At 48.1% G+C, this 64037-nt stretch overlaps 3 protein-coding genes and 1 non-coding gene across 4 annotated transcripts; 2 read left to right on the plus strand and 2 right to left on the minus strand.

The window, feature by feature from the left end:
• Positions 1 to 1067: 1067 nt before the first annotated feature.
• Positions 1068 to 17346, plus strand: LOC144942765 (tumor protein p63-regulated gene 1-like protein). The gene is made up of 5 exons (XM_078869668.1): positions 1068 to 1725; positions 11075 to 11169; positions 12456 to 12632; positions 13063 to 13216; positions 14296 to 17346. Exons 1-5 carry the CDS (start codon positions 1411 to 1413, stop codon positions 14488 to 14490), a joined length of 936 nt encoding a protein of 311 aa, XP_078725794.1. The 5' UTR covers positions 1068 to 1410; the 3' UTR covers positions 14491 to 17346.
• Positions 17347 to 17727: 381 nt separating this feature from the next.
• On the minus strand, positions 17728 to 31086 carry LOC144942667 (zona pellucida sperm-binding protein 2-like). Its single transcript, XM_078869467.1, has 21 exons — positions 31079 to 31086; positions 30648 to 30724; positions 30082 to 30182; positions 29550 to 29591; positions 29013 to 29180; positions 28335 to 28434; positions 27736 to 27938; positions 27079 to 27214; positions 24980 to 25191; positions 24383 to 24497; positions 23884 to 24074; positions 23356 to 23458; positions 22904 to 23073; positions 22457 to 22548; positions 22102 to 22229; positions 21676 to 21752; positions 20602 to 20714; positions 19895 to 20039; positions 19456 to 19556; positions 18888 to 18994; positions 17728 to 17861 (listed from the first exon to the last, which is right to left on the minus strand). Exons 1-21 carry the CDS (start codon positions 31084 to 31086, stop codon positions 17728 to 17730), a joined length of 2523 nt encoding a protein of 840 aa, XP_078725593.1.
• A 2328-nt stretch (positions 31087 to 33414) lies between these two features.
• LOC144942767 (uncharacterized) lies at positions 33415 to 47907 on the plus strand. The gene is made up of 21 exons (XM_078869670.1): positions 33415 to 33525; positions 33977 to 34065; positions 35058 to 35161; positions 35897 to 35941; positions 36699 to 36866; positions 37171 to 37270; positions 37660 to 37862; positions 38204 to 38339; positions 39212 to 39423; positions 39712 to 39826; positions 40431 to 40621; positions 42932 to 43034; positions 43329 to 43498; positions 43863 to 43954; positions 44239 to 44366; positions 44714 to 44790; positions 45289 to 45401; positions 45972 to 46116; positions 46438 to 46534; positions 47284 to 47397; positions 47645 to 47907. The coding sequence occupies exons 1-21, from the start codon at positions 33485 to 33487 to the stop codon at positions 47788 to 47790; spliced, it is 2589 nt and encodes an 862-aa protein (XP_078725796.1). The 5' UTR covers positions 33415 to 33484; the 3' UTR covers positions 47791 to 47907.
• A 6445-nt stretch (positions 47908 to 54352) lies between these two features.
• TRNAS-AGA (transfer RNA serine (anticodon AGA)) lies at positions 54353 to 54434 on the minus strand. Its single transcript has one exon. It is a non-coding gene; the product is annotated as a tRNA-Ser (tRNA).
• Positions 54435 to 64037: the final 9603 nt, after the last annotated feature.

Consider the following 64037-nt stretch of genomic DNA (forward strand, 5'->3'; position numbering starts at 1 on the left):
ATGTCAAACAGCACTCGATACAACCCTTAAATACATAAAGCTACAAAACAGAATATTACAGTATTGTACTATTTTATGGTAAGTGGAGTTGAGTGGTGGGACATAGATGGATGGGTGAGAAGGTGGCGTTTACAAACACGTTGTATATTTGGCCTGCACCCTCTATTTAAACACAAGGGGTGTTTACACATACACACGTTGTTGTTTGACACACACAAGTTACATACACACGCTTCAAACACATACACGCAGCACCCACAGGGGCTGTTCTTAAACAAATTCTTACTATCAGGCACACGAGGCTGAATTAACACTCTACACACACTTTCTGCACACACACACATGTTCTGTGCAGAGGCTACACACACACGTTGACAGACACACACTCATCACACACGTAATGTGCAGAAGCTACACACACACGTTGACAGACACACACCCATCACAAAACTGTGCAGAGGCTACACACACACACGTTGCACAGACACACACCCATCACACACGTACTGTGCAGAGTCGACCTAGAGGAGGCACACCCAGGACCAATTCAGATAATATCATCACTGGTGTTGATTTGCGTGAGCGGGAATCGCGAACCCGGGTCTCTGCCACTACCGCTCCCCACACCCAATGCACTCACCACGTACACACCACGTGTGCAGCACCCACACACATACACACAGCTACCCAACCACACAGCTACCCAACCACACAGCTACCCAACCACACAGCTACCCAACCACACAGCTACCCAACCACACACTCACCACGTACACTCACCACGTGTGCAGCACCCACACAAACCCACACAGCTACCCAACCACACACTCACCACGTACAATCACCACGTGTGCAGCACCCACACACATACATACACATACACACACTCACCACGTACACTCACCACGTGTACAGAACCCACACACACATACACACACACATCCACACAGCGACCCAACCGGCGCAGGAAGCTGCACCCACACACGCACGCGCACGCACCGGGGGGCGTGCGCGTGGACGACGTGCGCGTGACACACAGCGCCGTGGGTCCGTCCACGTGCAACAGAACCCGGAACCTGCACGCGGTGACGTTGACATCACGCCCCCAACCCCACCACCAACAACAACACCACCACCAGCACCACCACCCCAGCTCGGCATTTCTCACTGCGCAGCTGTTCTCTCTTCGTCTGCATTGCAGCGTCGTAATAACCTCGCCCAGATCGCAAGCGAACTAACTCATAGCCAACAACCACTCCACCAACACGTCTCTCACTGCATGCCTAACTTAACACACAGCATAAACACAGCCATACGTAGTTACACAACACACCAGCGAGACGGTACATAGCACACACACACATCAGCTCATAGAAGAAGCTAGACCACACACACCAGGGGCCATCGGTCATGATGGAACCCGCTGACATGAAGGCGGACGTCTTGGACGACGTGGCAAAGAGGCAAGCGGATGAGAAGAAGCAACAACAACAACAGCAGCAGCAGGAACACAATAAGAAGACGGAGAAGCATGAAGATGGGGAAGAGGTGGCACTCGATAGGGACGACACCCAAGCCGGGCAAGACGGCGGCGGCGGCTCTCGCCCGCCGGGCCCGGCGGTCGGGGTCACAGCGGCGGTGGGCGGTGGGGCCGACCCGGAGAATGCGGTGATCGATGAGAAGACCGTGCAGGACTACAGGCTTCGTAACTTCTTCGTCTTCAGGGTTGGTTGCCCTCTTGCAAGTTGCGTGTGTTCGATCGCAGTCGTTAATTGTGGTAATTGGTACTCTGTGAGTACGGTGGTCCACGCGTTTGCAGTGGTGCGCACGTGTCGTTAGCTAAAATCAACACATTTGTCAATAAAACTACCTTAAAAGGATATACTGTTATATGCCAGTTGTATACGTTACCTTTTAAGGCTCTGTTATTGCCGAATACGGTGAGGATTTTTTTGTATATTTCTATAAGGCATACTTAGACATCCCATTGGTTTCTAATGACACACTACCGTCAACGTAAAGCAAATCTAAACTTTTATGTTGAACAAAGTGTTTCAGCATAGTTTTAACGCTTTGCAACACGCGGTGTTTTTGTTTAAACTCTATTAAGTATTAGCGATTTTTAACGGTTGCATCCGCGATAGGCGTACAGGAAGTAGTACGGTACCTAGGCCGCGATGAGACTACGATGCTCGGATAGCGGCCCTACCGGGCAGGGCGCGCCTCGGCCGGCAGGGCGGAGAGGGCCAACCACCTGTCCCTTTATTGCTTATTTGAGTCCATAAAAGTTGTAAGCAACACTTTTGATCAACTTCACCGTTTTTCTAATAGGATATTTGCCTAATAGCCACTCGACTTTATAGTGAAGTTTCTTCGTAATTAGATTATCTTTACGCGAGTTAAATTTACTGCTTTTCTAGTTAAATAATTTAAATGATTAAATACTAAAGTTCAACTGGTGGGTGCCCTTGTGCGGTTGTTGGGTGACATCGGTGGTGTGTTTGTATTAAATACCAACATTGTGGTGTTAAGTACAAAATACCAAATGTGTCATTAACACTACATTGTAACACAAGCTGCACTGTATACTGTGGAGCAAGCTGCTAACACCGCTCAGTCGTGTTGTAGATTGTGCCGTATAATGAAATAACCACAAATTAGGCAACGTAACAGGAACCATCTGACACATCTTCATAATTATTTTATTCTTTCGGTAAAGTCACGTAGGTGAAAAAATTTAAAATAAATAAAAGTAAATTGTGATTTAATTTACTTTTATTTATTTTTCATCTACGTGACTTTACCGAAAGAACCAAAGAGTATGGATCATTGCAGTCACGAAAACTTCAAATCTAGAATGACATCTTCCTAATGCTGTACTTTAAGACGAATTAGTCGTGTCATTTTGAAGGGAATTATATAAATGGTTCTGGACAGGGTGGCTTATTAATGGATTAAGTCACTCACGATAAATGGAATGCACCACTCCTACACCGTGGTTACTTTATGAACATTTCCATTTCTACTAATCCAAAAAAAGCAAGCAAAATATTTACATCTTAATTGCTGCAATACCCAAGCTATATGCCACTTGATCATGCTCGTGATTACCCACGCCTTAAAGTGTCGGACTTGTAACCCAAGTTGAACCTTCCACAACTCGACGTTTATTCACACATTGTTTGATGAATGTGTTCAGTTGTGTTGTTACTTATATAGACATAGCTATCGCTATGCTACCTCTCATCATACTTGTTACAATACAGTCGTATCTTTAACCCTGCCTCTAACCATGGCAACACCTCAGCTCTACCCATAACGTGTAACTTTAGCTTCATGTACATCTCACCCTTGCCACATCCTTAACGGATATTCGTAACTTTACCACTACTTCCGACATAATTATATCCAAAACGAGTTGGTTGAGTTTTTTTCGTTGTTCATTATTGTGCAACATTGCCAGCGCATTATGACTAAATAAATACGTTTTTTTAAGCAACGCGATCACTAACCCTACATATAGCCAAAGTTGTCCCTAATCCTACCTGCAAAGTTATTCTCCACCCTACCTCTAACCATAACTACTCCTAACCATACTAATAGCAAACAGCTTTTGCCAACTTTCACCAGAACTATCCCTCACCCTATCTTTAGTCATAGCTAGCTTCTCACCACAGGTAACATTAACCCTACCACGAACCATAGCTATTCCAAACCCTTATACTACCACTACCATTGACCAAACACAACCCCTAAATAAACCTTTGAATATAACCCTTACCGTTATCGGTTCATCATATGCTCAACCCCATCTCAAGCCCTCGGCTGTGTTTACATTAATCGCACAATAAAGGACAGAATTCGTTTTTCTCTCCCCTTTGTTCACTTTAAAAGTTTGTTTAGTCGCAACCGTGCTGGCGAGGTCGTTATTTAGGTGTGGCTTGTGTTTGGGAAGCCAACATTTAAAGTTCTGGCCCCCAATGTGTTTTTAGCAACCAAACCCACAGCCTCACAAGAGACTCGTTGCTTCATCGCGTCTGCCGCTGTGTATGTCGTGGCCATAACACCGTCATCGTAAGCGCCCATCCGTATAATGTGATGTGATCATACTTAATTACTTTCCTTGGTTTTCTGGACAAGCTGTAATCACAAGATTCATTTGCGTGAGTTTTGCCTGCTTTGACCCAAACGTTGTGCGCTTTCTTGCATGTGAAAGGAAACCATGGTTCCTGTAGAAACCCACAATGACATTCTACTACACTGGTAGTAGGATACCACTGCATAGGTCGTGGTCTTCTGGCTGTCCTCGTTACAAATGCCACGACAGTGCTTCATTGCCCCACGACCGACACCAGTGATGGATTATCTGAACCGGTCCTGTGCCTCCCCTAGGTCGACTCGGCCTCGAATGAGTACAAATGCGGTCGGGCGTGGTGTTGGCCACCCACCCCCTTGTGTGCCGTTCCGGCCTTCATCAGTGCTCGCTAATAGCACTTGCCCGAACAGTCTATTAAGGCTATACGGGGGATCTTTGTGTTGTTTTTTTGTATAACACATGCTCTAACACAATACGTTATCCACCAATCCCACTTCCAAGATGCTGAATTACAAATGTGCATCAACACCACCACCACACTCAAAACATGTCTCTTAATAATTTTCTTTTGTATGTTTTCTATCCACTTACCGATCTTATCTGCACTCTACAATGCACATTGTGCAATGCAGTGTGGATATAGTCCATGCTATTTACTCTCTTAATATCCTCTTATCTCTAATCATATTCCAGTACTACACTGACAAATCCATTCCATTTAGTTAACGAGCACTAGATGAGATGGCTTTATTTTTTCCCCTCCCAACTGCATGGTTGCATATACTGGGCTGCATTCATCCTGCCAATACTCCAATGTCGTTTTGCATGCCCAGTGTTAAATAGGTACAGCCAGCAGGTGAATGACAATGTCTGCCCTCCATAATACAGTTTTTTTGGGTTAAATATGATTGTAAGTAACAATATAATTGAAAATATGGATTTGCTCTCCAACACATCGGTGTGCTGCACTAGTAACGAATTGGCATGTTCTGTTTACGGGACAAACCTTACTAGTTGGCTGTGTCGGGTCTTGGCGGGTTTAACGACATATTTACGGTGATTTAACCCAAAAAAAACTGTTATGGATGATACAGGTAGGAACAACAGGTTCCACACTCCCCACCAGGGATTATTTGTCTGTCTGTCATGCATATTTGTCTGTCGTGCACGAATGCGCTGTCCAACCAAGTTCCTACCTGCCCACTCTGAAGGAACGTGTTATTGGTCGCGAAAGCCTACGTGTTAAAATGTCTGCCTTGATCATGTCATATTTCAGAAGATAAGTAGGGTTAAGCCTGGTAAGTTATTGGATGTTGTTGTTGGGAGGGTTGGGTTGTGAGATGGCTGTATTGTGACTCCCCTCTTACACATGGTGTTTCTCCAGTGTCATTAATTGTATTGGTTAAACATTCCAATGCAAGGACCCCTCCTAAAAAAATCCAATGCAAGATTGAGTGTCAAAGATAGCCTTGAGACCAAGCAACCCTCTCATGGGTAAAGCAGTCGAGGGAGAAAACATCACCGGTGTAGGTCGTATGTTCGAAAACGACCCTGACGATGCCTGCATTATATTTGGGGTTTGAGTGTTCTCTCTCCCCATGGTGATTGCATTGACATAACATAGTTTTATTAACCAAAGTTGTTTATTTATTAAATTCTAGAACTCATAAATACGTATAATCTCTTTTGCAGATGAGACCTGGCACGTTTGCAAAAGTATGATGCTTCATGAGTTAGTCACGTGTGGTGGGATAAAAGTATGGATACTTCCACACCTTTCAAAACGTCAGGCCATCATGAAAGAGTGGAGGCCCGTCCCCCGCTGCGGGCGTGAGAAAGTCATTGCAGAGCTGCACGCTTGTCTTACCTTATGATGCCTCCCGATCTTGTGATATTGTTTTTGTGTTGCAACATTTGCAGCGCTTACATAAACTCAAACCTGTGGGGTCTGAACAACGATGTCGCAATTCGACGAGGTGGAGTATGCTGTGAACAGAAATCGGCAGGCAGGTGGTGGGTGACATCCCCCCCCCACAACGCCCACTTATCAGTCACGCAGTCTACAGGATCATTAAAATAATATATAGTGACAGCTTCCAGGGCTAGTTTGAATAGTGCCAGGGACACTCTTTAAATAGTCGTGGTTGATGTTAAACACGTGTGGTGTCACTTAAGCAAATTTAGCTGCCCACAAGTTTCACCTACTTTGATGAATAGCAAACATGATTTACAGTAAATTTAACAGTAAGCCTTCGTGACCAATATGATTTGCGATTGATTTTTATTTCCGGCCGCGTAATTTTACTGACCTGATCTGACACAAAACCAATAAAACATCAGGATTTACAGCACAACTATTCGAATCCCATGCTGGTATTGGGAGAACTGTGGTGTGGATCCTATTACCTATGTTCGTACGCACATTTCACTGCTCTTGCACGCGTGAAGAAGCGTGGATGACCCCAAATGGGTCAAGGTGCAGCTTTGCTATTTCTTGCTCATTCCACTGATTGTGGAAGGGCCTCCAGTAGGTGTGACAATATCCCAGTGACACATCCGAATAAGGCAATAAATATGCAATGTTTCTGTTAGTCATGTCATAAGATAACCAAATGCCCATTCAGAACTCTTGCTAGAAAGTGCACCACTGTGTCAGAGAATGGCCACTGCTTCTGAAGCCGTTTCTCACTCGGCCTCATATTATTCACGACGTTCTCATTATTTCTATGCCCTGCAAGGAGCGTTGGCCACATGGCAAACACACCAAATTGTTTTAACTCTCAATTCTAGAATAAACACAATAAAGGAAAACAAATGTTTATTATGATGGTAATTTTTGTACATCAACTGGTTCTGCTTGAGAACCTAGTATAATACGCGAGTTGTTGCCCAAATTTAATTAAAAGACTTCAGCAGTGCTGGATTATATCTCTGACATGGAATTAGCACCCGGAGCCACCGGGCCAATTGCTAAGCAAGGGATAATTTTTCATTCTCAACGCCAGAACAAGCCGAACAAATGCCAAATCTTATATTTCACATTCTTTCTGCAGGCGTTGGTGACCTGGCTGACATTACAACTTGTTACACCTGAAAACCTGAATTATATCACTGGGTTTAAACCCAGAACCTCGGCAGTGATCTTGGTGTTTTATCCTGGTATTGAATGGCTGCACCATTGACACATTCCTGCGGAGGGAGCTGGTAGGAACGTTGGGTTGCTCGGTCAATGGCCAGGGTCAACGGCGGTGTGGTGTATTCTGCGAATATGCCCGACTGTGAGGGCGGGCACAAGCCGGCGTGAGTAGGTTAAACGTTGAGTTTTATAAGGGCACCACGGGGTGACCAGCCCCTCCCCACCTAGCCCCACCCCTCCCACCCCCCACCCAGCCCCACCCCACCCTCCCCACCCAGCCCCTCCCCACCCTCCCCACCCAGCCCCTCCCCACCCAGCCCCCCCCACCCAGCCCCTCCCCACCCTCCCCACCCAGCCCCTCCCTGCACGACGGACACAATAATCTCCTGTGGGCTGGTGTAACCAGGAGGTTCCTACCAGTATTATTAATCGCTGCACCATTATTAACTTGAAAGTCTGGGCTAGATTAATCGAGTGAAGTCTCTAACAATATCTGCCTTGCTGTAGTGGAGGCACAAGTTGTCGAATTAAGGATGGATTTCATAAACATTTGTTGTGTAGACAAAGCGCCCAGTCAGACAGTGAAGACACCCGACACTCCCAAGTGTGTGTCTAATGGGGGGCACTTGTAAGGGGGTGCTGTTCCGTGCACATCGCCCCACGCATGTCAACCGCCAAGGACAATGCCAAGAATCCAGCAGCGCTGCACTTTTCACAATTGGGTAATTGTTGCAAAAGTCAGCGATCGTTTTATTTAAGATACTGTAGCCTGCAGCATTGCGGCAACTGCAACCATCGATGCATTACCATTCGGCAAGCGGCCTATATTTGCCCGTAACATTGAAACGAATTATTTAGAAATGCTACGTTGGCACTGGTGCACGGTCCAATTAACAAACAACACTACCTTAAAAGGAAACATAAAAGATGACGTTTCTAGCAATGACCCTTCTTCATAGCACAAGTACATATACGTTTCCCTCGCGCACATTCCATGGCTGTGGCTCTCCGATGTGTTTTTTGGCTGTATCGCGCGTTGTTCAGCCTGTCCGACGATTTGTTCCGTGCGCTGGGGGGAGCTTCTTCAGTCTTCACGTTTCACTCCGCGAAATGTCCGATTGGAGTTTCGGTACTCGGCACGTGGCGCGAAACGTCGGCCATCACGCCGAACAACACTCGGCACGACTCAAGAACACATTGCAGAGCTGTGCAACACAACCGTACAAAACTACGCAGTCGAGGCGCACTTGCTGCCCACAATTTTTTCACCCAGCCGGGCCGCTTTTCATCTAAATTCTTGAACCTGTTGATGAGTCTTAATTGAGGAGCTGTCGCATCAACAATAGTGCATGTAAATGGACCCCCCCATTAGTTGTCGTTTCATTTTAGATGGTTTGTGTCATACGATATTTTATTTCTGTTCCTCAAGATGTTGTGCATGGGAGGTTCGGTATAAATAATAAATGATAATTATTTGCGACTCTTCTTGTCCTGATATCGTTTACAATACAATTTGGATTTATTACGATTGAAATAAAAACTCTCTTTACAATGGCAAATTCTCATCGAATCTTGGAAGCTAAGCAGGCTTGGGCCTAGTAAGCTTTTGGATGGGCGACCACCAGGGCTTGCCAGGTGTTGTAGGCTTTGGCTGTGAGGTGTTCGCAGCAGTTGGCAGTGCTGAATGTCACCACTTCGTGTGTCTGGTCTTGAATCGTGAGGCTCGGTGAGGCTTTCCTGGATAAATAATTGATAGTGTTTAGGCCGCTGCATTGGTAGGAAATCAATAGCGGTCGTCAACAAGGCGCCGACATTACTCCAGGGTCGATTATAATATGAGGGAGTGGTTCTTGCCATAGGAACATGGAATTAACACCACTGGTTATGGACCACAAACCGACACAATGCATCACCTAATACAAATAAGAGCATGTAACAATTCATCCCCTGAGCAGTTTAATGATTGTCATGGTTCGCGGTCGTGGTTTGATTCAAGAAGCATAATTTTAATCTCGTTTGGAAATATATATTTTTCCATTTGTTCTGCCTCATTTGTCCAGCAGGCGCACATGCCAAGCTTACATATAGGCCCAATGTTAGTTCCACGTGCGCGATTCGATGAGTATTTTGTTTGCACAAAAAAAATCTCATCTTAACCAATTAATTGTTTGCTCGCCGAATTTTTGGTGCATGTCGGGCACTTGTGTGTGACCTATGAGCACCGTGGAAACGTAATACACACGTGCCCCTCCTTGAGAATGTGTGCGGTGGTTGTGGTGACTCGGAGCGAGGACCACACTTTTAATCTGTAAATGCAGTGTAACCCGCCAGGGCAAACACGATTTGCATGTACTGTACTCCAAAAACGGGCAACGGCAATGCCACGCTCATGCTTGGGAAATTCGTGCGCTGGGAGGTGACGGTCTTGCACTGTGAATGTAAAGTTTGGTATAGCAGTGGTGTGTGCAATACTTTTTGTTCCAATTCTAACACCTTCTGTAAAACAGTCACAAAACACTCTCTCGCACCTCAGATTAGCAAGGTTGGCCACGTACGGTGCGAAAGAAGCTCATAGGTACATGCATAAACCCCTCAGACATAACGGTTTGTGCAGGATGGTATCAAATTAAAATAATTACACACGGAAAAGCTCATTTAAAGACGACAAGAGGCGAGATTGTGACCATGGGATCGGTCTTCTCATTCATGTCTTGCATGTCACATCACCAAATAGCCGCTTGTTTACGTCAGGAGGGATTATTCACATCAAGCCCCTGAGGTACAATGCAGCAATAGGCAGTGATGGTTAAACTGTGGGGATGATTCATAACAAGGATGAAAACCGTAATACAGTCAACTCATTGTCCTGCGACTGTTCAAAATGAATTTGGCCATATTCTTGACTCGCTTTAGCTGGAAGGTCTAAAACAAGGCTGTGTGCATTATACACGCAGTATGGTGATGACACGTCGCGTGATAGTGCCACCTGACATGACGGGACGACCGATGCTATGATCTCAATCGAGCTTTAGGCTGTCCATAAATCACCGGTGTGCAATGCATGTATGTGGTTCTGTGTATTAGACGTCAGTTACTATCAATTGTTAAGTTATCACGATATGTTGACTTAATTGTGCGTGTGTAAGAATCAATGTTTACGATCTGTGTATTTTGTGCAATTGTGTGTAGTTGTATGTATGTTGGACTGTGCACTGTACGAAGCCAACCACGATTCGTAGGTGACCCCTGCAGCCACTAGTGGCCGCTACATTCACCACAGTGTTAAAATAATAAATTGTTGATTCGAATCGGGAGAGTTAATGGAATTACTAGGCAGGAGTGTTGGTTCTTCCCTATTGTATACATCTAGTATGTTATATATAATGCAACTTGATCTCTTTATAGCTTATATTTGTCTTCATTCGTGTACAGCACAGTGTTTCCATGACAGGTTTTTTGGGTTAGATCACGTAAATATTCATGTGTCGTTAAACCCGCCAACACCCGACACAACCAATTAGTAAGGTTTGTCAATTAAATAAAACATGCCAATCCGTTACTAGTTGTGGTGGAGAGCAAACTCACAACATTGATCATTTGAGTGACGTTTCACCGGTAATTACAACCAGCCTCATCAGGCGACAGCCAGATTTATTAATAAGCCTATGTGTTAATATTGGCCGTGAAAGCCTCCGTGTTAAATCACGGTGTTTGTAACGCAGCACGTTATATAACCATAATAACATGTACTCTGTCGTGAAGAATATTTTAAAAGTTTCGAATGTTGTAGATTAATATATTCACGAAACATACGTTTGGGTTGCTTTTTGTCTACTTCGCAGCCTGGAGCATTCGAGCAAGCAGTGAACGACATCAAAGTATCCGTCTTGCACACCGTGGACGACGGGGAGATACAAAGCGTCTGGCTCCTGGCAGAGTGAGCTCAACACCAGACTTCACTTTAGCTCCCCTCCTTTCTTTTCCACTGCACAACTGACCCATGCCAGTGCCGTACTAACGCCGGTCCCGGCGTGGATTCAGAGGTCCTCGGTTTTGTTTTTCCACTGCAGATGCCGAGCCGTACCTCTAATGTCACACACAATGTATGTGTGTATATTGAACTTCTTTAGCACCGTACGTAGCCAACCGCGCTAATCAGAGGTGCGTGGGAAGGGCAACAAACTAACACACAAAAAGCAGTTTTAAAGAAATTAGTTTTCAATCTAGATGACTTAAAAGTGCATATTTCCAGTGGCTTCCTAATATCGGAAAGAAGAGCGTTCCAGACGGCCTCAGAAGCACATTCAAAAACGCACAATGCGGTAACAGTATTTTTTCTATGGCTAACCAAAAGCCGCCGCTGTGAGGTTGACCGCAGTTTGCATGACAGTTTATATTCCTTGACGAGATCGTCAAGGTATTGTGGTTCAAAATGTGAGTGATGACAGCTTCACACGCTCAAATTTGCTCACGCACGCAACTTGACTAAAATTATGAATCCTATCCCTGGCTTAACTTGACCATGAACCAGATACAGATGTCTTGTGAGGCCAGAGTTTCCCTGGTTTGGATTTGGCTCGGCTCTCAGTACGGGTGGAAAACCAACAACCGTACGGTGGAAAGCCACCCGTACTGTGAGGGTCCCGATGCTGGTGAGGCTCTGATGTGTCGGTGGAAACGGAGTTTCTCTTCGTCCACACCACTGTCCACTTTGGGTTGGCGCAATGTACATTTTCACAGTACGATTCGTTATCAAGGTTCGCGATCGGACAATTATCATAATGTCAGTTTCCAATAACTTTGTACGTGCATTTTTATCGTATTGTACTGGTGCTTTGCTGCACCTCGGTGAATAAAGACTCACTTTGAAGTCCTTCAACTGCAAATTACTCAACATAGTCGATTAATCATTACCATTTCTATAATCAGTAATGCTTATAATGCATATTCTGTTACGAAAGAAACGTGGCGATAAAAAAAGTGATAATGGCTAAGCCCTCGGCAAATGCGATGTCACTTGCCATGGGCTAGCCCGCGATGACATCATGTATCACGCTTCAAGTGTGCACCTCCGCTCCCGACGACGTCATTGTGCGTGACGTCATTACTATCGCTCATTAATGACTTACGTGGACAAACTCATATCGCCGAGCATTTGCAGAACTCCAAAGCGTTCGCGGATTTTTCTTCCCTGTTTAAAATGTTTTTGTTCTGCACCTGCAGGGTGGACCACTGGAACAACGAGCGCGAGCGGATCGTGTGCCTGTCCGGGCGCTCTCTGCTCATCGTCAAGTACGACTTCGTGACGCTGCGCTGCGAGAGTGCACGGCGCGTGCCGCTCAACTTCATCGACACCATCTCGTTCGGAGAGTTCGCCTTCCCACCCAAGTCCCTGCTCAAGTAGGTGGCGCTCGCTCAACTCACTCGTTCACCCCAAAACTTAATCGCTCGCCCCAACACTCAGTCGCTCGCATTGAACACCAGACTGTTCGCTCGCTCACCCCAATGCTCGATCCCCCGCCCCAACGCTCAAGCGTTCACTCACTCGCTCTTTCCAACATTGGATGCAGCCACCTTCCAGCAATGAAGAAGACAGTTGAGCAATGCTTCCCATGAGCAGAACACCTGGCCACCTGGGCCTGTCCCATGGCCTCCTGCCAGCGCTTCCATGACACTTCACGTGTCCGGAGAATACTCCCTTACCATGACAAAAACAACGGCATGGTGACGTCACCGCCATTTAGTGGCGAATGGCAGTTGATGTGCGTGTATATGTGTTTATATATTTGCGTACATGTGTGCGTATGTGCTTTTACTCTCACGATTGTAGCCGAGAGGGCCACGGATTACGTGTGCACTGGGACAAGCTCCGCGAGCCGACTTTCCTGTCCCGCTGGAACCCGTGGTCAACGGAGCTGCCCTACACAACCTTCACGCACCACATCATGGCCCACGCCGATCCCAACATGGCTCCCGTCTGCCAGGTAATGTCCAGCTGATGACGGACTGCGGGTTGCGCATGGGATCCCGATGAAAGGCGTTCTGTCCAGAAAGCTTCGGGAACACTGACTAGACTGTAGACCGCACAGCAGTGAACCATCGTGACCAAATCAGAAATTTCAGCAGAGGCATGGAAGCCATCCGTCGCGCATCAACGTAAAGCAGTTTTGTAGCGAACTAATCTGTATACAGGAGAAGCTGGATGCGAGCACAACAGTTCTGATATTAGCAACTCGGCAACTCATCCGTATGTGACACAGGTGGGGTGAAAGGCACCTTCTGATGAAAGCGCACTTTGGATATGAGCACAGCTAGCCTTGCTCATATAGATAGGAGCACAGCCAGCCAGATGCTTGTATCCAATTTATACTGTGTACTCTTCATAGACACACGCAAGTTGAATATTAATTCTACAACTAGGGCTAGGACATTACAGTGTAATCATGTGTTATGTTTAATATACACCAGTACTGGATGTTTTTAAAGGCTGTCAAATATTAGCCAGCAGTTCAAACTGCACGGTTGAAATGTTTTGGCAGGGAATTCTTCTGACGATGTCATCGTCACAAAGCTAAACATGCAGAGTTTAAAAGTGGTGTTCGCTTGAATCGAAAATTACAAAGATTGCTTGGCTTAACACTAACATGATCAAAGGATTTTGCACTGGTATAATGTTTAAAATGCAGAGGGAACTGTGAAATAATCACTTACTGGCAGGCCCTCCACGTCTAGATGTCATTAATGCATTAGCTCTCCATGTCTGTCCTGTCCGTCCATATATATAACATGTAAATCAAAGTCTAGCCCAAAACTTGGTGACAGAAACCAGGAAAAAAAGGACAATTTACAAAATGCTTTTGCACTGACAACTCCCCGTTACTGGCTGTTGCTAATTAAATACTTCCGCCAACAAACGAATATTGGGGAAAGTATTCCATAAAATCCACACCTATGCAGAATTATTCTTCCTTGTTAATGCTGACCACAGCTGTGATCTTACACACTTGCATGTTTTTTGTTCCCTCTCTGCATCACACTCCCCACGTGGCACACGCGCGCTCAGCTGGAGAAATTCCGCGAGGCGCTGATCGAGGCTACCAAGCGAGCTCACACAGCCAACCCCATCCCAGGTCGTGCCAACGGTGTGCTCGTGCTAGAAAAGCCGGTGCTTATCGAGGCAGTTGTGGGCCTCATGTCGACCATCAACAACCAGAGCCGCCTCGGCTACTGCCTGGCGCGTGGCAGCGTGGGCTTTTAAGGCTGGCGGATTGGCTGGGATGCGGCCGCCCCTTCCGTGCTTGCTCCTGGATCTCCACCCGTCCTGGTTTCCCAAGATTGTCCTCGTTGTACAAGGTGCCTGTCCTGGGGAAATCTGCACATCTTCCCAGGACGCAAACACCCCTTTTCCACTGGCACATCAGGGTCGTGTCATCGCCGCGTTGATGAGGCAGGCCATTGCGGCTCAGGAGGCTCCAGGTTGTTTTTCGCCTGCAGAAGCAGAGCTGTGTCCCTGACGTAACACACTGTGTGATGTTGTGCCACAGTCCTCGCAGTGTACCAATTAATGGCACACGCAATTAACACATCATTAGCCCAGTCCCTGGCTCTGCTTGGCCCCAAGCAAGATGCTGTTGTCTTGAGGCCAGTTTCAGCATTTGGTTCTAGGCTCAGCCTGGTAAATGGCCAATGGAAAACCACCCATACTGCAATGGCTTGGATGTGCCAGTGGTAATGGGGTATAAAAGGCTCAGTTGGTGAATTACATAACAATTCACCACTTGAGACAATGAATTTGTGTATTTTTCCCCTCTTCCGAGAGGTATTCTTCTTGCCATGTCCCTGATTTTTTGTACTTCATAGGTGGCAACCTTAGCACGTGTGCTCCCAGCCATTGCAACACACATGGGTGTCAATACACATTACTGGGTGGGTAGGTGGGTCACCACTCTACAGGTTAGCACCTTGCCAATAGTCTGAATGTTTACCATTTTATCATAACCTCCCTGTTGTGATGTCTAGATTTACTGACGTGACCTGAACTGCAAAATAACCTTTGGGAAAGGCAGTGCAAATCACTTGCAAATGTTGCATTGCAGAACTAATTTGTACAAGGTTTTACTCATACTCGACTACAGTTATATGAAGGCGAGGGGGGGTGGGCTTTGATTAAATCAATGGTGTAGCTATACTGGGGTCCTATGAGACAGGTCCCAGCCTATGAGGGGAAATTAGATGGGCACCCCACCACCCATTACATTCCTTTATGCAAGGTCCCTATGCCACCCACGGTACACCACCAGGTGGCTGAAGACATGGGTTTTAGAGATTGCCAAAGTGAAGCCATTGCATCTGGTGGTGGGTCAATCAGTGTATGGTACACTCTGGACTTGCCAATAACTGTTACCAGCAGTGTCAAGTTCGACCTCTGTGGAGGCAGCTGGTGAAGGATGCTCCTGGGCAGTTGGAGGCAGACGCCTTCCAGCAACAACGGAGGGCAGAGTGGTACTTACAAAATGAGCAGAGCAACTAAAAACAGTTAGCATAGTAGGGGGCACAGGTGGTGCATTAGCCAGTCAACCCATTGGCACCTGGATTAAAGTGCATATAGCCTGGCACAAGCAGCGTGGTGACATCCCCCCCACTTGGTGGCAAATGACGGTTGTTGGTACTCTGGAACACTCCTATGCCCCATCTCACCAATGCAGGCCCTCACTGACCGAGGTCGATCTCACTTTACAACAAATTGCTGAAGCTTTGTATTATGAAGGTGTTGCATGTAAAAAAAAAAAATTGCTTTGTCTTGTGAAGTGGCCAATTCCATACCACGTGGCCTTAAATTCTCTTAGTGCTTTAGTGTTTTTTTTGCCAAATAAAGTTGGTCACAGGGCCTAGTGGGCTGGACAGAAAAAGCCTTTGAGATTGTGCCTTTTAGTTACCCACTTGACACTTCATCTTTCACCTATATTTCTCCACTTTTCATGCAAGGTAAAATCTACCTGCAATTTCACACTTGTACTTTTTGGGTTTGAAGACATTCTGAACAGATGGGCTGGTATTAAAAGCTTTGTTAGTCACAAATAATGAAAGGGTAATCATGTAAGTATTGTTAAGAGCTGTGGATGTTTTTAAATGCTGATTGTTTAATTTGTTTCCAAATCAAAGTAGTTAACTGTACTTGGTAGATGTTCCACAGCTTGTTATAGTTTCCTTAATTTCCCTGTAAATTTGGTGTATTTAAAAAAAATCGTGTTTGAGTTAGTCTTATTACAAATTTCCTACCTGCCACACACCCATATTGTATTTACCATCTTAAGCTTATGTAAAACAAGTGTATTACTTTAGCATAGGTTATGTTAAGATGTATCAATTTATCTTGAGATACACGCATCAGGCTGCAGGTGTGCAAACAAAATGGTTTCAGCAAGTGCATTGTGCTGTGAAGCTGGCATGGAGTGTTAGTCCACCGTTGCTGGGATTCTGGCACAGAAACCAGTCCTGGAGATCTCCAAAGAAACTTGACCAGCATCAAAGTATGCTTAAAAATAACCCTGTTCATCCAGTAAGTTTACAATGGGCAAGTATGTTGCATGGAGGTGGCACTATTGCATTGTAACCATTAAGTATCTGACAAGATCGCAATGGTTCTTGAAAGATCTAAACTATTAAATTTGTTAATGGGGCAGCTTGTTACCTAGCCACAAAAGGTGGCATTGCATTTCAAACTCTTACTGCTGCCACCAACTATTAAGTGGGTCCAAGACAGTGAGTGGTCTGAAAAGTAATATCCTTACATTACAATCAGTGGGTGGCAATTAGCCCCAGCTCACTTGGAAGGGATCAATTATTGATCCAATATCCACTTCCATGGGCCATCCTCCAAAAACAAAGGGTTGCACTGCTGTGAAAGTTCCAAATAGCTAGTTTCTTGACATACGATGTCAGGATAAGTTTGGGGGGGGGGGTACCAAAAGAACCCTATCACTGCTGGATACTGCGGGTGTTATTCCAATGCCTACACTTGGTGTGTTGTGTGCACTATGGGGAGTGTTCTTTGCAGCCAAACATTGCACGAGTTGTACCTATTTTACAAACAATAAATTGAAATGTAATTGCATGGCTGTCTGTTCAACTGTATAAAGGCAAAAGGAAGCCATCACAGCACGACATGGAATGAAGCAGATCCAAGGGTGCAATATAAACCACTTAAGTGTCCAGCACGGACCTGCGTTTTCAGTTGGCTATTTGCAAAGCATCGCCAGAATAGGTATGCTTTGCTGGCCTTCAGACATGAATCTGGCTCGACAGCTAAGCAGTGTCAGTCTTAACATCTGTGTCCATTGCGTGGCATGTTAGCAGCACTGCTTTGTGTTAAAAAAAATAACACAAGATAGTCGTCACTTTCAGAATTTATTCAAGAACATGCAACGCACATGGGATTTTTTTTAGCAAGCATAGCAGCAGACACCGCACAGCAGTGCCTACACGTTCATCGTGTTCAACCGCACATGGCCTCCCTCCTCCACGTGCCCTGGCGGCCACGGCACAGCAGCTTGGCTACCAACACGACGGCGATAGAGACGGCGAGGACGGAGCAGGTGGCAGTCAAGAGCCCCGGGACCCACACGCCACCTTTTGGGGTGGCAAAAATGCACCAGGTACAAATTCAGTACAACCGCACATGGTTACGAATCCCTAATACCTGGCCTACCAGCGATCTTGACGAGACTGAGGAATTATGCCCTTGCATGCAGATCACCGCAGTGGCATGACTTAGGTGGTAGGGTGTTTGCCATTTGTAGCAAAAGCCATCTTCAAATTTAGCAGGCGTACTAAATGCGGGGGGGGGGGGGGGAGAGAAGAGATTTAATCCTATTTACACGGCATCTGGTGGCAGCAGTCCAAATTTTACAAGTGTTCTAAACTGAAAAAACAAACCTTAGGATACTGAAAATGGTCAAACTTGAAACAAGCATACAATTTGCGTGCCCAAGGCAGGGGGGAGATGCATGCATTCATACAGAAGGCAACCGAGTAAATGTGTCTACATTTGCACCTTATGGCAGGACCCCGGGGTCGAATGAACGGAATATAAATCGTAATTACATTTTTGGCGACTGTCTTGTGCACAAACGCCACAACCCACCAGAAATAAAAAAAAAAATTTCACCAAGCACCCGTCGTTGCCAAAATTGCCGTAGACAAAAACCCATTAGCGCATTGTGTAGAGCTCGTCAGAGGAATATACTGCCGTATCGTTCGCCTTCAGACACAAGCCGTCGCAACGCAGTTTATTCAAGAGCCGGGGGCTGATGGGACCTTGGGGGTCCCACCATAAACGGTTCATTTGTGCCGTGTCAATTGAACAGCTTAAAACCCAGCTAAGCTTTATTTGCACAACAAGGTCGGCCTATAGATAAACACCTACTCTGGGAGAAAAAGGGCCCGGGAAAATTAAGGAAGGAGAATGCCACGATGGGATAGAGGGTTTAGAAGCGTTGGAGCTGAAATAAGTGGGCATGCAATGATGGAACAAACCGTGCCAAAGCTTGAAAAGCAGACCAGAAATGGAATCCAATGTCAGTTTAATAAAATCACTTCCATTTATAGTAAACTTAGTCCGTGCCCTTACCAAGATTCCACAGGCAAGACACGCACCTGCAGAGACTGACGGATGGGATTTGGAGGCATCGGCGGTGAAAATGATGGGTCCAGCCAGGCTGACAACGTGGGTCCTTCCACTTTCAACGGCCTGGTTGATGTCTCTGCCTAAAAAGCCACGGTGGGCAAAAAAAAGTTAATCGAATGTTTAGTATACATCCATGTCGAAGGTTTAATTTTGGTGTAACTAATACATTGAATTCAGATGAGACCACCTGGCCCTGGGGTCCCCAGTAATAATTTGGACACGTAAATCGTGTCTAGCAAGAGTTACTTGCAGCAGGAATTCAGCCACACGTGGGGGGGGGGGGGGGGGGGGGGGGGGGGGGGGGGTTACACTTAAGCCACATGCGTAATGATAATTTACCAAACTCCAAAAACACTTGTGGATCAACACCCGTCCGAGATCCTTTTGGGTTCAGTATTTTAAAAAAAATCTGCAGACGTACCACAGCTCCTCCCATTAGAACTGCTTCGTGTTTACTTTGTCGACCTTTCCAAAAACTTCAATTAGCACGGTTGGCTACGTACGGCGCAGTGAACAGTTTTCACTGCCGAGGGCAACTCACGGGTGCGTCGTGTCGACGGGGAGCAGCTGCTCGGTCCGCACTGCGGCAAATCGGCCGAGTTGGAGTCGCACACCGTGGCGCTGCAGTGGAAGTAGAGCTGAGAGCGACAAGGAGGATAAATGATGCACATGCAGGACTACCGTAACAACTTTGCAAGAGATGGTCTTCGGGATAAATTTTACAGCAGTATGGAAGCCAACTGCTGTTGCACTCAAGAAGTTCCAAAATTGGGACAGGTCCTTGTGCCAACTTGGGTACAGGTACGGGAGAACCCTTCAGTGAGAGCAGTTTTCTGTAGGGCAAGTCCCATAAAAACCACAGCTCCATGTTAAAGTTGAGTTATATTGGATAAGTCTCTGCAAGCATTGCTGCCCCACCTCTATCCCGTTAGGAGGGCACACAACTGTTAGGAGTGGCGTGCATCAAGGGCCGTACCGTATCGCGCAGGGCTCCAAGCGGCGCTGGGTCGGCGAACACGAACGTCTTCACCTCGAAGCGCTTGAACCTCAGGGGCAGCGGCACCGAGGCGGGGCTCACGGCGTGGACGGTGGTCAGGTAGTTGTCGCCGGAGAACGGGCACCTGCCCCGCGGCCAGAGGAGAGGCGCTCAGCCAGAGGGACACGCGTGGGGCATCGAAAACAGGGACCAAGACGCGATGGATGTATTGCGAGCACGATGCCACTTTGAATATAATACATTTTGAGCTCACTTGATGCAGCAAATCTGGCTGTGACAGTCCCATCTGATAATGGAGACGTGTGTTACCTCCGAAACGTCGTGATTTTGATTTGATTTTCTATTAATTTTAATTTCATTTTTTACCTACATCGTGACTTTACCGAAAAAACTAAGAGTATACATTTTGAGCGGCTATCAGTCGTTTAAACCACCAACAGATTAAACCCTCCTGTTGGACATTGATTAATGTTTGCCTGCCCATATTTTTCACACTGGTCAGTGCATATGGTGAAAGCAGAGGGCCCAGTACCAGGTTCAGATGGCGACACATTCCGTATTAGATATCACACAGCAGCAACAGGCGCATGCTCTCGATACTCTACGCATCGTGTACGAGAGCAGCAATCGCACACATGGCAAGCCGTATAGCAGCAGTAGCCGCCAGCGTTCACAAGGGGGCGCACCCGGACACGAGCAGGTCCCACTGGGGCAGCGAGTTGGGGTCGGGCTGAGTCGTGGCCCAGCAGTCGGCGAGACGCAGCTCCAGCACGGGGTCGGGGTGCGCCAGTAGCTGCACCTGCACGCGGCCAGGTCACAGCCACGGGGCAAGACGGTTGCATTGTGGGTAGAGAGGGCCCAAGACGCCTGCAGCCATCGTTGAGATGGCAGCCTTCTGGGTTCGTGCGGAGAGCGGCCATGGGGCTCAGTCAGGTTACCAGTTTTTGCGACAAACTATTTAGGAAACCTGCCGAATCACTTTCCACTGCGATAAATTAAACATTTCAGGTCAAATTAAAAACTTGAAAAAGTCTATGCAGGGCGTCTATATATACGTAAATAAACTCCCATCGCATGAAATGTTAAAAAAAGAACGTTGTGCCCATTCTAACAGGAGGTTGCGTTGCTTGTTGCATGGGTCATGTGACACGGTGGCCAAGCAAATACACATTAAGAGACCATAAAAATGGATCAACAGGGCAGGATGTATTGACACAAGTGGCAATATAATACCCTATTATGCAGCATTAGCAGTTCTAAACAAGCATTTTGGGTTTCATGTCAGGCATCACGATTTAAATCTTTCATCGGGTCAAGAGAGGGCCAAGGCTCCTGCAGTCATTGTTGAAATGGCGCCTTCTGGGTCCGTGTGTAGAGCACTTATGGGGCTCAGCAAGGTTACCAGTTATGCCATAAACTCAATTACATTTGGTAACGTGCTAGTCACTTAAAAAAAACATTTCAGATGAAATTAAACTTTAACTGCATGCAGGACCATACGACCATTGTAAATAAATGCCCACGGCATAATTTTATTTTAAGTTGTGCCCATTCCAACAGGAGGTTGCGCTGCTCACTGGGTGGGTCATGTGACCGTGCCAGGCAAAGAAAATATGTTAACAGACCATGAAATGGATCAATAGGCAAAGATGCATCGTTCACACGAGTGATATCATATAATGCAGCATGAACAGATGTAACAAGTACGCTTGGTTCCATGCAATGCATCACGATTTAGACCTTTCGGCGGGGGTCATCACCTGGACGAACAGCGGCTCCCTCAGGAAGCGCACGAGCGGGTAGTCAGCGGCGACATAGGGAGTGACGTAGTCAACATCTGGGAGGGGAAAGGAAAAATCAAAACGGCATGGAAAGTGTCCGACGAAGCAGCAACCTCAACATGTTATGGTAGTTGCTCGAACCGATGCCTAGGCTGGAAGTTACCCTTGGGGAGCGCCTGAAAATTGGTTCAGAACAAGCTGGAAATTTTCAAGATTTCTCAAATAACCCACCAGCACAAGCTGCCCATGTACCTAGACTGTCCTATGGAATGGTGCACAGGAAACAAAGGCCGTGATCGTAGCAGTCACTCGATGCATGCCTCATTACCACCTAGGCGCTGGTGTAGATGCCATAGAATGAACGTAGAGCGTGAAGTGGTGGCGAGGATCGTGGAGAGGGCTCACCAGGGAACATGGTGAGCTCGATGACCAGGGGGCCGGCGCCGTTCGCAGGGCTGGGTGGAGACAGCGTGGGAACAGTCACGCCCAGCATCAGCAAGTCGTCCCCAGAGAACTCGCAGGTGATCTTCATTCTGGAGGGGGAGCAGAAAGTGGCATCATAGCTTGGATTGACGCAGATTATTTATCCGACAGTCTCGTGTAGACGTTGAGGGGCCATCACACCAGCGTGTCAAAATGAGTCTTCTACCAAAACTGTCCAAACACTTTTCAAAATGTGTAGACCAGGCATTGTTTGTCCAGTCGCATTTCTGCCACCACGTGGTTCTCGCAGCGTGTAAATAAGGGCAGCAGCGGGCACCTGTACTCGCTGCTGCGGGAGATGATCACGTGGATGGAGTCGCGCATCAGAGACACGGCCTCGTTCTCGTACACCAGCTTGCCATCCACCATCTGGAAAATCGCATGTGCACTGTCGCGTCAAACACTTGCTGTACTTCTTGCAGTTACGCGCCCTGCATGTACGAGTTATGACTTGCACAATCCGAATGTCACAAGGAGTGGTTAACATTGTCATCTGTAGCCGCCATCCTATAACCACAAGGGGGAGTGAATGGCGAGCCAATGTCCAGAGCAGCTGGCAAAAATATAACATCCTACTGCATCATTAGGGTTCCATAATTTAGCTACGAAATCTGGTACGACAGCCGTTTGTACGAGACAGATCGCCACTTCCCCCACCATCTGCCAAAGAGCGCATCAGGCACAGCAAACGAAGCACAGGTAATCAGACACCGCGTGCCCCCACCTCGTGAGTGGTGCCGCACTCGTCCAGCGGGACGACGAACACGGCCTTTTCGGCCGTCACCTCGACGGGCAGGCAGGAGGGGTCGCGCACGTGCACGGTGGCTAGTTCCAGCGGGGGCCGCGTGCTGCTCGCGTAGACCTCGAACGTCATCTGCCCGTCCGTCGAGCACTCTGCCGCCACGGAGAGCACAGAGGCGGTGGGAGGACCAGGATGAGAAACTGCACACGTGGGCTGGAAGGTTTACATTGATCGAATCGGCCTCGACTCAACTAGTTCAGCAAAAGCCAGCAGAGCTTGCTTCCCCCCACTTGCTGGTGCACAAGAGGACGTATCACAATTTCCAAAAGTGGAGGGAAGCGCTTCAAATCATTCTACAATTTGGCACACGCACACGGCGCTTCAGCGCGTCCACTGGAGCACACCGGACGCGACACCTCGTGGGGGCCACTCGCCTGCGGTGTTGGTGGTGCACACCAGGTTGTACTCCTCTACTGCCCCAAGGTCGTTCCTCAGCGTGAGCAGCAGCGACCGCTCCGTCGAGCCGTCCGGCAGAGTCTGTGATGTCAATTCCAGGACGATTAAGACAATTATAAAAGAGCCGAGATGTTTAGTTTGTACATAGTCAAGCGTGTAGGATTTGCTACAAGGTTAAGTTTGGACGAACCAAGCATAGTTAACGGATAAAAAAAGTCAGTCGAATAAAGGTAAACACAAAAAAAAATTGGAAGAAAGGCGATCTGCACAAGGGAAGCTGAAAAGGTCGTGTTTTTAACTGCCGTGCGTGAATAAAGAATAGACAAGTTAGCCTGGTAGACAAAAGAGAACAGAGGCTATGATAGGCAGTAGCAATGGAAAAGTAGATGGCAATTTATTGCCGGCGGACGAGTGCTGATCAAGCGTTTGACCGCTTTATTTATAGGAGATGCCATGGTGGGCACACATCGAAGTTTGCAGGGAAGGAGGGTCATGTCAGAAGTCACCTTGACCACCACGTCGAGCGCCGTGAAGTCGACCTGCAGGCGCAGCTCCGAGGTGGAGTTGGTCAGGCTGTAGCCCTGGTCGAGCAGCTGCGTCACGGGAACTCCCGACACGAACAGCCTGAAGTCTCGCACCTCAGCGAGCTGCAGCGTGATGGCGAACCACGACGGCCCGCATGACACCACGCCAGATGCTGATGCATGCGCACACACGGTCGTGTCGTCAGCGAAACACTACCCGGCCGCGCCAATAGCCCAACCGCAACGCCTCCTGTACCAAACGTCAGGACATGGCACTTAACACTGATGTACAATCAGATCAACGCCCACCGAGAGCATTTGCGAGCCTTAAAGATGAACCGTGCAGATTGAAATACGTGCGGGGATAAAGTCCCTCCGGTGTATGAATGCTGCTGAACTTTTCATACCATTAGAGCCAACTGCGAGATGCAGATCGAAAGAATAGCAGCTCTACAGAGCACACACACACGAGCCGACTCACGCGTGTAGGGCATGTGGCAGGACGTCTCCACGGTGTAGTCGTGACGGAGCCCCAAGCCGTCAATGACCACGGTGTGGAACAGCGCCGAGTAGAGGCGGCGGCCGGGTTCCTGAGACTGCCATGTAAAAAAAAAACGCAGGTACACAAGTTCAAAACAGATGCGATTGCATACAAAGTTTCTCAGCCTAGACAGGCAATTGGTGGAAAGTGCTTTCATTAGTGGGGGCTACTGAAGGCCGACATGGCACAAGGCGGTGTTGCAATTCACCACCGATGCTCAAGCACGACAAGATTTCACGCCTGTAACAATTTTGTTTTTAACAAAACCGATGCCTTGGGGAGAGGTAGAAGTCAGATCGTCACCACCAATAACAGCAGTGGGGTCAGGAAGCCGTTGTGTAGGTGTAGTGCACCAACCACTACAAGTCAGGCAAGGGCAGGAGCGCACGGATATCCACAGACGAGCACTTGAAGTTCCTCCCCCACCCCCAAAACACCATCCCCTGCAGGAGGTTGCCACCACCACGACACCACAGTGGAGACACAGGTGGAGGACCGCTGGCAGCATGGCACGTGCGGGCACTTCGTGCCACAAACCTGGACGAGGACGCCGGGCGCGGTGCGGTCGGCGGTTATGGCGAGGTAGGAGGACCCGTTGGGCATCTGGGTCATGGTGTAGCCGTAGAGATCGGGCTCCAGGGTGGTGGAGGCCAGCAGGGACACGGTCCCAACAGTCAGCACCACGATGGCCGGCGGGGGGCCGTACAGGGGCCCGAATACAGCGAGCAAGACGCTACCATTGCAGACGGCTGCGTGCACGAAAAGGTCACATGCACACCACCCCCCAGCATAGATTTGTTGGCGGTCGTACTTGGTTAAGGATGCCACCTCTCATCAAGGTCAGTGCACCGTCAATGACACGGACGACTTAAACGTACTAGGAGCATCTTTACTTTGGACACAGCCACAAAACACGAGGCCCGGGCTTTGTTCGTCTTCTTCCCCTCCTGCTCTTCCCCCTTTAAGCTCTCCTGCCCTCAAACGTTTCCTTGCAGTTTTTAACCACAGCCAGTCCACCCCCCCCCCCCCCCGTTCGTCTCCCCCAACCTTTGCCTGCGTGGTCCACGACTTCCATAATACCACAGGTGTTTTTTGTTCGTTAGATCGCGTAAACATACGCGTCGTTAAACCAGCCACCACCCGGACACGGCCAATTGGTACGGTCTGGTGATGTAAACAGACTATGGCAATTCGTTACTAGCGTAGAGGATGTTCGGGACAAAAATACCACACAAAACACGGGTGAAGGGTCACAGGAGCACGACAATCCAACGATCGAGTGGAAGACACCGATCGGATCGAGAAGGATTATTAAAGGACGGGAAAACCCGTGGTGGCGATTGGTGGGAAGGGTTATTAAAAATGGAACAGAGTCGGAGAGCTGGGGGTTGGGCGTTGGATGACGAGTGAAGTGTGGTGCGAGCTGGCATCGAGAATAAATACCCTTCTTGACCAGCTCAAGTCTCCTCTTCACTAGTACACCAGCGTGTTGGAGGGAGGCAAGCCACAACATTTAGAACAAGACGTTTCTACAGTAATAATAACTAGTTTCATCAGGCAGACAGATGTGGAGATGACCTCCTTGTTTACTCCCTTCTCCCGTTTAAACCTTTTATTCCGATCTCTTCAAACCGTCCTCCCAACCAATCATCGTGGAGGCTTTTTACTAATACGAGGGTTTCGCCTACTTTTTCAATTAGTTTGTCTGCACATTGGCTTGGGGAGAGCGAGTGCCTCATAATTCAGTCGTTACACACGTTTCTCCAACAAGGCATCATAAGTACTAATTTAGGGTCGAGTTGACCTTTGGGGAGGTCCCCACTTTGATTAGACAAAAACACCGGTGGTGCAGTAGAGCAATCAAACCCAACCTCACTGGAGACTCAAGGAATGAAGCCCATCAGCACAACCCTTATGGATTCAGGAAAGAGGCTATGTTCAGAGTTTGCACGAATTGAAAACTTGGGTGAAAAGAATAAGTAAGGTTATTTGAAAAAGGATAATTTTGGCAGGAACAATTATAATCACCACAAGAACTAGGTTGCCGCACAGCATCAACATCCCGTAAAATCAGAAAGTTTCCGAAGCAAAGCAGCAAAACGTAACATACTGCCCACAGCAGTCTAGGTAAACCAATGGGTTTATTACTTTGGTTCTTTCGGTAAAAATGTCACGTGGAAAGAAAATAAATTACATAGAATACGTCGTTTCGATTGCAACACAAGCAATCGTCAGGTAGAAAACAAACCTAGGTGAACTTGGAAGTAAAATGCAATCCAACAGTTGGCCAACACTGCAGTCAGCACCTCACCTGGTTGATTACGTTCTTCCAAAGATTGCCAAATTTGAGAGATATTAATTTAGTTTCTTTCTACACGACTTTACCGAAAGATCCAAAGTAATGCCTGCAGGTAACGAAAACGTCAAATCAGTTTATGATTCTGGTTGTCACGCACCCACTAAACAGGCTTTTTTTTAGTTATTACGACAAACTGCCACGCACTCAACAAACACGAGCAGGGACTACCTAGGGAAACCATCTACACCCGGGCCTTGAGTACCCAACATGCCCCTGGGCTGCACACAAATTCCTCAAGACGCTGCCCAGCGATGCTCACCGGTCGGTTCACACTCACCGCCGGCATCGTCCTGCACCGCGACGCATGGACAGCGCAGCCGCAGCGGGAAGGTGAGCGGCCGAGATGAGTGCGTGAACGTCACGGTCATGTCGGCGAAGTGACGCACCCCATTCCATTGGCCCATGGAGCACAGCTGGACATGCGATCGGTGTGGGTGGGGGGGGGGAGCAACCCACGGGCAGCAGGGAGGGAAATGGAGAGACCAGGCAATGGCACCGCCGATTAGGACGGTTGACTACGTATGGTGCAAAAGAAGGTCAGACACAGGAGGACAAGCCCAGCACCCCAGACAGTCGCGCGTACCCTCAACGGGAGGGGCACCTCCCCCTGCTGTGCTTGAGACTGCGAGAGCATCGGCTGTTGGCAAGCACATGGAGACCGACCGACTTGGCCAGCTCGGTTTACCAAGCCGTCCGTCTCCACGGTGCAGCGTTTATTTGAAAAAATCATTTCCATCAGATGGCATTAAGTATAGGGCAAACCCGACGTGAATGGCCCAGGACCAGTTCAGAGACTCACCACGTCATTAGCCATGGCTGGGAATGAAATCGCAGGCAGCCTGGTGCACCAACCACTAGCACGCACGAGTCCAGTCTCCCCCCCCCCACCACCCCTCCACACACGAGCCCACCGCTCCGGCACCTCCTCCCTCACCTCCACGTTGAGGAGCGGTGACGTGCGCTGCAGCGAGAGCACGAACCCCCAGCGGCCGCCGCTGCCCTCCAGCCGCACCTCGACCCCCGGCACGGAGGGCAGGCCCGGGTACACCAGGGTGGTGCCCACCTTCACCGCAGTCAGGGGGCCGGGCAGCGGAGGCACCGTCACCACCAGGTTCGTGTCGTTGCACTGCAGGTAGCCTGGACAGGGAGCGGTAGCACGAGCGACGTGCAAGGGTGGGGGGGGGGGTAGAGATGGTGTCAATTGGAGGACTTCGTCCAGTTCGGGTTTGTGTTTTTTATGCCAACAGTGTCAGCGTTATGGCTCCAGATGCAGTATCAATCCGGATCTCCCAATGCAGATTTGTATTAAGAGCATGGCCCATTGAGCTACCCTCGGGGAGAAACTGAAGCAACCAGTCGTCTCCAAAGTCCTTAAACGTAGGATGGTTTACGCGAGGCGTTAGTGGTAGCATGGAGGGTGGCAGCACAGCTAAACAGCCAGCGCGCAACTACACTACCATTTCATCGCCGCGGCGTGTCAATTGAAACACCATCACCCGGAATGTGATAAAGGCACGCGAGTGTGGTCCTCACTTGGCACCAGGCACAGCATGGGGGTGAGCAAGGAGATGACCGTGCTGCTGGGGCCGTAGCGCAGCTGCAGGTCCAGGAAGTAGAGGGACGTGTCCTCCAACTGCACGCAGAGCCCACGCGACGACCAGAAATCGGAATTTTTTTTGGTGGAGGAATTCGAGGAAGCTATAAAAGTTACTTTTCGGATGTCCAGTTGGGACAAGTCAGATTCCAAACAATACAAAAATTGTGCAAAGTATAGGAAATTTTATTTTGCCAGGTAAAGCACACCAAGCGAGTCTTTCAGAAGCGACCTGGCCACAAATTTTTAGCTCAACGAAGTGGCTTATCACGTGAACATTTATAGAAGCCAAGTAATCGGATGTACAGAGGCTACTGGTGCGGGAGACAATGCATGCAACGCCACATCCCATTCTCATGCTCGATGCAGGTCAGTTGTGCGACAAAAGAAAATATTTCAGCAAAACCTCAAAGCCGGGCTTTCTAGAAAGTTGGAAGGGAAGGGGGTGTCTAATAAAGCACAACATTTCAACCTAAACAAACAGGAAAACTAAGAACTACGCAGACCCAGGCTGAGCGAAATAGCGGACTGTCCACAAGCGAACCCCAAAAGCCGTGGACACCGCCTGGTCCGTGTATCTGGAGACGGAGGTCACGAGAGGGCAAGGATGGGATCACCTGGGAGTAGAACACCCCATTGGCCGTGTACAGCGCCGTCACCGCCAGGGTCAGCTCCTGGGACTCGAACGTGTAGCCGACCTGGCTCGCATACGCCACGGGTACGCTCCACTGCGCCGTGCCGTTGTCGATGTCCAGGTACCAGGACATGGGCCGCTTGTCGTGGAGCTGTGCGTGCACGGGGAAAGGGATATTGGAAGGGTATCAATTGTAGTCCGAGGGACAGGGTTAGAACCCAGGACCCATCTGAATGTAAAAAAACACGATCCCTAAAGAACGCCTTGCAGCTTCTTTTAGAGGGCAGAGCTCTCTGGAGTCTGTAGCAAAGCTGGTACGAGGTCATCAAGTGTCTGTACATTTCAAATTGCAATTAAAACAAACTTCACGTGGTCGATTACTTTGGGACCATTATACAAGCAGCAAGTGGTACTTTGTTTAGAAGACAGAACAAAAAATGGGCTGACAAGTCATTTCACAGTCTACATTGACGTGTGTGCGATGTGTTAACCAATGGATTGGCAAGGATGGCTTGGTTACCGTGCTAGCAGCGAAGGCTGGAAGCATCCTTGACACAGTCACCTTAAAAAAAGTGAAATAAAGGCGCTTAGGTAAAAATGTAAATTCCACCACCTTGGACACTTGCTAACAGCACAGTTGTTCGCATAGTGCTGCAGTTTCCTCCCATATGCAGACACTACATACATTAGAGAACCGCAGAGCTTGGGCAGTTGCTAGCAGTCTCACCGCGTGCCCGCCTGGTTCCTCGTCCGTAGTTCGGAGAGCTTCCGAGGAGTTCTCGGAGTAGGAACGAATGTGGGTTACAAGTCGAAATCACCACAAGTTTACAATAAAGTAAAAAAAAAAATTGTGGTATTATCTTCACGTTACAGAGCAATTACATCGCTGGCGTTCAGCAAAATCTGCTGGGAAGCGTGGCTCGAAAATACGTTACTATCGGTTCAATTCACTTTGGAGCATCTATTTAAAAAGCTAGAGCAAGAGCCACTGCATTAGGACAGAGTTCAGCAAATCGACTGCCAAGTGCCACTCAAGAAGAATAAGAAGTCACCCTCATGGAGGCGTTGCTGCATTCGACGGTGGCGAGACCCACGCCGTACGAGTAGAGGAGGGAGTCCGGGTCCATCGCGCCAGAGCGATCCCAGCGCGGAACTAGAAACACAAAAATAAAATCACAAAACGCACGGCACCATTCGTTCGAGACGGCAACAAAAGTCGCAGCCACCGCACAACCCACACAGCCCCAGTTAATCCGCCGCTGGATGGACGTACGGACTGGGTGGGTGGAATGGACTCGCCGCACAGAGTGGGACGGTTTATTGGAGCATACTTCACCACGCTGGGCTGTGGCCAGGACCCTACACGTAGGTGTAGTTACTTTAAAAAAAAAATCGTGAACGATGTGTGCAGTGGTTTAGGTACACCATGGATGCCGCTACAATGATAATAATAAACGTCCTCGAATATAGCAACAATTCTGAATGAAGATGCACAATTTATACTAAAGATTTCACGTCATGCCGTTCGCGCAAACTTAAATAAAACGCCTGGGTGGTATGGCGTAGTTGAACGCTGATCGCCGCGGTACCCTCTGCCGCAGAGTCGGGTGTTACTCACTGCTGCGCTTGGCGTGCTCGGAGCGACGTCTTCCGACTTCCTCCGCTGCCGCGAAGTTGCAAGTCCACAGCACGAGGCTGCGACCACAGGCAGTTCTCTCATTACAGACAAAGACCCCCCCCCTCCTCCCAGAAGCCCGAATTAGGCTGTCGGGGCAAGTGCCGTTAGCGAGCAGCACCTATGAAGGCCGGCACGGCACACGATGGAGTGGGTTGGCCAGCACCACGCCCGGCCGCCTTTGTCTCCCTAGTGGCGATGTTTACAGGTACTCATTCGGAAGCAGAGGCAACCTAGGGGAAGAGGCCCAAGACTGGTTCACGTAGCGCTCACCGATGTTGGCCGCCAGCCGGAATCGAACCGAGGGTAGTCGGATGCGCAACACGCCAGCCACTGCGTCCTCTTATTAGTACACACCACGCGCGGTCACGTACCAGCTCATGCCAGACAGGTCACATGGACACTTCCCTCGCATTTTACCGCTCCACCACATGGGTGGCACAGGTCAGACGTGGACCGCCACAGGGCAAGGGACGGAGACCCGGCTACAAGACGCACGATCCGACGGGTTTCAGGGTCACGTATTGGGCATGTCCACCAAGTCAATTGTTACCACTCGACTTGTTTAGTGGCAGTTCAAACAAAAAGCACCTCCCCACCCCCCCAGCACCACATCCAGAAGCTGTACAGCAGAGGCACTCGTCTATCGCCGAGAGGGGGGGGGGGGGCGAAGTGAACATACCTGCCAGGTTGTTAGCGAAGCTATAATACTATTCTAGAGACAATCTGTTCACAATAAAGAAACGAACGCAAATACGCGGCTGAAGTTCCCCCCCCCCCCCCCCCAATCGATATTTACCAGAAAGTTGGCACACTGGCTGTTAGTGGGTGGGGGAAAATATCTGCGTAAGGCACTACCACTAGATTACAACAGTCCCGTCTAGCTAGAGCCATCCTACACCGATACATATAATACTTCTACAATCTAAAGGCTTAAAAAATAAAATGCCCAAATAGAGCGAGTAGGGATGTGGCCGAGCCCAGGATACATCTACTGGCATAAGTCCTCGTCCTCCCCTCCGGCTCAAACCCAGCACCGACAATTACCTCCACAACGCAAGCGCAGCAGCATTCATCACGGTCCTCGCCATGCTGCGAGAGTTCCAAAAGCAGATTCGTCTCCCCGCCCTGCTCCAGTTGCTCAAGCACGGGGGAAGAAACTCGAGGGAACCGAGAACGCAAAAAAGCGAGCGCGACACACGGAGACCAGACAGAGGCCAAAGACTAATCCCACATTCCCACAGTCGGGAGCGCAGGCGTTACAAGCCCCAAGATGCCCGTGGTCAGGTTTAAGTAGAGAGAGGGCGAAGCCATCCCACGCCACCAAACACGTGATGAGCTGATCACCTCCTAAGCAGAAATGCGTGCGGGCGGATGCACAATCACACGCACTCATCTGCGCAATCACACGCACTCATCTGCGCAATCACACGCACTCATCTGCGCAATCACACGCACTCATCTGCGCAATCACATGCACTCATCTGCGCAATCACACGCATTCATCTGCGCGTTCACCTGCACCACAACCAACGGATCCACTTTGTCTGGTTCGGATTTGCAAATTTGTATTCTGCGTCAGATATTTCCGAGCATAATCAGTTGTAAAATCAACGGATGGCACAAATGCCCGCTCACGCAATTGCCAGTGCAGAGGCGTGTCAATATACAGACGAACCGAGTAATTAAAACGACCTCATTGTAAATTAGGTGCTGTGGTTTGCAACGATCGCTAATTGTAATGAGCAATTGAGATAAGTTAGTTTTTTTACGTGAAAGACTCGCGGTGTTTGTCATCGCGTTTTGTAATCCGAGGTATGCATTTTGTCACGGGATCTCGAATTCTCAGTGACAGTGAAGTCTTAGCTCCGACTATCTATTCGCTTCGTAGCTGTGGGCCAACTTTACGTTATAAGATTAAAGTATAATTTGCAAGCGTGACCTGGTGCTCCAAAATAACAATAGCATACCTTATATGTATGGTAAACTTCTTTCGCCCCGTACGGAAGAAGTCCAACGTAAATGCAAAAATAAATAACGCTCTTTGTTATTTAGGAGAACCAGGTCACGCTTTGCGAATCATATTTTTATTATTCCTTGGCCTCTTGAGTTGTCTTCACCTGGCTTAAACAACTTAAACTTCAAAGCCTCGATTTGAACGGGAGCGGGTGGTGGTGGCAGTGGTAAATTGGCAAATGGGAAGAAAACGCACGCCTCGCGAATCGAGTGATTATGGGATAGATTTCGATTTAAAGCTTTCGTGACTGCAGGGATTCATCTTCTTGGTTCTTTCGGTAAAGTCACGTAGAAGGGAAATAATAAAATAATAAAAATGATAATAAAACATAATAAAATAATTCTCACACATTATTAAGTTACATTTTTATTATTCTATTATTTCCTTTCTATATGGGAAAGATATCAGGGGGGAGAGACGCTGCCGTCAATGGATCGCTCGGCGCACGTCGACGTCACAATTGCCCCGCACGCGGTGCCGCTCGTTAAGATGATCAGCTCATCGGGGACGAAGATTGCTCTGCGGTTGGGGGTGTTTGTGGGCGTGGGATGGCCTCGGTCCCTCTCGCTATTTAAACCCCGGGGCAGGTCCCAGTCTCCTGTATCACCCGCACTCACGGGTCTGCGTCTTTGCGCCGGTCTTGCCTTTTCAGGTCCGTTTTGCCTCCGTCTCTCTCGGTCGTCCGCGGTGCCGCCTGAGCCCGTTGCCGCTACAACTGCAGAGAGGAGAGGCGCGGCGACTGCTTTTGTGGGACTTTCTCGACATGGGGGTCGCGATGACGTCTGCGTTGATTGCGCTGTGCAGGTGATGTCTGCTGCCGAGTTTAAAGTCGGAACCGCCTTGGTAATCTTGTTCCCCCGGCAATTGTTGTTGTACACGCCGTTTATTTTTTTTTTTCCCTCGTTCGTAAAATGAATTCGCCTGTCCGATGTTATTTCATGACAATCTAGTGGCGTATTGGATTCGTGTGGTTAGGTGTGCCTTGTACTCGTGGTAGTGCCTTACGCCGATCCATACTCCACACTGCTGCATGACTGCTCTGTGTATTTACATCGCCTCAATCTCTCTGAGTACTTGGTGTAAGCCTTACCACGTGGGAGACAAAGGCTGCAGGACGTGGTGCTGGCCACCCGCTCCTGTGATTTGGTGCTCTCTCTAGCAGCGCTTGCCCCAACAGTCTACGGCAATGCTGGGGGGAAGAGTGGGGGGGGGGTCTGTCTTCTGTAATGCGAGTGAACTAACTGTGTGGTCGCAGCCTCCTGCTATGGACCGACGGCTCCTCTGCAGCTGGACCAGTCAAAGGCCGCTATGAGCACTCCAAGCACACGCGCGCCCGCAGCGGCCGTGAGTATCCCGATTAGCACAGCTCCGTACGGTACTTCGCTGTGCCACGTGTCGCAGACATTGCTCATTTTTAAATCCTTTATATTAAGTTCGCTTGCTTGCGCGCTTACGATCGTGAAAATCTTTCGGTCGTTTAACCCACTTCCCGTGATCCAATCGAGCTGACATTGTGCACACAGGCTCGTTGTGCGTGACAATTTATTTCGTGAGAAGAAAAAAATTCCTAAATTTTACACTTTAGGAAAAAATAAATTATATTTAATTACCAATTGCTTAATGGTGGCAGGCAATCATCTGACCCATAGGTGGCAGCCATCTCAAGCCAGAGGACTCTAGCCGCCACGCATATAAAGGATTTGTAGTGAAAAACTTTTTACGGGTTAATTTTTTTAATAATTTTAATATTTGCGTGCCAACTGACTTACGGACTATTTAATGCATTTTTTTTGTTTTTTACCGGTGCATATTCATGTTTCAGCACCGCGAATATTTGAAACGAACCTGAAATGTATTACAATTTTGTGGCACCGTAATTATCGCGGCCGAATGATTTGCTTAAAATACCGGAGGGGGTGGGGCCTGCGGCTCTAGCTGCACGTGCCTCTAAAGGACCGCTTCGTAACACTGATTTATTAACGAACAATCCTATTGGACTGTATTTTGGTTCTTAACATTATTGACATTCTTCGGTAATTCGTGAAACATTACTCTGCCGACCCTCGAACGGAAACATCCCGTGCAAAATTTTTTTAATCGAATTTCTTTTAAAAATCCATGTCGAGTATGGACGTTTTACCCCGCCCCCAATCACCAACATTGAGCGCGGTGCGATATGCTCCAACAACTTACGCGGATAGTCGCTCATCCCCGGCAGCGAAATAACAGGGACTTGTGCTGGCGTAGTGCCCTCCACCCGGGTCGCGCTGGCAGCGGCTGCTGCTGCTCCTTCCCCTACGATCTGAAGCCGCGTGCTGTGTCTGCGGCTCTTCCAGTTCTGCGCTGGGATCGCTCCGGCGACGCGACAGACCCAGACGCGCTCCTCTACTCCTACGGCGTGGGTCTCACCACCGTCAACTGCAGCAGCGCCTCCATGAGGGTGACTTCTTATTCTTCTTGGGGTGGTGCTTTGCAGCCGATGCTCAACTCTTGCCAATGAAGTAGAGCGCGTGCTTTAACCTCTTTTTTTTTTTTAAGACGATCCAATGGGGGTGACTTCTTCTTCAGTGCCGCTTAGCAGCCGATGCTGCATGCCGTCTATGCAGTAGATCGAGCTCCTTAACGATCTAGCGTGAATTGAACCGAAAGTTGCGGTGGTGCTGTTTTGGAACGGATAATTGGATTGTCCAGAATGGTGAGACCAAATTATTTGTCCTGATGGCTTGCTTGTCAACCAATCCTGGCATTGTACGCCTGAAGCCTATGGCTGCCTGAAATGGGAATGTTTACATATTCGATTTTCTTGCGACAGGGCTGCTGTGACGAAGCTTTTGTTTATTCTTTTTCCTAAATTTAACTTACCCGACTGGAATGGCTTAAACGCTAAGCGCAAGTTTCACATTGCTTAATGCGTTTCGAGCTTGCTGCAATTACTTTACTTTTTGGCATTTGGTGTTCTAATTGCGCTCCTCGGCAAAATGTGTAATTCTCTTCCTAGTCCTTTAATGTCCTATTTGCCCATCTATCCTAGAGTTTAGTAGGTTTAATAGTATGCCTTTGTGGAAACATTTAGTGTGGTGCTTGCCACTGCCCGCCTATAGTGGTGCCATGCTGTTGGCAATCACAACGAATGGTGGTGGTCGCCTTTAACAGTTTTGTGTGCGATTTTTTTAAGGTGGCAGTTTCAAGGATTCTACCAGACTTCTCTGCTCTTGGTGTGGTAACTAAACGCATCCTCACAACTCTTAACATCCTCGACTGGTTAAAACACTGCGCACACGTCACGTTGGAGAGCACGCTGTGGCATGATTCTCGCTCTGCCCATCAATCTGCACTAAAATAGAGTACATACAGCAGTGCCTGTACAATATTACCTAAACCGGAGACAAATAAGGTGTCAATAATCATTAGTGTGGCTGGCTTCCTATTAATAGGACGACCCCCCCCCCCCCCCCCCCCCCCCCCGTTAAAATCCAGATCTGCTGCTCCGCATTTAGAGCTGGAATACAAGTTTGTGATCTTACTGTACTCGTCGTCGGTTCAATGTCTCTGCTAATATTGGGGGGGGGGGGGGGGCAGGTGCTCAAGCTTCAAGTCAGACGGCCTGGATGTAAGGTGGTGGGTAGTCCTTGATCACGTCGTTGCCATTTGGTGGCATGGGTCTTATTTTGAAGGCAAGATTTTTTTTTTGTGGGGGGGCGGGAGCAGAAAAATTGACTGTTTGAGAATTTGAAATCTTACAGCAACTTCATTTTGGTAAGAAGATTGTCCCAACTCTACTTAGACCCACGGAGCTTGTTCAAGGAGTGGCCGTCTCCAAAGGGTTATTGGTTAAAGTTGTTGAATCTGAGCCTTAATCCCTATCCCGCCAAAGCATGCACAAGCCACCAACTCTAATTTTAGCATTGCTGGTTATGCATGCTGCGAAAAAAGTTTAGCACACCCACCTCTCTTTCCCCCCCCCCCTTCGCGCACAGCTGCACGCCAAGGAGCCCATGTCATGGTACCTGGACATTGACAACGGCACCGCGCAGTGGAGCATTCCCGTGGCAGATGCGAGCCAGGCCGGCTACACGTTCGAGTCCCAGCAACTGACCCTGTCGGTGATGGCGCTGTACACGGCCAGCGGCGTGTTCTACTCCCAGGTGAGGCCACCCTTACTGCCCTCTCGTGACCTCGCTCTCCAGAGACACGGACCAGGCAGTGTCTGGGCTTTGAGTTTGCTTGTGGATTTGAGGTCGTCTGCTACTGCGTAGGTCTGACTTTTTCTAATATTAGGAATGTTTTCGGGTAAGACTTTCAATTTATTTCGGACACTGTCTGGCTTGCGAAAAGCCTGGCTTTGCGAGGTTTTGCTTAAATTTGTTCTTGAACGCGCACAACTTGCTGTGACCTTCCATCGTGAGATTGAGTTGTGGTGCGGTCGTTGCGTGGCCTCCGTGCGTGCAGTTCGACAACACTTCCCTCTACTTCCTGGACCTGCGGATGCGCTATGGCCCCACCACCACGGTCATCTACTTCCTCACGCCCATGCTGTGCCTAGTGCCAAGTGAGGGCCCCCCATGCTTGCGTATACTTGTAACGCCGTCCTCGTGGTGGTGTGGTGCATGGATGAACGTGGCTGAAAAACGACCTTGAAACGGTGCAGACGTAGAATTTTTGTGCGGCCGAAACTTTCAATTCGCTTATTCTGCACCGAAGCAGACTTTTAAACGCATTTAATTGCACAAACGTTTCCAGAGACTGGGACACTACTCTGATTTCATGAAGTCATTTAAGACGATGGTTAGCTTGCCCAATACTGCTGCGAGACGGCGCCATCCGATACCATTCACTGTTATCGTCACACCTTACGATTGTGCCTCTTCCTGACATCTCAACTTTTTAAAATGACAAACCTTATTCACCTGTTTGCCCGTGCTATCGCTCCCTGTCCAGACTACCTGCAGTGCAACGACACGAGCCTGGTGGTGACGGTGCCTCCGCTGCCCGGCCCCCTGACTGCGGTGAAGGTGGGCACCACCCTGGTGTACCCGGGCCTGCCCTCCGTGCCGGGGGTCGAGGTGCGGCTGGAGGGCAGCGGCGGCCGCTGGGGGTTCGTGCTCTCGCTGCAGCGCACGTCGCCGCTCCTGAACGTGGAGGTGAGGGAGGAGGTGCCGGAGCGGTGGGCTCGTGTGTGGAGGGGTGGAAGGGGGAGACTGGACTCGAGCGTGGTAGTGATTGGAGCACCAGGCTTGCCTGCGATTTCATTCCCAGCCATGGCTAATGACGTGGTGAGTCTCTGAACTGGTCCTGGGCCATTCACGTAGGGTCCGCCCTGCACCTTTTTTAAATGAAGTCCCTAATGCCACTATCTTCAAATGAACGCCGCACCGTGCAGGTGGTTGTAGCCAGCGATGCTCATTGCCGGTGCACTGTCCGTCGCCTCCCCATTCCCTCCCTTGCTGCTGCCCGTGGCTGCTCCTTCCCTCGCCTGGACCAGGCGTGTCCCATGGGCCAGTCGAGCGGCGTGCGTCACTTCGCCAACATGTCCATGACCTTCACGCACGCCTCGCGGCCGCTCACCTTCCCACTGCTGCTGCGCTGTCCGTGCGTTGCCGTGCAGGACGACATCAGCGGTGAGTGAAATTTCGCCGGTGAGCATCGTAGGACGGGTAATGTGGCCACCCAGAGCTGAGGTTTTTGACGCCAGATGTGAGTGTGCCCTTAGATCTGGTAAATTGGTGGTTGTCCCTGGAGGTCAAGTGCTAAGGTGGCATCAGATATTTTATTCCTGGATTCCCAAATGATGTTCGTTTTTGGACTCGGTCTGGTCACCAATGGCTAAACAAGATGCCCATTATGCTAAATCCTGTAGTGAATATTGACCAAGATCCATCTTCCCAACAATTGTCTTTTTAATGTTGGTGAGACGGAGGTTGGTACATCCTTTGCATTTAACCATATACAATACAACTTGCAGTACACTGCATCAATACCAAAGTAGCATAGCTGGCAGTGCCAGGGTATGGCTGGAACTTTACCATTGCCCTAATACAAAATACATCAGTGTTTCCAAATCTTCACGAAACCTAACCTGGGTCTGTCTTCCCCGATTTTTTTTTTTTAATGGATGCTCCTGTTGTAACAGCACTAGCTCTAATTGTCTCCCTTTTTAAATCCTTTATATTAAGTTAACTTGTTTTTTAACCCACTTCCCATGATCCAATCGAGCTGACATTATGCACACAGACTCGTTGTGCGTGACAATTTATTTTCGTGAAAATTTTTTTCCAAAATGTTCTACTTTAGGAAACAAAATCATTTAAGTTAAATTACCAATGTGATAAAAATGAAACTCTTACTCGAGAAAAACAGAAATGAATAATAAAATAAAACCGATGCCACGCATAAAGGATTTATAGTGAAAAACTTTATTTTTACGGGTTAATTTTTTATAGCCTGTGGAGAGGGGGGGGCTGTATGCTATGACCTGCTTTTCTGTGCGCAGCCGTCTGCAACGGCAGCTTCTTGCTCGCCGTGTTCGGGCCCCTGTACGGCTCTCCACCGGCCATCGAGGTGCTGACTGTTGGGACCGTGTCCCTGCTGACTTCCACCACCGTGGACTCTACTCTCTACGGCTCCGGCGTCAAGCTGATGCCCAACGGCTCCTACTACGTCGCCGTGTCCGCCTACCGCACCGCGCCTGGTGTTGTAGTACAGGTGCGTGCCTCTGCTCGTCCGGGTTTTAGCGCGCCTCCCAATTTTGGCAGCAAAAGTTCATGCGTGCCTCGGCCGACACGTCCACTATCAATAGCCTCTAGGCAAAGTGGTTCTTAACCTAGAGTGCACGCACATTCTAGGGTAATCCGTGTACCCCCTTCTGAGAACCAACGGGGGGGGGGGGGGTGCAGGCTGCAGGAAGGCACAAGAACCATTGCGCTCGGCTGTATGGAAAACTGACTTTCTGAATTCGCCTTTTTCGCTCTTTGCATTGCGTGACACTGGCAGTCTCAGGAACCTGGCCGCCGCCTCTACTCTGCGCTGTTCCACATCGTGATGGTTGACGGCTTGGGGCTCCGCCACGACTACAGCGTGGAGGCTGCGTGCCACATGCCCTACACGCGTGAGTCTTCTCGGCACGTGCTGCGTCTAATGGTGTCCATGGTCACTTGTTTTAAAGTCTACAGCATGCACGATTTTTTCGGATTTTTGTAATCTACGTTTTCTCCAATCCGCACGATTCATGTTTATCAAAGCCTTAGGCGTTTGCGTCTCCCAGGTGAGTGTTTGTCTGTACCTCTGTTCAATGCCGTGACCCATTTGGTATATAGGGACGAAACATTATTTTTAATTCCTTTATATTAAGTTCGCTCGCTTGCCCGCTTACGACTGTGCAAATCATTCTGTCGTTTTTTAACCCACTTCCCGTGATCCAATCGAGCTGACATTTTGCACACATACTCATTGTGCGTGACAATTTATTTTCGTGAATTTTTTTCCAAAATTTTACACTTTTAAGGAATTTTTTTTTTATATTTAATTACCAATTGCTTAATGGTGGCAGGCAATCATCTGACCCATAGGTGGCAGCCATCTCAAGCCAGAGGACGAGAGGACTCTAGCCGCCACGCATATAAAGGATTTGTAGTGAAAAACTTTGTTTTTACGGGTTAATTTTTTTTAGAAGTCTCGCTGACCATAACCTGTGTACGTGTCGCATGCATCAGCATCCGGCGTGGTGTCGTGTGGGCCGTCGTGGTTCGCCATCACGCTGCAGCTCGCTGAGGTGCGAGACTTCACGCTGTTCGTGACGGGAGTTCCCGTGACGCAGCTGCTCGACCAGGGCTACAGCCTGACCAACTCCACCTCGGAGCTGCGCCTGCAGGTCGACTTCACGGCGCTCGACGTGGTGGTCAAGGTGACTTCTGACATGACCCTCCTTCCCTGCAAACTTCGATGTGTGCCCACCATGGCATCTCCTATAACTAAAGCGGTCAAACGCTTGATCAGCACACATCCGCCGACACTAAATTGCCATCTACTTTTCTATTGCTACTGCCTACCATGGCCTCTGCTCCTAGTTTGTCTACCAGGCTTACCGTTGTCGTCTATTCATGCACGGCAGTTAAAAACACGACCTTTTTCAGCTTCCCTTGTGCAGATCACCTTTCTTTCATCCAATTTTTTTTGTGTTTACCTTTTATTCGACTGACTTTTTTATCCGTTAACTATGCTTGCTTCGTCCAAACTTGACCTTCCAGCACCACCCATGTAGCAAATCCTACACGCTTGACTATGTACAAACTAAACATCTCGGCTCTTTTCGATTTAAAGCTTTCGTGACTGCAGGGATTCATCTTCTTGGTTCTTTCGGTAAAGTCACGTAGAAGGGAAGTAATAAAATAATAAAAATAAAACATAATAAAACAATTCTCACGACGTTTCGGCCACAACGCAAGCAGCCATCCTCAGGCGAAGAATGAAACACCCCAAGCTTGGAGCGTATATTTAAGCTGGGTTAGAGGGGGGGGAGGTGGGAAGAAGAGCGCCTAAACAAAATAATTTGCATATCAAGAGGAATTCAGCATATGGAAAATGCGTAGGAGGTGGGCGGGGGGGGTTCCAAATCAATACTATGCCCGTGCATTATGCAGGATTAGCAGCATCAAAGGGGGGGGGAGGGGGGGAGCATTAACAAAGGAAAGGAATGTTAATAGTATGTAGCTGTAGTTACTAAACAACCACGTAAAAAAAAAAAACTACAGTATAAACTGCATGACAAACTAAAGTATAAACTACATAGCATCATCAGTAAACTTACTATACTCTACAATAAGCTGAGTTACTAACAGTAAGTAATACATGAAAAATTCTACGTTGTAAAAAATTATATAATATGCTTCCATCTAAACTTTATTCTCTTACATCACACGCGTCTATACCGTACTATATACTTCCATAGACAAAACCAACATTAAATTACATACTGTATTGCTATAAACCACCCTATACCTTATACATTTTTAATATAACACTATGTATTATTCTACCCACCCTAATGTGTATCAAAATGGTTTATTACGTCCTTCCAGTGATTGCTAAGCCAGAATCCATCTTCTCGGTTAAAATTGTCTCTGTGTTTGTAAATGTGGATCGCCTCATGTACGAATCTCTCATGATAGCCAGATGGCTTGCAGAGAACCTCTGTCTTGGAGAAGTCAATGTCATGTGAGCCCACTGAGTTGTAACACTGTAGGACAAACACCTCAGCCGTGGCAGATCACTGTTACAACTCAGTGGGCTCACATGACATTGACTTCTCCAAGACAGAGGTTCTCTGCAAGCCATCTGGCTATCATGAGAGATTCGTACATGAGGCGATCCACATTTACAAACACAGAGACAATTTTAACCGAGAAGATGGATTCTGGCTTAGCAATCACTGGAAGGACGTAATAAACCATTTTGATACACATTAGGGTGGGTAGAATAATACATAGTGTTATATTAAAAATGTATAAGGTATAGGGTGGTTTATAGCAATACAGTATGTAATTTAATGTTGGTTTTGCCTATGGAAGTATATAGTACGGTATAGACGCGTGTGATGTAAGAGAATAAAGTTTAGATGGAAGCATATTATATAATTTTTTACAACGTAGAATTTTTCATGTATTACTTACTGTTAGTAACTCAGCTTATTGTAGAGTATAGTAAGTTTACTGATGATGCTATGTAGTTTATACTTTAGTTTGTCATGCAGTTTATACTGTAGTTTTTTTTTTACGTGGTTGTTTAGTAACTACAGCTACATACTATTAACATTCCTTTCCTTTGTTAATGCTCCCCCCCTCCCCCCCCTTTGATGCTGCTAATCCTGCATAATGCACGGGCATAGTATTGATTTGGAACCCCCCCCGCCCACCTCCTACGCATTTTCCATATGCTGAATTCCTCTTGATATGCAAATTATTTTGTTTAGGCGCTCTTCTTCCCACCTCCCCCCCCTCTAACCCAGCTTAAATATACGCTCCAAGCTTGGGGTGTTTCATTCTTCGCCTGAGGATGGCTGCTTGCGTTGTGGCCGAAACGTCGTGAGAATTGTTTTATTATGTTTTATTTTTATTATTTTATTACTTCCCTTCTACGTGACTTTACCGAAAGAACCAAGAAGATGAATCTCGGCTCTTTTATAATTGTCTTAATCGTCCTGGAATTGACATCACAGACTCTGCCGGACGGCTCGACGGAGCGGTCGCTGCTGCTCACGCTGAGGAACGACCTTGGGGCAGTAGAGGAGTACAACCTGGTGTGCACCACCAACACCGCAGGCGAGTGGCCCCCACGAGGTGTCGCGTCCGGCGTTCTCCAGCGTACACGCGTCAACGCTGTCTGCGTACGCCGAATCGCAGAATGACTTGGGGCGCTTCCTTCCACTTTTGGAACTTGTGAGGCCTCTTGTGGACAGCAGTAGAAAGCTCTGCTCGTTTTTGCCAGCTTTTGCTGAACCAGTTTGGGGCAGGGCCGAGTTTTCAATCAAAACTTAAACATTCCGGCCCACGTGTGCCGTTTCTCATCCTGGCCCCCCCCACCGCCTCCCGCCTCTGTGCTCTCCGTGGCGGCAGAGTGCTCAACGGACGGGCAGATGACGTTCGAGGTCTACGCGAGCAGCACGCGGCCCCCGCTGGAGCTAGCCACCGTGCACGTGCGCGACCCCTCCTGCCTGCCCGTCGAGGTGACGGCCGAAAAGGCCGTGTTCGTCGTCCCGCTGGACGAGTGCGGCACCACTCACGAGGTGGGGGCACGCGGTGTCTGATTACCTGTGCTTCGTTTGCTGTGCCTGATGCGCTCTTTGGCAGATGGTGGGGGAAGTGGCGATCTGTCTCGTACAAACGGCTGTCGTACCATATTTCGTAGCTAAATTATGGAACCCTAATGATGCAGTAGGATGTTTTATTTTTGCCAACTGCTCTGGACATTGGCTCGCCATTCACTCCCCCTTGTGGCTATAGGATGGCAGCTACAGATGCCACTGTTTAACCACTCCTTGTGACATTTGGATTATGCAAGTCGTCGTAACTCGTACATGCAGGGCGCTTGACTGCAAGAAGCGGTACAGCAAGTGTGTTTGACGCGACAGTGCACATGCGGTTTTCCAGATGGTGGACGGCAAGCTGGTGTACGAGAACGAGGCCGTGTCTCTGATGCGCGACTCCATCCACGTGATCATCTCCCGCAGCAGCGAGTACAGGTGCCCGCTGCTGCCCTTGTTTACACGCTGCGAGAACCACGTGGTGGCAGCACTACCCACGACGGAGGCTTTGAGCTGCACTGGAAGTGGCAGATACGACTGGACAAACAATGCCTGTCTGCACATTTGAAAAGTGTTACTTAGACCGTTTTAACAAACGTCTACTCGTGATTTACCTTGACACGCCGGTGTGATAGCCCCTCGTAAACGCATCCACACGAGACTGTCGGATAAATAATCTGCGTAGAATCAAACTTTGATGCCACTTTCTGCTCCCCCTCCAGAATGAAGATCACCTGCGAGTTCTCTGGGGACGACTTGCTGATGCTGGGCGTGACTGTTCCCACGCTGTCTCCACCCAGCCCTGCGAACGGCGCCGGGCCCCTGGTCATCGAGCTCACCATGTTCCCTGGTGAGCCCCCTCCACAATCCTCGCCACCACTTCACGCTCTACGTTCATTCTATGGCATCCCCCCCCCCTCCCATCTACAGCAGGGCCTCGGCAGTAATGAGGTATCCATCGGAGTGACCGCTACGATCACGGCCTTGGTTTCCTGTGCACCATTCCATAGGACAGTCTAGGTACATGGGCAGCTTGTGCTGGTAGATTATTTGAAATCCTTGAAGAAAATTTGCAGCTTTTTCTGCCGGTCTAAGGATAACGTCCAGGCATCAGTTTGTGCAACCACCATAACATTTTGAGGTTGCTGCTTGGTCGGGTCAATTTTCCATGCCGTTGATTTTTCCTTCCCCTCCCAGATGTTGACTACGTCGCTCCCTATGTCGCCGCTGACTACCCGCTCGTGCGCTTCCTGAGGGAGCCGCTGTTCGTCCAGGTAATGACCCCCTGCCTCAAGATCTAAATCGTGATGCCTCATAGAACCAAGGGTGCTTGTTTAGAACTGCTAATGGTGGTTATATTGCCACTTGTGTCACTGCATCCTAGCCTGTTGATCCATTTCATGGTCTCTTAAAATGTTTATTTGCCTGCCACGTGTCGCATGACCCATGCAACGAGCAGTGCAACCTGTTGTCATGGGTGCAATATTCTTGTATTCTTAACCTTTTAGGCAATGGAAATTTATTTGCAACGTTTCCATAGACTCCTTGCATTGATTTTTCAAAGTTTAAGTTAACCTGACATGTATTTTTCGCAGTGGCAAGTTCCCTAATAATACTTTGTAGCAAAAACTGGTCACTTGGCTGAGCCCCATGACCGCTCTCCGCACGAACCCAGAAGGCTGCCATCTCAACGATGACTACAGACATCTTGGGCCCTATCTTGACCCACAATGCAACCGTCCTTGCCCCGTGGCTGACCTGGCCGCGTGCAGGTGCAGCTACTGGCGCACCCCGACCCCGTGCTGGAGCTGCGTCTCGCCGACTGCTGGGCCACGACTCAGCCCGACCCCAACTCGCTGCCCCAGTGGGACCTGCTCGTGTCCGGGTGCGTTCCCTTGTGAACGCTGGCGGCTACTGCTGCTATACGGCTTGCCGTGTGTGCGATTGCTGCTCTCGTACACGATGCGTAGAGTATCGAGCATGCACCTGTTGCTGCTGTAATATTTAATACGGAATGTGTCGCCATCCGAACCTGGTCCTGGGCCCTCTGCTTTCACCATATGCACTGACCAGTGTGAAAAATATGGGCAGGCAAACATTAATCAATGTCCAACAGGAGGGTTTAATCTGTTGGTGGTTTAAACGACTGCATGGCATGATAGCCGCTCAAAATGTATACTCTTAGTTTTTTCGGTAAAGTCACGATGTAGGTAAAAAATGAAATTAAAATTAATAAAAAATAAAATCATAAAAATCACGACGTTTCGGAAGTAACACACGTCTCCATTATCAGGTGGGACTGTTACAGCCAGATTTGCTGCATCAAGTGAGCTCAAAATGTATTATATTCAAAGTGGCATCGTGCTCGCAATACATCCATCGCGTCTTGGTCCCTGTTTTCGATGCCCCACGCGTGTCCCTCTGGCTGAGCGCCTCTCCTCTGGCCGCGGGGCAGGTGCCCGTTCTCCGGCGACAACTACCTGACCACCGTCCACGCCGTGAGCCCCGCCTCGGTGCCGCTGCCCCTGAGATTCAAGCGCTTCGAGGTGAAGACCTTCGTGTTCGCCGACCCAGCGCCGCTTGGAGCCCTGCGCGATACGGTACGGTTCTTGATGCACGCCACTCCTGACAGGTGTGCCCTCCTAACGGGATGGTGGTGGGGGGGGGGGCACCAATGCTCGCAAATACTATCCAATATAAATCAACTTTAACATGGAGTTGTGGTTATGGGACTTGCCCTACAGAACTGCTCTCGCTGAAGGGTTGCCCCGTACCAAGGACCTTTCCCAATGTTAGAACTCCCTTTAGTGCAACAGCAGTTGGCTTCCATACTGCTAACAAAATTTATCCCGAAGACCATCTCTTGCAAAGGTGTTACGTAGTCCTGCATGTGCATCATTTATCCTCCTTGTCGCTCTCAGCTCTACTTCCACTGCAGTGCCACGGTGTGCGACTCCAACTCGGCCGATTTGCCGCAGTGCGGACCGAGCAGCTGCTCCCCGTCGACGCGACGCGCCCGTGAGTTGCCCTCGGCAGTGAAACATTTTCTTCTTTTTCACACGACTCGCCCATTTATCCACTACTTGCAATTTTTCAACTGTTCTGCAGCAGCGAATGAAAGCTCTGTGCCATTATTTGCACAACCCGTTTCTAGATAAGATTTAACCCAAAAGTTCTTGTAGATGCATGCCTAGGCCAGGGGCCTTCATCCACGGTGGGTTTTCAGAAGGTTGGTAGATTACCATTGCACTTAAAATGTGTGCTTTTGTATCCTTGCCGCTTTATCCCAAGGGACCCTAATTCATCACGGGTACTGCAACTAAATCGCTTGCATTAGAAATATCTACAAACCAAATCCGTATTGACCCCCCAAACTCTTTTCCAAGACCGCTGATTCCAATGCTTTGTTACACGAAAGTTCTCGTGCCACATTTTAGTCACTCCAATCTTGCCAGCAGCCAAGGGGGGGAGGAGGTGGTGAAATGCAAAAATCAATGGTTGGTGTATAGGTGTAAACATTATTCTTGGTTCTTTTGGTAAAGTCACGTAGACGTGATCTACCACATTTTCTTGCTGTGGATTTCACACGATGATTGCTTGTGGTGCAGTCGAAACGTCGTGAGAAATTTATTGCAGATTTATATTATTTTATTATTTCACTTCTACATGACCTCACCGAAAGAACCAAAAATATGAATCCCTGCAGTCACGAAACCTTCAAATCAAAACTATTAAATATTGTACTTATTTCCCCAACTTCTCCCCAGGTGAAGATGGGAAACGTGCTGCCACGGACGAACTGACGCACATTGCCAGCCTGGCCGGCCCCGTTACATTATCGGATGACGTTCATACGAAGTCTGATCTGTCAAGCTCTGCAGGTGCGTGTCTGGTACCCTTAGGATTTAGCGTGGGTGTGATCTAACGTCAAGAAGCTGCAAAATGAAGTGTGGTGGTTTTTGTGTGGCAGTGATTTTGATGGATCTCCAACCCGTTATTTTAATCATACCGGGGGGGAGGAGGTATACAAAAATTCCAATGGTTTTATTTCTCTTTTAAGCTGCATAGGTAGTCAAAGCGAGTCGCGTTCTCGATGTGGTGTACCGGGTTTGTTTTCTCCTCTCCCAGAAGGTGGCGTGTGGCCCACATGGTTCGTGTGGCTCGTGGCTGCCACCTGCTCCCTCCTCGCCCTCTCCATCGCTGTGGCGTTGGTGGCCAAGCTGCTGCGTCGTGGCCGCCAGGGCACGTGGAGGGCAGAGGTCATGCGCAGCTGAACGGGGCGATGGTGTCGCGGTGGCGAATACGGCACGGCCACCGTCTGCGGCGTGCACTTGAAATAATACACGAGATTGGCATCACGGCTTGTACCTGATGATGATGCTAAAAATAAAGATGCTGTGGACCTTAATCCCGTCTGGTGACATGTGGTGCTGTTTCAATCGTGGGGATCCTGGCAATGGATTGTGGTGGGATAACTGAACTGGTAAACTAGGTGTATAATCTTCTTGGTTCTTTCGGTAAAGTCGCGTAGAAGGGAAGTAATAAAAATAAAACATAATAAAGTAATAATTAATAATGAAAATTAAACTTAATAAAATAATTATTTTATTACTTCCCTTCTATGTGACTTTAACGAACCAAGAAGATGAATCCCTGCAGTCACGAAAGCTTTCAATCGAAATAGGTGGATAATCAATGCTTTCCCTCTAGTGGCTTTCTAGGTTTTAAGAGGTGATGAGTGTCGCCTTCTTCGCATCCTCTATGAATGCCTGACATACTGCCCAACCTTGTAATATGCATGTTCAATTGGCACTAACTTCAACTGATCTTCCTGCAAATGTGAAGTGGTCGTCCCTTTTTTAAAAACAGTTATAACTGACCTGAGGAACGACATCGGAGTGGATACTTGTAAATGGTGCGTGGTGTAACATCACCCAAGAGATACTTAGCACCCATGTAACCTTCTTCGAGTAAATTGTAAACACACTGGCTCCAACCATCGCCATACCGTAACAGTTATTGACAGCTGAAGCTGAACTTTGAGCATCCTTTGGCGTAGACGTCCTGATTGGTGCTTTTGGCTGGTGTCGCAACCACTACCTGGGCACGGCACGAAGAATTTCGGCGTTTGTGCTACCTGGATGAAGTTCAAAGCAATTTTCGAGAAATGTCAACATTTAATTTGCCCATGAAAAGCCTTAAACCACTGCCGAAGTGCGTTATTGTTAGAAATGTGAACGATAGAGGTCTGGTGTTCTTGTCAGGTGGTGGAGAGTTGACAAATTTAGAACACCAACATTTGTATAAACTTGATTGGAGCTTTCGTGACTGCAGGAATTACTTCGTGGTTCTTTCGGTTAAGTCGGGTAGAAATAAAATAATTAATATAAACATTTCTACGTGACTTTACCGAAAACCAAAAAGAGCATCCTTTTGCGTAGACGTCCTGATCAGTACAAAATGCTACACGTCAACTTGTTTTAAAGGTCTAATCAGGGGCTCTATGGTGTACAGTGTAGTCCAACTTAATCTTATCTCTGGCCTCTGCTATGAAGAAGGGCAGTTGCCCAGAATGGCACTTTAGGTTTGACACGTTAAGGACCAGTGTAACATGAGTTATTGTTGACGGTGCCTTGTACACCGCTAGCAACGCGGCATCGCCGATTAATTACTTTGATTAATGGGGGTTGGGGGGGTGACGTTCGTGGCCGTGTTGGTCGTGGCCATGCAATGACACGGCCATTGCTACCCTGGCATTCAAATGACGGCGAACAAGAATTTGCTGCGCGCGAATATTTAAAAACGGCACCTACGCCGAGCAATAGCATGGACCTTACATCCTCCAACCAAAATAAAATCATCTCATCCTCTCCCAATCCCCCCCCCTCCACCCACGCCATCTCTGACGAACGTTGGCGCCTCCTTTGCCCTTGCCCCGACGGTCGCTGTTGACGTTATTTTCGACGTTGAACTCCGTCGAGCTTGGCTCACGTTCCCGTTCGGTGAGGTGACGTCGTCGCCGTTGTCGCCACTTGGAAATAACAGCCGCCCTCTCGATGCCTATCAGCCGGGGAGGGGGAGGTGGGGTGGTGGAGAAAAAACCACCCAAAAAATTGACATCTGGGCGGTTGCTCCAGTTGATATCGGTGTCACCGGCAGAACATTTTGCAGAGTTGTGGAATTGATGGGTTGTGACGTCGCCAGCGCGCTCGTGTGCGCATCGCGTGTGGAGCGGTGGCGCAGTGGTTAGCGTGCTGCACGACGCACCCAGCGACCCGAGTTCGATATCCCGCTCGCGGCCAACACCAGCCTCGAGTATCTGGTGTGGTGTGTAAAGGGCGTCACTGGGGGAGACAAAGGCGGTCGGGCGTGGTGTTGGTCACCCACCCCTGTTCGAGTACCGTGCCCGGCCTTCAAAGGTGCTCGCTCACAGCACTTGCCCCAAAAGTCCGTGAAGGCTACACGGGGGATCTTTGTCTTCCGTGTAGCATCGGCAGTGTCCGCATGAACGTGTCCGGATTGGATATCACCATTCCACATTGTTATTGACTTGCAGGGGTGATACAATTCATCCCCATCGCCCCCAGTGAATTTTATATTCAAGTCATTTCTTTTTTACGTGTTGATGAATAGTAAACAAATTCATAGCAGTGAAATGTTCTCCTTGTTTATAACGAGAGGAGGCTGGACAGTTTATACTGTTCAGTGGTGGGTCAATACGTTTTGGTAAATAATACATTGCAAAAAAGAATGGAAAACATTTTTAAATTATATCCGCATCGTTATCCACGCATCCCAACCTGTGGACCGTATCGTAAACCGACTGTGGTCTACGCTTCTACAAAATCAGAAGAGCAGGTGGAGGAACAGCGACGCGACACGAACTCTCTCTCTCTCTCTGCTGAAGCCCTCTCTCGTCGTGGCCAGAATCAGAAGACCTCGACATCGTGAACATGACGCTGCTGCCGTTACGCACAAGAATAGAATCGAATGGCCTAAAAAGGTGGAGCCGATTAGCTCGTTGAGTTATCAGATTCATAATGTTGATTCGATATAGGAACCCAGATTAATTTTTCAGTATTTATTTTAAAAAAGTTTTACTTACCTTAAAGCGTGGAGCTTTTTTGTCGTTGAGGCGGCTGGGTGACGATGGGAATTTCATCATCCGAATTATGTATTCATATTGTAGGAATCCGATTAGCTATACATCTCTTTACAGATTCCCAGTAGGTTGCCACAGACGTCCATAATTTACGCTCGGCCGGAGAGTTTAGCCGGTACTGCTGAGATCCTGGGTTCAAATTCTGGGTTTCGGCCAACGGTGATTAAGCCGTGTCTTAGAAATGCCACAAGTGCATGGTCTCAGCTTTTGAACAAACAAACAAAAACATTATTATTCGTTCTTCGTGTTATTTTATACATTCCATCAATGTGGACTAAACAAAATCAGTTTTATTGTCACGTGACAAACAACATACACACGGCTGGACATGTGAGAACACATTGATGGCCAGCACATTTTTGAATAACAGGAAAGCCATGGATGGATACAGCAAAGGCTAACAGGAAAGCGTTGCTGATTTGCTTTAATATACAGTGTGTGTACAAAAAATGAATCAAGTGATACATTGTGGTCAGTGATTCTCTGTCAGTACTTTTTTCGCTAGGTGCACGTGTGAGATGGCGGTAGTGATTGTTAGAAACACCCTGCCTAGGAATGAATGTCCCAAAACTCAACGAGTGGGATCGCGATGCTCCAACAACTGAACTAGCCATGTAATTTCAGCCGCGTCCGTTCCGAGTTTGCCCAGAAATAATTTTCCGCGCTCGGCACACCACATCCACGATTTCGCAATGCCCACTCAGTGTACCAGCGATTCCGGGAAACAATTCGGTGAGAAATTAATAATTTAGCCCTGCGCTGAACCACAATTTGCATGCGATTACAGTGAGCAGGCAAGGTTGGCGATGTGGATATTGCAAGATGGGTACTTTTTGTTGTTGTTGTTTACATTCCCTTGTCATATTCTTGGTTCTTTCGGTAAAGGACGTAGATAGAAAATAAAAAATAAATAAAATATAATAAAATTTTATTTTAAAAAATAAACAGCAAAAAACCCACGACGTTTCGATCGCAAAAGAAGCGGTCTTCATCAGCCTGATGAGGACCACTTTTTTATTTTCTATCGACGGGACTTTACCGAAAGAACCAAGAATGTGAATTCCTGCAGTCACGAAAGTTTTAAGTCAAAATGCCCTTGTCAATATACTGCTGGATGACGCCCCTCTCCCCATGCCCCGCCTCCACACGCAAAATAAATGTGCACACAATTATGAACCTAAAGATGTATTGATAATATCTTGAGGTTCATAACATCATCCTGTCGTAATATGCAGGGAGATCCATTTTTAGGTACTCCCACTGATTTTCCAACAACCCTCTTCTCAATTGCATGGTTCAAGCGAATCATCGGGGCTAGATTGAACACGGTGAACAGAATGATTCGAGAGAGTGTTTATTAACGGATCGCCTGCGTGTTACAGCATACCGTTACACAAATCACATCCAAATGGTATGGTTGCGTTTAAATGTCCACCGATTGGCCAGGCACAACCTGCACGCACGAGACGGGGGAGTCAGCTGGGCCATGCTTGCGAAACGCACGCGTAAATTCTGCTCATTGTCTTTTCGATTTAAAGCTTTCGTGACTGCAGGGATTCATCTTCTTGGTTCTTTCGGTAAAGTCACGTAGAAGGGAAATAATAAAATAATAAAATAAAACATAATAAAATACAATTCTCACGACGTTTCGGCCACAACGCAAGCAGCCGTCCTCAGGTAAAGAACAGGTCTGTCGAAAAGACAGCGTCTGAATGTTCTTCACCTGAGGACGGCTGCTTGCGTTGTGGCCGAAACGTCGTGAGAATTGTATTTTATTGTTTTCTTTTTATTATTTTATTATTTTCCTTCTAAGTGACTTTACCGAAAGAACCAAGAAGAGGTCTGCTCATTGTATCAAAAACAACGTACAAAAATAACTACTACTAGATGCGAGAATCAATCCTCGAATCGCAGCACACCCCGAAATCTAGGCGATCCATCTCATCGCGAGATAGGCGAGCCACTGCGCGTCGATTCAACGATGACATTCTCGTAGTGTTCGAACAACGCAGCGGGATTCGTTTCAAAATTCTAAATTGTTTCCTTTCCGCTGAATGAGCGGCTTTCTGGGCGAGGCCATCGAACAAAGAGGGTGGCCACCGCATCGCGTGCTTTCAGATGTGCTTCTGCGGCCGTCTGGAACGCTCTTCTTCCTTCCGATATTCGGAAGCCACTGGAGCCGTGCACTTTTAAATCATCATCGAGATTGAAAACTCTTTTTTTTTTTACTGATTTTTGTGTTTAGTTTGTTGTCTCTGGCCCGAACCTCCGATTAGCACCGTCGGCTACGTACAGTGCGAAAGAAGTTCAACATACGCTCATCAAGACACTGGACCCCCCCCCCCCCCCTTACCGCTCTGAGCCAGTGCTGGAAATTCCACGTTCCCATGGTGGGGGGCGAGTCTCTACATAGGACAACCATTGTTAACCTCCTCACAAAGTAGCACCTATTTTATCGACCCCAGTATGATGATGGGCTGACTTAACCGCCCACCACGCTTCTCAAGCAGGATCTGAAACTCGCAACCTTGTGATTGCGATCCGTTCGCTCTCACCGCTGCGTCGCCGGGCGGGGTGGGCATAGGTTTAACGCCCGTGTCATTGCAAAGCCCCCATCGATGGCGGTTTAACGATATTAGGATTTTGGCACCGGGTCAAGCAGTGATGTGTGCGGACGGTGCCTTTTGGCGGGCGGTCAAGTTGACATCACGCGGCTATAAAAACTCGGGGAAATTTGCGCAGTCTGTCAGCAGTTGGTGGTCGTTATCCAATCACGGAATTTGTATTAAGAGAGCGGTTGCTGCGCGCTTACGATTCCAACTCGAAGCGTGCGGGTTCTGAGCTGATGATGTCAGTAAGTCGGTAGGGATTATTAAAGCTGGGCTCCCCAGTCGTGAGATCATCGGTTCAAATCCTGGTCAGGATCGACGTGGCCCATCAATCATACCCGTGTAACGCACAAAGTGTGTACTCACACACACACGCATTGACAAAGACGCCGGCATGTATCCGATGGACTGCGCTGCATTTACAACGCACGAGTGTCCGTACGTCACGCTCTGGATCTCGCACACGACCAGTCGGGCGAAATACAAGTATAACCCGTAAAAACAAAGTTTTTCACTATAAATCCTTTATATGCGTGGCGGCTAGAGTCCTCTCGTCCTCTGGCTTGAGATGGCTGCCACCTATGGGTCAGATGATTGCATGGCAGCATTAAGCAATTGGTAATTAAAATTAATATTTTTGTCCTAAAAAGTGTAAAATTTTGGAAAAAAATTTTCACGGACATTAATTGTCACGCACAACGAGTCTGTGTGGAAAATGTCAGCTCGATTGGATCACGGGAAGTGGGTTAAAAAACGACCGAAAGATTTGCACGGTCCTAAGCAAGCAAGTGAACTTAATATAAAGGATTTTTTAAAAAGCCGAACACAAGGTTGTTTCTGTTGCCGAGGACAATTCCTCGGAACTTGTCGCCTTTCCCAATTAACGACATTTTGCTCCCCCCGCCCAAAAAAAAATACGAACGATTGCATACATCGCAAAGCAATGGGTAGTAGCCAACATCTGGCTCACATATCGAGTGGTGTCTCGGCCTGCCTACGCCGGGTTCGTATCAAAGCGCCGCGCGCTGGACCACTTTTGCAAACATCACTCTACCAAAACATTCACGTAGTCGGCAGGATTCGAACCTGCGCGGGGAGACCCCAATGGATTTCTAGTCCATCGCCTTAACCGCTCGGCCACGACTACCCATGAAGAACGTTGTGTTAGGGAGCATCTATTAAGATGGGTACGTGGACAGGACGGGCTTACGTGGCCAACACGCACGGCTACCTTTAGGATTTCCTCCCCTCCATTGCTGAAGTGTCACGCAGCGTGCCAGGCACTCAGTTCAGGCTGAGTCACCCTCAGGGAAACCCAGGACAGGCACAGATACCGCTTGTTCCTCACTGGAATTATCTGTGGCCGGAGAGTTGAACCCAAACTGCCGAACTCCCAAGAACATTTCGCCGCATTCACTTACGAGCGAAGACAAAGATCCCCCGTATAGCCTTTACAGACTGTTGGGGCAAGTGCTGTTTGAAGCCTTGTCAACCTAAAGCGAGGCGTGGTAACCGGCTCAGATCCCCATTGGCCACTGGCGAAGTCAGCATTGGAACTCTGGATCGCACATACGCACGACACACGAGTATCAACTCACGCTCCAAGTTCGTCGGTGGGTTGTCGTCATTCTAGCGAGATTGTGGATCGATCCAAGGATCAATTACGTGTTGTCTGCTGTAACCGTCTCTCACGTTGTTTCTCGTTTGTCCAGTGTCACTTGTACTTTTTTATTTTAATCTAAATAGTTGGCCCACATAATCCGCTTGAGATGGAACATTTCATTTGGCAAAATTAAACAAATAACTCGGTGATTCTGCGTCAGCAGTGGTTGCGCAAGCACAAGCGACCAAAAACAACCCCAACGCATTCGTCAGTAACACCGTGGCCTTAAAAGTAATATATAAATAAAATAGCCCACGTTTCAGACAAAAGGCCCTTCCTCATATCGCACACGTGTCTGGCAATGGCGCTTATTCAAATATTTTCTCGGATCAATCCCTTCGTCATGTGCTATGAAGAGGGCATATCGCCCATAGTGTCACCTATTTTATATATTTTAGGCAATGTTATTACGAATGTGTTGAGTTTTTCATTTGCAGAAGTGTCCACTCGTCCTTGTTTCACCAATCAAAATATAACAGTTGCATGTCAGTTACAAATAACGAATATTATATCGTAAACAGATTCTTAAATATGCGATCCAATCAATGCGTTGACCTTGAATTTAACACTCAAATTCGATCAATGTCGACTTTATCATGCAGCTGTCGCTTCGCCTATTACGTATACGTGTATGCTGAACTTCGTTCGCACCGTACGCAGCCAACCGTGCTCATCGTATGTGCGGGGGAAGGACAATGAAAAATCAACGAATCGATTCATTGTCAAATGCCCAACACACACGCGGACCCGCACACACAGAGACCGGGATTGAGTGGTGGTGCAACGATGAACACGCTGCATTATGGATCCTTCCACCCGAGTTCAATTCTCATCCACGACTAACATCGATGGCAAGTGATATCTGAACCGATCCTGGCCATCCTCAGCCGCCACCGCCCCCCCCCACCCCCCACCCCCCCTTCACCAACCCGCAATGACCAGCGTGGTGAAGTATGGTCAAACAACCCCCATGCCCAACACGGCATGCGGATGCCTTCATACAGCAGTGAGCTGCCAAAGGGGTGTAAATGATTACTTTACAAATATGGGCAGCTTGCGCGTATGCATTCTGCACATATTCACAAGCTGCATACTTATCTGCATATATCATACACGCGTACACGTGTAGAAGCGTGTGTGTGTGTGTTGTGTGTGTGTGTGTTGTGTGTGTGCGCGCGTGCGTTCCATGTGTCCCCAGAGTGCCGGTTTTTCCACTGGGTGTGGAAATTCCCGAGCGCACGTGCGATCGAGTCTCGCTGACTCACAGCCCCGCTTTGGAGCCGCTGATGTCATTGTCAGCGCTGCATTATGCATGCGTAACAGCTCTACAGCTGTAGCGTGCAGCGCGCTGGGCCAGGCAATGAATGAATTAATGATTGACTTTGACTTTCATCCGTCCACGTACCCAGAAGCAGCAGCAGCGCTTTTTCAGACATAGGCGACGCGTTCAAGTGGCTTTGTTGAATCATCGGAGGGCCAGACGTTGATGAACCTTCACGCGTCGCCTAATGCATCGGGGGTGGAGATTGCACCCTCCCCAACCTGGAGGCAGGAGCCCGAACTGCAATCCATCCATCCACCCACATATTTATCCACCCAACCACGCATGCAATTATCCATCTAATCATTAATTCATCAGCCATCCAATTACCCATCCATCCATCCAATTATCCATCCATCCAGTCACCTAATTACCCATACACGCACCCATCCATTAAATTGCCCTTATGAAACGTCCTTCGAGGACGACTCTTCCAAAGTCTCATCACAACCACCAGCACCTGGCTTAAAGGTCGTGCTCAGGTCGCAGACCTCCGCGTGCCACTACAATGTGTGTCTCGGCGCTCCGCCCTTCTCTATCTCGCACGCATGTCCCAACCCGTCACAACCTCCTCCTCTTCCTGAATAAAGTTTTGAACGACGTCTTGGCACGTTGACTTCGCAAGTTCCGAGTTGATTACCTGCTCATGAAATTCCCAGCAGCCGTACGCTTCCCGCAAGCGCCCAAAGGGCCAGCAGCTTCTTTTTAAAGTTTATTTTATGAAGTCCAGCTGTCTGGTCCATACAGGGTTAGGTCGACTCAGCCTCACAAACAGCAGCTAGTTCTGTGTGTAAACATCATCGATGGGGGAAGACAAAGACGGCCGGGCGTAGCGTTGGCTCACCCACTCCCCCTCGTCTGCCGCGCCGACCTTCATAGGTATTCGCAAACAGCACTTTCCCCAACAGTCTGTCAATCAGGGCTATACGGGGGAATCTTTGGGGTGGGGAGGTTAATTGTTACATGCCGACGAATTAAGCGTTAATCGCGGACATCAGCATCATCGCGCGCATTTAGCAAGGCGGAGTTGGGCGCGGAGAGCGCCGTGCGGGCGCACACGGCGCTCCCAGCGACGCACAGCAGCGGCCAAAAGGACCCGGGCTCGGATTTCAGAACCGTGTCAATTGGGCCCTCTAATTGGCTTCTTGGGCCAAGCGCCAAGGGGCCTTGGTTGGTTGGCTGATCGCTACCACCTGGGGGAGGGGGAGACGCACACTGCTACCAGCGTGGACTACCGCACGAGCAGTATCCACCGCTTACGATCAGCACGGTTGGCTGCGTACGGTGCGAAGGAAGTTCAACGTACACGCACGGGGAGAAAGATCAAAGAACTCTCCGACAATTAGTCGGCGCTGCTGCGTTGGCAGTGGTGCACAAGGACAATAGACAGAACAAGAACTCAACACGTTAATGAATGACACTGCCTCAAAAATAAAGATTAGCTATAATATTCTATTATAGCTAATCTTTCGTGATTTTTATTGTTTTATTTTACTTTTATTAATTTACATGTTTTACCTACGTGACTTTACCGAAAAAACCTAAGAATATGAATCCTTGCAGTCACGAAAGCTTCAAATCTAGAATTATAAAATTCTAGATTAGAAGTTTTCGTGACTGGAAGAATCCATACTCTTTAGTTCTTGTTTCACTGCAGATCTCTTGCCCAGTTCAGCAGTTGTTGATAACTGTGTGTCCCACCTGATGACGGGCGCTTGTGTTGCGCCCGAAACGTCGTGAATTTATTTTTTTTATTTTTTACTTACGTGACTTGACCGAAAGAACTAAAGAGTATTAGCTATAATAGGCAGCGTTTAATGGCTAATGGCCCTCTTTCAAACCAAAGATCTATGAAAAGGCCCATTGCCTGAAACGTCAACAACTAGATTAACCTTCTTGAAGGTATCTACTGTATGTAGAACTTCTTTCGCACCGTACGTAGCCAACCCTGTTAATCGGAGGTGCGGAGGGAAGTACAACAAACTAAACACAAAAAGATATTTTAAAGGAATTAGTTTTCAACGCTTCAGGTATAATTGTTCAAAAACAAGGTAAGAAAAATCATGCATATGCATGGGGGTTATGCAACGATATCCACCAATCCCGACGGGTATGTTAACTAAAAATAAACATATGATAGGCTACGTTTCAGGCGATGGCCCCTTATTCATACCAATTTATTCAAAACACATGTGCAATGAAGAAGGATCATCGCTTGAAACGTCGCCTATCATATATATTTGTGTTGAGTTGTTTTTTTACCTGTATCCCGTCTGTTTTTATAGACGCAATATTTATGTTCATAATCCTGTCTAATTTTCATGTCGTCGATTTATTTTCTTCTGAAACAATATTAACACGTACGCTTTCGCGACCAATATTATTCATAATAAACGTTTTTCGGTTAGATCGCGTTATTTATAAATGTGTCGTAACCCTCCACCACCCGACACGGCCAATCAGCAAAAAAGTGTCACGTTGACAAAAGACAAATAGTTCACTACTTTAGCCCACCGGTGTGTTGAAGAGTGAAACCACAACATTTACAATTTTTTGAGTACGACGTTTCGCTGGTAATTGCATCCAGCATCATCGGGCAATTCGCCAGAATGGTGAGGCTCTGCTCTTGCTCCCGGTCTTAAATAAAGCAGCAGCTAACCCAAAAACGTTTATTATGAAACAATATTGTTAGTCATACATATATTCCTCGTAAGCCATCATGAACGACTGTTTTTTTTCAGAGCTACCACAGTGGCCTTGCTGTATTATACACGGGGCAGCAGCGTGGTGGCGCAGTGGTAGCACGTGTGCCTGGAATGTGAATGCTCCCTCCCGATTCGGCACGATTTTCCTCCGAGTTTTCTTGTTTGCTCGCACAGTTAAACGAAACAAAAAGGTATAGACCCCGTGCAATGTCACTGGCGTTGGCCAAAACATCCCAATAATTGTTTCATTTTGTGTTTCGCATCGCAACATTTTGGCCAGGACCCCTCTTGAAAAATTGTCTTCAAACTAACTTCCTAGGTAAACTATTTTTTTTAAGTGTGATCTGTGGATGAAATAGTCCAACCAAGTGTGTATGTTTAACTTCTTTCGCACCGTACGTAGCTAACCGTGATAATCGAAATTTGCGGGGGTAGCACAACAAACTAAGCACGCACAAAAAAAAGAATTGCTAGCAATGTTTTTTGCTACAGTGAGAGTGGTACCCGTGATCCATTCATGGGCCCGATGCTCGAGGGCTATCGATGTCTGCGACCCTCCTCCCCCCCCCCCCCCCAGGTCAGGCCGGAACCTGGTGTGGCGTGCCTCAAAGCCCAGGGAGGATGAACGGCAGGCAGCGAAATCCGAGCCCCCGTCACTCGATCAGCGGCTCGGCGTTGGTAACGCATCAAACCATAAACATCCCTTGCTCTCTCGACGCGAGCACTGGGCTGGGTTGTTGTTGTTTATTCTGCGCAACGAGTCAACGATGTTGGTGGCGTGGCGTTCGCACGCACACCGGACCATCTCGCAATGCAGAGGTCGCTGGATCGATTCAATCTCCAGGCGCAACACGTTGTAACTATGAGCAATTTGTTTTCTTCTTCTTGGTTCTATCGGTAAAGTCACGTAGAAGGGAAATAATAAAATAAAACATAATAAGACAAGTTTATTAATTATTTTATTATGTTGTATTTTTATAATAAAAAATAATTTTATTAACTATTGTATTATGTTTTATTTTCAGTATTTTCTTATTTCCCTTCTACGTGACTTTACCGAAAGAACCAAGAAGATGAATCCTTGCAGTCACGAAAGCTTTAAATCGAAATATAATTTGTTTTCTCTCAAATGACCGCCCCCGACCTCCCGTCTCCTGTCCCTCCCCGCTCCCCACGCTGCCGCTGTGAGTGTGCGGTGGTGCAGTCGTTATTACGAGGGTGCCGCCGCGATAGTGAGATGTTACCTCCCTCGCCTGGTACGCAGGAGGTCGTGGGTTCGATCCCGACCCTGACGCCTGCTGCTGTATATTTGTGGTTTGTGGCCTCTCTCTCTCTCTCGCTCTTCCTCCCCGTGGTCACGTGGATTTTTCTCCGAGTCCTCTGGTTTTTTCCCTCGGCATTTTAGAATCTAGAATCAACTTGCGTCTAGACGATTTTGGCTGCTATATATTTACACGCGGTGTGTGGCCAGGTAGCTTCTGAAAATGAGCTATTGAGCTCAAGTTGGCCTCAGTTGATAAAATAAAATAAAAGTTAAATAGTGCACCGTGCTACGAACCCGGCGATCGAGGTTCGATTCCCAGCCACGGCTAATAACAGTGACGAATATTTCAACCGGTTCTGTGATCTACAACGAGGTCAACTTCGCGCTAAGATGATGTGCAAGCATCAGGACTGGGGAGAAAAAGGCGGTCGGGCATGGCGTTAGCCACACCACTTGAATGAGGAGCTCGCTATCCGAACGGTTTTTGTATGCCAGATTCGCAATTCTAGATTTGAAGCTTTCGTTACTGCAAGGATTCATACACTTAGGTTTTTCGGTAAAGTCACGTAGGTAAAAATAATAATAATACCAATTTAATTGAAATAATAATAGAAATAAAATAATAAATGAATTAAAAACCCCTTAATTTATTTATTACTTTATTTCTATTATTTCAATTATTTTTAATGATTTATTTTTTACCTACGTGACTTTACCTAAGAGTACAGATTCGCAATCTTTATCTCTTTTTACGTATGTATACATGTGATTGCGTACATGTGTGTGTATGTGTATATCAGTGAGTGTGTATGTGCATGTATACATGTATTACGTGTGTTCTAAGCGTGTGGGCGAATGAACGTGTATGTGAATGATTGTGGCTAACTGCACTTTCCCCGACAGTCTACTGAAGGCTTTAAGGGGCATCTTTGTTTTTCCTGTATATGTGTATGTGGACGTGGGTATGCATGTGCACTGAGTGTATGTGTGAGTGTGCATGGATGTGTATATGAGGGTGTGCCCCCAAAAGTTTGTCCAGGCTGTACGGAGGATCTGTCTTTGCATGGCAGTGCGTACGTGTGTGTGTGTACATGCGACCTGAGTTCGATTCCCGCTCACGGCCAACACCGGTCATGATTATCTGAACCGGTCCTGGGCCTCCCCTAGGTCGACTCAGCCTCAAATGAGTACCTGGTGCTGTGTAGTAAACATCGCCACTGGGGAGACAAAGCCGGCCGGGCGTGGCGTTGACCACCCACCACCCTCGTGTGCGGTGCCGGCCTTCATAGGTGCTACTCGCTAACAGCACTTGCCCCAACAGTCTGTTAAGGCTACACGGGGGATCTTTGCCTTTGTACTACTATATCCTGCCCAGAGATGCTGGGGCAGTGGCGTTTTTGTGGTTAGCGGCTGCCTATTTTTAACGGCGCCTCCGCGTTCTGCACCAGAGAATTACGCTCCCAAAATCTTCACCGTCCACGCCGCAGCTCAGCACTTACAAAGACAAAGATCCCCTCTGTATAGCCTCAACCGACTCGTGGGGCAAGTGCTGTTAGCGAGCACCTATCAAGGTGCTCGGCAGGCCGCGACACGTCCGAAACACGTCCTGCCGCCTTTGTCTCCCCAGTGGCGACATTTACACATCGCACCAGGTACTCGTTTGAAGCAGAGTCGATCTAGGGGAGGCCCAGGACCGGTTCAGATAATCGTCACTGGTGGTGGCCGTGAGCGAGTTCGTAGCGCAGCGTAGCGCTCACCGCTACACTGGCGACCCGAGTTCGGCCAACATTGATGACGAATATCATAACCAGTCCCCAGCCTCCCCGAGGTCGACTCAACTGGGAAGACAAATGCGGCTGAGCACCTTAATAGGTGCTCGCTAACAGCACTCTCCCCAACAGTCTGTGAAAGGCTTCATGGAGGGTCTTTGTCTTGTGTATCTGGCTATATCAGCAACTGTATATCCCCTGTTCCTGATGACGACCGCTTGTGTTGCGATCGAAACGTCGTGATATTTGTATTCACTTTATTTGTTTATTATTTGATTTTTATTTGAAGCTTTCGTGACTGCAGGAAACCATACTCTTTGTTTTTTTCGGTAAAGTCACGTAGGTAGAAAAATTTTATAATAAAAGATCACGACGTTTCGATCGCAACACAAGCGGTCGTTCTCAGGCGGAAGAAAAAAATCCAGCAGTTCGAAACGTCGTGATCTTTTATGATTATTGTTTTTTCTATCTACGTAACTTTACCGAAATAACCATAGAATATATGAGCGTCGTGCCGCAAACCCAAATACAGAAGGTCAATTCCCAGCTAGCTGGGTTCAATTCCCGGCCATGGATAACATCAGCTGCGTGTGTAGCGGGCCAGGGATAAGCATCTGAACCTGTGACGGAACTTTCGCTTAATTCATTAAAAATTGTGCGTCGCGTAAAAATCAGCACTGGGGGAGACAAAGGCGACCCACGTGGTAATGACCACACCACTTAGTCGTGCGGCCTAGCGAGCACCTTAGTGGATGCTCGCTAACAGCGCTTGCCCCAATAGTATGTGAAAGGCTTTATGGGGGATCTTTGTCTTGTGTGTGGAGTGATGATGATGATGATATCGCCTCGTGTGTAGGCGCCAGGTGGATCGTTCCTTAGCAAGGGCCATACGTAGGAGACCGCTACTGGAAGAAAAAAAATCAGCATTGGGAACAAGCCAATAAACCACGGGTCAGCAACCAAAATAATAAAAGTAAGAGCCATTTTATTCGAATTCGGCACACAACACTCGATGTTGCACGAGACAGCTGTGCGGGGAAATGACAAACTAAACACAGCGACGAGCAGTTCTAAAGAATTGAGTTTCCAATCTCGATGATTTAAAAGTGCTCCAGTGGCTTCCTGATGTCGGAGGGAAGAGCGTTCCAGACGGCCGCAGAAGCGCATCTGTATACGAGACGGTGGCTCCTCAATAAATTAACGGTCACCAAGGGGTCCTTGAAGGGCTCATTGAAGGGATCCTTCAAGGAGCCGCAGGTTGTCGAGCCGGTTGCAGTAAGCTGAGCCAGGAGTCCAATAAACCGACATTAACTGAGACACAGAACCACAAAACTGTCACGCAAGCAGTGCTCGGGCGATTGTACTTTTGTAGAAAAGACGACGAGAGGAGGCGAACTTTATTGTGTAACAGCAATCGGAGGCTAATGTCCTCCACTTAGTAAACACCTCCGTAGTGAAGGCAATAATATATATATTTTAAACCTTGGATAGCTGCGATTCGTTTTCCCCACTTGAAAAGCTGCAGGTGGAAGTGCAATAAATAAATAAGCAAACACGGCTGAGTGTGTTATTGACATTCGCTAAACAACAACATCAACAACAACGTGACAATGCATTGCACGGCAGTGAGAGCCCACTCAACATTGTAAACAGATGGTGAGTGTGAAGGGTGTAATCATCCTTGAGTCTTTACAAAGTTCAACATACGGACGTGCATGTGTGACTGCTGCAGTGAATTGACCTTGAGTGATGTTGATGAAGTGTTTAAGTCTGGAGCGTGGGTGGCGCGTGGGCAGTGCGTGGGTGGTGTGTGTGTGTAGTGTGTGTGTGGTGTGTGTGTGGTGTGTGTGTGGTGTGTGTGTGTGTGTGGTGTGTGTGTGGTGTGTGGTGTGTGTGTGTGGTGCGCGCGTGTGTGTGGTGTGTGTGTGTGGTGTGTGTGTGTGGTCTGTGTAGGTGGTGTGGGTGGTGTGTGTGGTGTGTTTGGTGTGTGTGTGTGTGTGGTGTGTGTAGTGTGTGTGTGGTGTGTGT

Source organism: Lampetra fluviatilis, chromosome 28 (assembly GCF_964198595.1).
Source record: "Lampetra fluviatilis chromosome 28, kcLamFluv1.1, whole genome shotgun sequence".
NCBI lineage: Eukaryota > Metazoa > Chordata > Hyperoartia > Petromyzontiformes > Petromyzontidae > Lampetra > Lampetra fluviatilis.

Excerpts from the sequence above, each read along its gene's own strand:
- LOC144942667 (XM_078869467.1), bottom strand. Across the intron at positions 27,215-27,735 it reads CACCGCTCCTCAACGTGGAG|CTGTGCTCCATGGGCCAATG; the intron begins GTGAGGGAGGAG and ends TCGCATGTCCAG. Across the intron at positions 23,074-23,355 it reads GTGCACCACCAACACCGCAG|AGTGCTCGACGGACGGGCAG; the intron begins GCGAGTGGCCCC and ends CCGTGGCGGCAG.
- LOC144942767 (XM_078869670.1), top strand. The coding sequence starts at position 33,485 with ATGGGGGTCGCGATGACGTCTGCGTTGATTGCGCTGTGCAG. Across the intron at positions 40,622-42,931 it reads CGCTCGACGTGGTGGTCAAG|ACTCTGCCGGACGGCTCGAC; the intron begins GTGACTTCTGAC and ends TTGACATCACAG. Across the intron at positions 44,367-44,713 it reads CGAGCTCACCATGTTCCCTG|ATGTTGACTACGTCGCTCCC; the intron begins GTGAGCCCCCTC and ends TTCCCCTCCCAG.
- LOC144942765 (XM_078869668.1), top strand. The coding sequence starts at position 1,411 with ATGATGGAACCCGCTGACATGAAGGCGGACGTCTTGGACGACGTGGCA. Across the intron at positions 11,170-12,455 it reads AGCGTCTGGCTCCTGGCAGA|GGTGGACCACTGGAACAACG; the intron begins GTGAGCTCAACA and ends CTGCACCTGCAG. Across the intron at positions 13,217-14,295 it reads ACATGGCTCCCGTCTGCCAG|CTGGAGAAATTCCGCGAGGC; the intron begins GTAATGTCCAGC and ends ACGCGCGCTCAG.